General features: G+C 38.6%; 1 protein-coding gene across 1 annotated transcript; it reads left to right on the forward strand.

The window, feature by feature from the left end:
* Positions 1-1,994: 1,994 nt before the first annotated feature.
* PDE1A (phosphodiesterase 1A) lies at positions 1,995-57,970 on the forward strand. Its single transcript, XM_016211791.2, has 12 exons — positions 1,995-2,177; positions 7,327-7,393; positions 10,169-10,285; positions 11,954-12,094; positions 19,804-19,904; positions 26,852-26,977; positions 28,049-28,150; positions 28,256-28,376; positions 36,862-36,943; positions 38,892-39,009; positions 40,089-40,234; positions 57,408-57,970. Exons 1-12 carry the CDS (start codon positions 2,092-2,094, stop codon positions 57,479-57,481), a joined length of 1,281 nt encoding a protein of 426 aa, XP_016067277.2. The 5' UTR covers positions 1,995-2,091; the 3' UTR covers positions 57,482-57,970.
* The last annotated feature ends 13,195 nt before the right edge of the window (positions 57,971-71,165 follow it).

Raw genomic sequence — 71,165 nt, forward strand, 5'->3', positions numbered from 1 at the left:
GGAACTCTCATTTCCATATGCTGATTTTTGTCATGTTTAATCATCTGGCTTGAACAATTTATGAGTTTAGGACACATAGCCATAAAGTCATCACCATCAAAGAAGTAATTGACAGCCTTACTATGTGTCTGTCATTCCACTTACAGTAGTTGATAAGACCAGGCAGGAGTAGAATTCTTGGAGCACAGTGACATCACAGTATTACACCACAGTGGTTCCCATCCGCATGTTCTGCTCTGTGGTTTTATTTTATTACTACACGAGAAATAATAGAAATGGCATAAACCATGAAATTTTCAAACCATGTATTATACTACCTTGCTGCAATTGGCTAAGGAATCTAATTTAAAATGAACAGAAGAAGAAAAATATGTTGCTGTGAATTACAATGTCCTTGTAGTAAGATTAAATCAAAATCGTCCAAATTTGAGACCCAAAAGAGAATTAAAAATTGCCTACAGTAAGTATTAACCAGTATTAACTTCCAACTATGTAAATCTTTCTTATCTTCATATGTATACATGTAGTTTTGTAACTCTAGCACTTAAGTTGTGTCTATTTTTCATGTGTTATTTCATAAACGCTTTCATGATTAATAGCATGAGAAATAACTATTGGCAAATGACGGTCCTAGGAAAGTTTTTAGAAAATGGCAACACACAGAGGAGGCGATATTATCTTTTGATCTTTTTGGTAGTATCTGGTGGTCCTCCTCTTTTGCCCTTTCCTTGGTCCCTGTTCCCTCAAGATGGTATGTGACTTGTTCTGGATAATTCAGCACACGCCGGCTCTCATCTCTGCCTGCCTGCCTTCCATCGCCTCATAATCTTTAGGCCTCACTCTGTGCAAAGAGATTTACCAGAGCAAATGGAACCCAGAGGTCAAACCGAACGTGTGCCAAAAATAACTCTGAGTTATTAAATTGGTGCGCTGACAAGGAAATAACTGAATAAAGCGACAGGCAGAGCTGGCCTGTGTGCTTCCTGGAGGCAAAGCCTGGTGTGTCTGCAAAGCTGTTTTTGTATTTTGTGGGGACCCTTTCACACTCTCTTGCCAGTTTAGACATTTAGGAAATTCTGGATCCCTGGAGCTGACCAGCCTTAGTGACAGCTGATGTAAGTTTAGGATGTATGGCCATAAAGTCATCAGCATTATCAGGCTGGTCAACATTGTCTGCCTGGAGCGTATGTGGGAGAGCGGCAGTGCAACGGTTTCAGTCCTGTTAACTCCCCCTCCCTCAGTGGACTTTCTCAGCCAGCAGTTCCGAAGCCCTCAGATCTCCACCCACAAGACAGCATTTGCTCATAACTGGAGGTGTTTCTCTGCCACTTACACTAGTTCAGTCACCTAAAATGAGTTTTCCAAATAATCTGTCTGTTTTCACCTTTATTTTTTCCACTTTTTAAATCTGTGATGTTGATATCAGAATTAATATCAACATAGAGCACTTATGCTATTATTTTCCTAAAATTTAGAGATACCAAGCAAATGAAGTAGCACATGTGAATGACTTTTATAAATTCCAAGGCCTTATTGAAATAGTATGTACTATCTGTACCATAGGTACACAGATAATTAAATATGACAATTTTGAGGGCTTCTACCCCACCCCCCTTTTTATTGAATTCCAGTTGCTTCCTTTAATAGCAGGCATCTGTTTATGGCCTTTCTCCCCAACCTCATCTCAGTTTTACTTATCATTACAATAGTATATTAATGATATTAGCAACTGATATCTCCAGGCTGGAATCGGTGTACTTAAATGATAGGGAATCTGCAAATGCTCAAGTCCATTAGTCTGACCTTGAGAAAGTGTTCAATGTGAGAAATTCAGAGCTTTCCAAATGTTAATCCAATCATGTTTCTTTTTTTAGGTAGTTCATATTAAGGGATGATCAGAAAATTATTTGTATATTTTAAATCCTATTGCAATGCTTGTTTTATTGTTATTTTCTTAAGTTTTCCATAGTTTTAATCGGTATACATTTTTGTAGAAGATTGCTGGATACCGAAGATGAGCTTGGTGACATCCAGTCAGATTCAGTCCCACTGGAAGTCCGGGACTGGCTGGCTTCGACCTTTACACAGAAAATGGGGATCATGAAAAAGAAATCTGAGGAGAAGCCAAAGTTTCGGAGCATTGTGCATGCTGTTCAAGCTGGGATTTTTGTGGAAAGGTAAGTGAAATTTCTGGTATCTCAAGACAAAGTTTGAAAGGCAGAACTCTGTCGAAGTCATGGGAGCCTATATTTTATTTACTGAGGAAAACTGCAGACATAAGTATACTTAGAATGAACAGATCGAGGACTTTATGATGAACTTACCTACAACAAAAATCTCCTATCCTGGATTATTATTTTTATTTATTTTAAATTGACATAAAGACTAAAGGCAAAGGCTTTTGGCTCTTGAATGAACTTTTGTGAATAACTATTTAAAAAGAATTATAATACATCCATATGTCTCACAACGAATTTTACCGGACTCAGTTGTATCACCTCATAAATAAATTCTATACTACATGCTAGAATCAAGCAGGCCTTTGTCTGCACTAAAGAAAAATACCATTAGTCTCTTCTCATTGTAGGAGGAGAGCTCTCTCAGGTCCACTTCTGGAGTTGCTGTTTTTTAACATTTCTGTCACTGAAGCAAGGGCTCCTTGATGGACCCTAGAAGCACTGAATGAAACCACCAGAGTCTCTCATGTGGAATACATGTTACTCTAGCCCAATTTTGCATTGCTAGCCCTTAACAACACAACTTGGCTTTCTGTCTAGGAAACAAGATGTTCCAAAACTAAAACTGCAAAAAGACTTGAAGGAAACATGTTACATCTGACAATGTCAAAAATTAGTTATTAGAATTTCTTTAAATTAAAAAGCAATTGCATGGTTTTAAATTTTATATAAAAAGATTATTTTGAGACTAATAAAACTGAGGAACAGGGAAATGGGAAATTTTTTGTCAATGTACTTAAAATTAAATTTAAGGAAAATCACATCATTTTTTTATCTTCTGACATTTCTAGTCATTAACACTAATGAACATTATAAACTATAATTTTCTTCTGTTCGGAAGAATGGGAAGCAGGCTTGGGCTTCTGAAAAATGAAAATGAGAATGCATTGCAAGAAGTATTCAGTGTGTCACCTGAAACTAATACAAAATAATTTGAAATGTAAACTGTAATTAAAAAATAATTTTTTATAAAAAAAGTGTTCAGTGTGACTTAAAGATTTATTGTAACCACAGCACATAAAGTTTATCGACTCTTGGCTCATGTCTGTGTTACCCCAAAATAACAACCACTCAATGACTACTCAAATTATTTTGAGTATTTCTTAATCCTATCTAATTGGCTTTGATAAAAGAATCCTCATAACAAGCAATTTGATTAGTTTGGTGAGGTGGCACCCCCCCCCCCCCCCCCCCACACACACACATGCACACATCCTGAGTATATAAACTGGTCCCAACTCTGCCAGATGGACCAGAAGTCTGAAGCAGGGTGTCAGGGCTGGAGAGAAAGAATTTCTCTAACCATATCCCTATTTTAAAAACTCAGGCAAGTATGCCATAGCTATTGATTTTTTTTTTTCATAAAATCAAATTCAAAATATCTAAATAGTAGTTCAGAAAGTCAGCGAGAGAATCACAGATAGAATGTTTGATTTACTGAAGCAATGTATATTTTGGTGTTCTTTCCTCATTTAAGGAAATATTGCAGAACTTGGCAAACTGAAAAGAAATGCAAAGTGTGGAAGTAAATCAATTTCCATTTTCATTCAGTAGAAGATTAAGAATTCTATTAAATATATTGACATGCTAAATTTTTTTATGTTCTACCCAAAATATTTAATTTAATAACCTATAGAAATATCAAAATGTACTTAAGGTAACTAAATCAGTAAGCAGTCTTGAAGAAAGCAATGTGCTATGAACACTTGGAAATGAAATATTTTTTAATACCCTTGAATCCCCATTAGCAAGGGCATAAGAATAGTGGGATATGTTTCTCTTTTTCAAAGATAATCATCCTGCACCTTGGAAGTTAGAAGTCTTTTTGAGCCTTCCCTCAAGCACCTTCCCCAACATTCAGTACCTCAGCAAGTCCTGGCAATTTGCTTACTCAAATGTGCCCTGAATAGACTCCCTTTCTCATCTCCACTCCTGCAAGACCAATGCAAGCTTTCCGCACCTGCCATCAGAAGCATGACCATAGCTTTCAAGTGGGGCTCCCTTCTTCCTCACCTGCCTTCTCCTAACTAGTGATCCTACAATGCTGTTTTAAAATATAAATTAGTTCCTGTCACTCTTAAGCTTAAAATTATCTGATGGTTTTACTTTTCACTTGGTATTTGGAGCAATGCCTGTATCATGGCTTTGCAAGATTAGGCCTCCTTTTTGTTACCTTCTTGACTGAATATCTGTACCAGTCTGATTTCAACTTCACACACATCCCTAAACTCCTTCCTTCCTTGAGGCCCTGAATCCTGCTATTTCCTCTATCAGAAATGATTTCCCACCCTTGCCCTAGCTGGCCCTTCTTACCTTTCCAGAGGCCATTCCAGATCACTGTATACTGTTCATCACTTTCTCTGTCCCGGCCAGTGGTTTACCTCACAGCTTTTACAGCTGTAATCATATATTGTTTCTAATTTATTGTTCCCCTTCACCACTGACTAAGTCCCATGAAAGTCGAAACTATATTTTTCTTATTTGCCACTAAAAAATCTGTAGCCTAGCCCTGGCCAATTTGGCTCAGTGGTTGGAGTGTCACCCCTGCAGGAGGCAACGAATCCATGTGTCTCTCTCACATCAGTGGTTTTCTATCTCTCCCCCCTCCCTCCTCCCCTTCACTGTCTCTAAAAACATCAATGGAAAAAATATCCTCAGGTGAGGATTAAAAAATAAATAAATCTGTTGCCTAGCAGAGTGTTTGGCATAAATAGGTGTTTTTTTTTAAGTTTTGAATTATATCTTGTAACTATACTCAAAACTTTCAAAAATAATCCATCATATTTCCAGCTAGAGGGTTTACCACCTATAAGAGTCCAGGAAATTAATTATTCTTTTTCATCAACTTGTTATATATAAACTATTTACTCAAGTGTGAGGCAACTGTATTAATTTTCTCCCACACTCATTCTGATTCCAGGATGGCTTATCTGAATTTTCTTTTTCTAATTTTTATCTCAACATTTTATTCCCAATTATAGGATTAGAAAATGATAATGGGAAAATTTCTCTATCAATTTGGGGGGGGTGTCCTCTTTTTTGTCTTTTTTTATGTTCCATATAATGAGAATACATACTGATATTTATTTCTTAACCTACTGCAAATTTAAGAAACTTAGTAGCACCAGAGTCCCTACTGAGCACAGAGAGCCCTAAAGAACGTTAAGAATTGGAACCAAAGGTACTAGCTGCAGAGTAATGAGAACAGTAATATTAATAATAATAATGACTTTCTTGTATTGAGTACTTATATTATGCTAGGCATTTATATTATGTACTTGTCACAGAAATCTTACAATTATTCTCATTTTCCAGATGAGTGACACTGGATAGTTTTCCAAAGCCCGCACGCAGTTACTGAGCGGCCGGCCTGTTAGTCAGGGCACGTGTTCTCTGCCACACCACACTGCCTTTTGTGCCGTTACGTCACACTGACTTCATGTTACTTAATTTTTAAATGTCTTATTCCTACTGATTTGTACATTGACCTTTTTATCCTTGCCTGTTACCTTTTCATTTCCCCTGTACTTACACTTTTTTTTTTAGAGAAAATGGATAGAAAAGACTGTTTCCTAAAACAACAACACCCTAATAAGTAGTATTACTGACAATAATTACTTTCTGAGTATTTTATAGTGTGATTATGGTTTCCTTGCCTTGCAAGATTAGAACAACTAGTCCTATTTCAATGGAGCAATTAGCGTAAGTATTTTTATTTATAAACTGCTCTGAAATCTTCAAACATAGTAGATGATAATATAGTTACTGTAACTGATCACTCACATCCAAAAATTATTTAAAGTCATTTAAAATAAACATAACATGAGAATAAAGTAACATCTCTGTCATAAAGTGGGGAGACGCTTTATCAAGAAAATCTAGGCTAGAAATAAACATAAACAATATTTTAATTCTGACATTCCAAGAAGGAGAGATTTAAAAGGAAAACATGATAAATTACTTGACTTTTGTTATCTTGAAAAAATAAAAAGGATAACTTTTACATAGAAATTGAGTAATATGTCTTACAGATTTTAAATATAATGTAAATTAAATCAAAAGGTTAATATTTTCCTCAGTGGTTTTATAGAAGGTGAAGAATATTTTTCAAATGACTATTTATTATACTGAACTCTAATATAAATTAATGATAAAATCATTAAATTATGGTTTTGTCTAGGCACTTTGGGGGAGAAGTTACAGCAATATAGTCCAGGAATGCAGTCTGCTTTTGAACTAATGATATAAAAATTAATGCATAGAATTAATAATCAGTTAAATTCTTTGTTTCCAGGACTTTGTGAAGGAACCATGTGTAGAATACAAGCTTATTACTATTTGTTTACTTTAGGGTATCACATTGATTTTATTCTCATACGAATTGATGGGGGAATTTATTATATTTGGTTCTTGATAGACATCTTGGTTGCCCACCGAAAGATGGAAAAAGTCCAACAAATTACTGATTAATAAAAGTATTTTTGTTATTTATGCTATTATAAAAAGGGGATAGCTTTGTTCTTTCTGTATAATATTTCTGAAAATGATATTAAATGACAGTCTGAACAAATTTTTGTCAATATTGTTTCCCCAATATTCTTAACTTAAAAAAAAAAAAAGGCTGTGCAAATTCTTATAATGCTACATATTCCCTCCTATAATTTCCATTTTGTAGAAAAAAATCTTAAAAGAAATATTTTAGTGACATTCAACTTCCAGACTAAAAATTTTGGTACATAAATGGATGCAAAACAAGCATCTTCTGCTGTCAGTGATATGGTGACATGCTAGAAAGTGTTTTTGCATATACAAAGTCCAGCCCATTTTAATTAGATGAAGCCAAAGACATCTTTACCTAGAAACTCAAATCGCAATAGCTTCATAGGGTGGTTGTGAGTAAATAAAATACTATTAACGTCTGTCACATTATAGATGCTTAATCAGTGGTGGCTGTTATCATTGTTGTCACAAAGGCAGCCTGTAATTAATGATAAAAGTTGGAACTAGTCAAAAGTAATCATTTCCCTTATGTTTATATTGAGTAAATGATACATATGTATATATACATATACTTATTTTTCTTTTTTAGGATGTACAGAAAGTCCTATCACATGGTTGGTTTGGCATATCCAGAAGCTGTCATAGTAACATTAAAGGTGAAATAATTTCAATTATTTTAGTTTTTCAAATAGTCATTTAAAAAAAAATCTTCTTAAAATGGCCAGGAAGAAATGAAAATAGGTCTATGCTACAGCTTACATATTGGTATGTAAAAAATATTTTAACCATTTTACAAAATGTTATGTGTTTCAAATTACGACCCATTGTAGATTTCACTGAGAATTGATTTTCACTAACAGACTATAGCAATGCATATGCATGTGTGTGCACACACCTGTGATTTTTTTTCTTATTTATGCTTGGATCCTGAATTCAACTTTAAGACAGCAGAGAGACTTGTACATATTTTGTTTTGTATATATTATGGAAAAGTTGAATGCATTATAAAAAGATGTCTCAGGCAAATATAGCTAAAGAACAAAACTTATACCAGAGAAAATTATCTAGAATTTTAGGTCAGAAAAAATATAAAAAATAAAATAAAATTAAGAGAGAAAACAAAAAAATAATTCTGTCTTCTTGTCTCTGCCTTTCCTGTGGCTGCCCTAGTCTGAGGCCCAATCGCAGTATTAAAATACTTACTGTGTTAGAAATAACTGGAGTCAAAACTCTTTGAAAAGGAAAGTTTTTGGCTCACTCTTGTTGGTCTGCATTGTGTGTGTGTGTGTGTGTGTACTGTTCCTAGACATTATTTCTACAAAAGCATTTTGAAGGCTCATCCTTCAACACTCCTTATTTCCTTCTATCACTTAATTTAGGTAGAGGAAATTCAACTTTGTCTTCTCTAAGTTTTATGGTGGTTTTCCTGTACTAACCAAGAATTTAAAGGATGTATTAAACTACTTTACTAACTTAAATTTATAATGCTTTCGTCTGTCCTTTAATTTCCTTCTATGTATCCCCTTTGCATTTGTTTTTTCTCTGCTGCATATTAGATTTTAATCTTATCAATTCATAAAAAGTAGTTTGTTTTTCTTAGATGCTTTTTTATCTTTATGTTTCTAAATCTAATATACCAGTTATTATATAACTGAAATGCGACATTATAGGATATTAATTACTCCTCAGCTCTTTTGATTTCCTCAACTATGGGAAAGTATATTATTTATTTTAAGATCCTCTGCTTAGAAACCAACTAACAAAATATTTAGGTATGAGAGAATGCAAATGTTTTTCTAAAACATAGTGCAGAAAAAACATGAACTAAGAGGTTGAGGGAGGCACTACTAAAGATTATTTTACTTAAATAATTATTTCCTGAGATACCTCCTTATCTTCTTTGTTCTCAATCTGACAATGTAAAAGCCAAGCATCTGCCTTAGTTTACAACTGTAATCATCATTGTTGATGAAAATCCCCCCAAAATGGAGAACTAACCTTTTATCCAGTGGGAAACCCCTGGTGGGAACTGTAAATAGCAGCCTTATAACAGTCTGAACTAATTCTCCTTTGTTAGCTTTGGAATTTGATAAAAGATTTGTTGGCCTCCTTTGAGCTTCACTAATGGTAAAATGCCTTCGAACAGAATGCTTAGAGATTCTAAAGTGACAAACAGATAACGCAAGTGTTTAGGCATCAAGTTAGGGCCAAATGCAAGGAATTTAACAAAGGTACACACACAATTCAATAAATATTCCATTGGTGTTTCCAAGTGATTCAAAAGACCACTTGACGTTAGTATTACTATTTTTCAAAAGAAATATTTTTAAAGGAGACTGCTTAAATGCTTTTTACCAGATTCTCAGTTTAGTTTCAGCATGTTCCAGCACAGACAGTTGACCTCCATCAAAATATGTTAAATGAATGACCCTCTAAACATTGCCTGCTCAAATTCAAAATTAATGCATAGGTTTAAGGTTGTCCACTTACAGATACTAAACCTGCAGTGAATGCAATCAGAACTTCTTGGCTAATAGTTTCTGATAAGCATTAGAACTGATTCTACTGTACTTCTTTAGGTTTTTAAATTTCAGTGATTTATTTAGTGTTGGAGCTCAAACTTTACATGAAAACCTCCCTAATGATGTACAGGACTGATATTACTTGCTACAAGTCCATTCTGTGGACTCCTCTGCAAGTTTTTGCCCTGGAATTACCTTAAGCAAAATCATGCGGTAGCAGGGGGCACTTTCCTAGAATACTTCTTTCTCCAAAGGCCTGACCACTTCCCCAGGGAATTGAGTGAAATTCCAAAATTATCATCCTTTATCTTACCATCTTACCCTGAAGGAAAGTACAAATGAATCAGCCAAGATTAGAGTGATTAGTGAGGTAGTATATACTCTCAAGGGTATTTGCACTTTAAAAGAAGATATAAAAATATCAAAGATTTAAACCAAATTACTTACTCCTGTGGAGGAATTTCAAGCAATATAGCAGGTGGGTGGGTGGGAAAGAGAAATTGGAGATGTTTTCCCTTTATCCCTCAATTAACATCACCTACATAACCTGTAATTCTACCTTAAAATGAGGCCCACTATGGGAAAATTATTTTGGGCATGAATTTGGAGAGAGATTTAGGACAAGGGAAGTATTAAAGTGCTACCGGGCTTATTACATTGTTTGATAACCTTGGATTAAGGGGAAGATCTTAGCCCTACATTAAGCCTTATGACCTTACTTTTGTGAACCCATGGATGAATACTAAGTGGCCCTATCATATCAGACTCTGGTAAAAATATAGTCTGATGTGCTGAATTGAAATCTGGCCTGCTGGATGTATAATGCCTGATCTTTCTAATAATCTTTCATAGAAAGAAACAAAACTATATGAATTTGCCCCCTGAAGTATGTACTCTTTTTTTCTACAGGAAGTTGATAAATGGTGTTTTGATGTATTTGCCTTAAATGAAGCAAGTGGAGAACATAGCCTGAAGTTTATGATTTATGAACTGTTTACCAGATACGATCTTATCAACCGTTTCAAGGTCAGAAACACAGAGTAAAAGTGAAACGCTCTTAGAATCAGTTATCCGAATGACAATGAAAGCACAGAACACTGAATCATTATCCATGCCTTGTGCAACGTTTCCAGTTGGCAGGTCACAGAACTGGGGGGATGAGTTCATCACGTGATAAGCCATCTCCCCCAACTCCCTGACGTAACTCCACATCCACTCGGGTATCGTGAATCCATTGTAAGCTCACTCCAGTGAGATGCCTACATCCTGGATTGTTCACAGGGCAGTCGTGTAGAGACTGACAGCTATGTTCTAAAGAAATATGATCTTCTGTGTTCCTGAGACACAGAATGAGCCTTTATTGGCAGCTTTTCTTCAACTAAAATGAAAAGGCTTCTAATTAACTTCAGTTAGAGGTATTTAAATAACAGATTTGATCCAGATTTCTGAGCACTCTGCACCTGTACCTTTAGGCATTACCTATGGAATCATGACGTTTTTAGAGCTGGAAGGTACATGGAAGATCATTTATTTTACTGCCTTTTACTGTTATCAGTGGGGTGCCGTCCGTGTCCCACTCCACTGTGGAAGTGGAGTTCTTGGGGTGCCACGGGGAATGGAATTTCCTGTGGCCACCACAGGGAAATGAGATATCATGGAAAGTTTTATTGATAATGTAAAATTAAGGGGGTTCCCTTCCAGGGTCCCATCTCCCTCTGTCCCACCATGAAAAATGTCCAATCTTGTCTTCAGTGGAGTTGGGATTAAAGCCACTGCCCAGAGTCGCTGCTCAATATTAAAGCACAGTCCAGCCCAGCATCTGGCTAGCTTAGCTTGTGTTCCCAGCTGCAGTCCATTGTGTGTGGGGTCATATGGCCATTGTGGCTGCTTAAGGCCACCTGGTGGGCAAGTGCATGGGTGAGTATGGGTCACAGAGCAAGAGAGCGCAAGGGAGCAGAAGCAAAGCAAGAGAGAGCTAATTCTTTGTCTGGGCATTATAACCAGAAGCTTAACCAATTAATTAAGCCTTCAAGATTTCGCACGCTTGCAGTGGCTCTGCTCCCCTAGTCAATTATCTTTTTCCCAGGTTACACTGACAGGCAAGTATCTCTCCTGTGTCACCCTGACTTCACTGAACATGCCCCTATCTGCCTGCTTCCCCCAAAAATCCAGGAGGGGAGAAGGGAGGGATGTTAATCCCCTTGGAGGGACACTGCTGAATTCCTTGGGGTGTGAAGCTATAGCTTCCTTGTGAAGCTGCCCAGATGACCATGTTTATAATGTCTGGCCTCCCCTTTGCTCTTTTTCTATTATTAATATTAATAAACTAGCTAATTATGATGATAACAGCATTACAGATAAAAAAGCTAGACGTCACCAATTCTAATAAGGAAATTTTACCCGTTTAAGAACTAGGCTTCTGACTTGACTCTCAAGATATAGACATTTAAAGACAACAGTGTGGGGAAGACTTATTTCATCTACCTTCGTTAAACATTTGGGGGTTACAATCCTTCTCAGGATTGAAAGTTAACAGGTTGATGAAGTAATTTTTCAAAACAGTCGCCATTGAACTTCAAGAAACTACTGCCCAGTTCTGACTCACTAATGTGTCCCCTCCCCGAAACTGTTGTGTCTTGTTGATTTAGAGCTACTCTTAAGGTAAAATGTAATCAAAATTATTACTTTCTGCAGATTCCTGTTTCTTGCCTAATTGCCTTTGCAGAAACTTTAGAAGTTGGTTACAGCAAGTACAAAAATCCTTATCACAATCTGATCCACGCAGCGGATGTCACTCAAACTGTGCATTGCATAATGCTTCATACAGGTATCATGGTAAGAACAGCTTTGTACCTGAAGTTTGTTAGTTTGGAACATCAAATTCTGTTCCCCTATGTTCTTATTATCTCTTTAATGTCCATGAAAGTATTGTAAGTAATAATCTTTTGGATTTGTGAGGGTTAATGACTTATCTATAATATACATTTTTTCAAAAAGTATTTTAACTCAGTGGGAAAAAAAAGATACCCAGAGGCAAATGAAAATATACTGTAAGTTTCCCAAAATTTGGACTATAGAACATTTTTGTTTATAAATATCTTTTCCCTTAGTAATCAAAAGAGAAAAAATAAGTGACCTAGAGAAAAAGTCTCTGGAATGAAAGTTAGTTATAGAGCTCTTCCCTCATATCTCCGTGTTCTTCTAAGCCGACATCAGCAGCCTTTTCTCTTTTACAAACATTGCTAATCACATTCAAATCCTAATGAGTATTTGGGAAATTATTCATGTGAATTTTTCCAAATTCTCCTTCCTTTTCTTTGCATCTGAATGAATCAATGGATAAGTAAATGTTTCATCTTTGCAAATCTCAGGACAGCAAGGAGTAGATGATAGGAACGGCCTGGAGTTTCTGTAATGCCTCAGAGTTTAAGCTGACTCCCGGAAGGCGAAAAGAGAAGCAGCTCAGTTCTAAACTGAGGTGGGCTCAAAGGGGTGTAGGCCATGTGAGATCCCCAAATCTTAGTGCCTTCGTGATTCCTTGTGCGACAGCCTAGGCTGAAGCAATGGCATAAAGCACATGTAAGGAGACCGTCCCACCAAGCCCCGTGATAGGCTTTGCCTACCTGTTTAGAATTCAGAAGTCACACCCTTTCTATTGGCAAGGGTCACTGGCACTCAGATCTACATAACGAGTACTCTTTGGGGGCCCAGAAAACCTCAATACTCATCTTTCTACGCCAGAGACTTTGTTCCTAACCTGCTAACAAGCAAAGCCCCTAGAACTACACACAGTAGGTTGTTCTGAAGATCATGAAAACTTATAACAGGTACATAATTCTCCAAGTTTTTTGTATACAGAAAATTTTCTTCATTATTTCATTTCCCCCCAAGAAACTGTAGGGTGTTGTTTACTACACATATTTATTCATTTGCTATGATTCATCCAATAGTGTCTTCCGTGCTGACGAAAGAAATTGTCTCTCCTTCTCCATCTTTCTTTGCCTCCAAAATGTTGCAGATCCATCAGTGCCTTAGGCTCAGGTCCCACTTCTGCCCATGTTCCAATTATCTGTTGCTCGATAACAAACTGTGTCGTGGCTTAAAACAATAATTTGTTAATATCTTCAAGGGTCTGTGGTTAGAAGGGCCCCAGTTAGAAGGTTCTCAGTGGGAGTCTCTCCTGTGATTTCAGTCTGCTAGCAACTATGGCTGAAGATATCTGAGGCCATCACTGGGCAAGACGTCCGTGACGGTTCACTCACACGACTGGCAGTTTATAATGGCTAATGTCTGGGACCTCAGCTGGGTTTTTAATACAGAACTTTATTGGGATCTTACCACAATTCAATAGACATATGCACTTTATGGCAAGATTACAAAGTAATATAACTTGATTTGGAATGAAGTCCTGTTTGGAGGGAGGTAGAAATCTCAAAAGCCTTCCTTGAGGCCATAGCATGAGCCTCCTGTGACCTTCTAGAAGGCGGAACTATATGTGTTGCTAACCTCACGCCTTGTGTTTTCCTGTTTTAAGTTATATATTTGAGCATCACTGAACTAAGGTGCAAATGTGCCATTGGGCTAGATCAAATGTAGGCATGGCAGGACTTGGTCCTTGATTGAGTTTATTTACCATTCATTCCAGGAGTCTGATTTGGCATTTTAAGGGAGGAAACAGAGGTTACTAATGATAAGTAGAAACTCTAACATTCAAAGATAGAACTTTAAAACGGTGTAAGTTTTTTCAAAGTAGTATATGTAACCTTCTTTATACCTGTTTCTCTTTCAAGCATGTGCACACAAACACACTCACACACACAGAAATTCTTCTAAAGCTCTTTTGGTTTCAAAGGATTCATCATCACAGCTGTTTCCTGAATTCCTTGCTTTCTCCTGGTGTGATATGCATGGCGATCATAACGGCAAAAATAATGTGATGGACCCAGTGCCCTCTGACAGCTGCTGATGCTGTTACACTCGCAAAAGTTGCTTCCACATCTTCCTGGTTACAGCTGCTTCCTTTTTCCTTTCTAAGGCCTTGGTCTTGAATCTGATAGTGAGATTGTATACATTTCAAGTATTTGGCATTTCCTTTTTTTCTAAATTCTGTGGCTTTGAAAGAGTTAACTGAACAATGAAATATTTAAGATTTATTCTTTAATAGAAAGCGAACTGATTACATTTCCGCAGAACGCTTGGAACAGAAAAGTAATGCTTACTTCAGTATAATAAAATATCTGCTTAAATTTTGAAGTACAACGCAAAGAAATATGCCATTTCAGCTCAGGGAGAGAGGTAACCAGAATTTAAAAAATATGTTTCTGCATAAGTACATTTTTTTTTTTTTGGTCAGAAGTATAAAGAGAGCTAAATAGAAGTGTCTGATTTCAGCTTCAGACCCTCCATTCTGAAGGTAACATTGAAGAGCTGAGGAGTGTTACATTAGTGAGTAAATAGAGAAATTCAAATCCACTATGTGATTTGACCCTCAGACTTGCAAGGAAGATTCATTCCAGTTACAATGAGCCAGTCCAACTCTGCGAGACTGAGGGGATCTGCCCCAGCCTGGCGCAGCTCTCCTGCAAGCCAGAATTTATTAGCAAAGATAACACAGTCACTTTTTGAGAAGACAGTAAGTTACTAATTGTAAATATAACTTCACTCTACTTTAGCAAGTTTGCTTTGAAAATTTGTTTATGATTTTACTCATCCACTAGCAAAAAAGTGTCAGCGGGCTCTTTGCTTATCTCTTAGCTGGGCCATTACAAAAAAATAATCTGCTGAGAGACTGTCAGTGTTGTCCTGGGTCTGGAAAATACATTTAAACTGAAGGGAGTAATGAGAAGTGTTATGATGGGTGATGAGAGGCAAGGCAAAATAAATTCACAAATTTATTGACTATTTTGTCAAAACTAGGTTAGACTGTCAGTTTGTTTTTGGAAAGTTATTTTAAAAAGCTTTTCTTTAGGTGAAAAAAGTGGTGGTATTTATTTCTATACAAATAAATGTGTTGGTTCTTTAAAACAAAAAAAGCATTTTAAAATATATCACTTACTTCAGTGTTTTAGCTGGTGTCCTATAGTTTCAGAATGGTCTTATCAAGTGTGGCATTTATGGGGCACTCCAGCAGCAGCCCAACACTGTCCCATGACTAATACAGCCTGTCACTGGTGAAATGTTCAGAGGACCATTGCCTCCAAGGGACTGTGACTGTCCTTCAGTTGGTTAATGTCCTGTGGACGCCCGGAGGCCTGCGAGTAGGCCGTGCCAAGGAAAGCTGATGCTAGTGCACCCCTGTCTCATGCTCTCTTTTGTCCCTTAATTAATTTGTAGCCCTGGGCCACAGTGACAGTGTGACAGGTTGCTCAATCCATTTGCCAAAGAGCAGATGCTTCACTGAGTGCTGCTAAGCCACCTGCAAATGCGTATTTGAATATGAAATCATCGGGACGGCTCCTCACATTGTGATCTCGGTAACACTAAGAATAGAAAGAAAAGAGATGACTTGAAATCTATTTCCTTTGGAGATTGTAGTCCACTTACTACACCCAGAAATAGCCTCCCACACACTGAAATGACTCAGTTTTTCTCCAAGCAATCTGCAGGAGACTTGCCATGGTGTCTCCAATTCTACAAACTCTGTGGAAATTCTGTTCTTATAAATGGCTTCCCAGGCAACACCGTTTGGAAGAGTGGAAAGAGTGTAGGCTTTTGAGGCAATCAGAAGCTTCGAAACCCTGTTTCATGACTTCCTAGCTTGTTTGCTCTCTGCTTTGGTTCCCTTGTCACTAAAATGCAGTTTATAATACTGAGCACCTTTAGCACGACAGTGAGGAGTCAGTGATATCATATGTGTAAAGCACCTAACCTAGTTCCTGAAATATAACAGCTATTAGCACATACACTAATATTAGTAAAAATTATTAATATATTATTATGTATATTAAATTAGATGTATTATTATTATGTATATATACTCACTTTCTATATACTAAGTAAGTTAGAGCAAACTACCTCAGCCTATTCAAAGGCATAGAGAAAAAAAAGTGTTCAGCCCTATAATTTAAGATAAAATGGTCAGGAATTAATAGGTCAGTATGATATTCTGACCTGAAATTCTCCCAGCCCTAGACATACATACTGTCTCTATCACACACACACACACACACACACACACACACACACACACACTAATTCAGCTATGAAAATTAACATCATACATCTTAAAGCTCTATGAACTTTTGCTCATCAATATATCAGGTTAAATTGTCTAGAAGCTCTGCTTTTAAAACTTTAGAAGAATGTATTCCTCATATTGCCTCCCTTGAGTAATGAATGCTATTGTCATTCATAGAAGAAATATTGTGATCTGTGGAAGGAACAGAAACTTTGGAACTAGACAGAATTTGCTTTGAATCCCTGCTCTGCCACTTGAGAACTGGGTGACCTATGGCAGGTTGACTCGCTTCTTTAGGATTCAGCTTTGTTATCTGCCAAATAGGGATAAATATGTTTACCTACTAAATAGTCTATAGGATGGTTATAAAAATTAAATGACACCATGTAATTAAAAATTTCAGTTAATATTAGTTCCTTTTCCTTTCCCTCCATCACCAGTGCACACACTATTAATGGCAGTCATACCTCTCTATAACATACTTTAAGGGCTTCACATTTTAGAGTAAGGCTACCCGAACATTTCTCTAGGCAAAATACAAGCTGCAGTGTAGATGAAGCACAGTCTTGTATTGTTTATTAGTCATCACTTCAACCCTTTATTTGTGCTTATCAGGAATCAGAAGAACCTAGGTTATGTACTGACCACAGTGCAGTTGGGAAGAGTGGTATGATTCAGTCTCATTCTCTCTGGCTTGTCCTCATGAATCCTTTACAAAATCCATGAGTTTAATTATGCATTTTCTGAGTTAGAATTCTCATTTGACACCAGCATGAAGTGAATCGGCAACTAAGAAGCTCAAAATAAGCTCAAAATTCTATTTTCACTAATACAAAACAGATGTATTTTTAATTAAGTATTAAAGCTCAATGTTTCTCTCTTCCCAAATTATTTTATAATGCAAATTTTATTATTAAGACTATAGTGTGGCAATACATAAGAGGATTCATTGAGGAAATATTACTTATGAGCAGAGAGTAATGAGACTAAAAACAGGAAACACATGTATAATCAATTTTGAGAGCTAGGAAGATATGCTTTTACATACTTATGAGATAACCTATAATTAACATCCATTATTTTTTATTTAATTTTTTACAGTTTTAGTTTCATAGTCTATATTATTGTAATAAATACTGGATGTTGGTTTTTTAAAAAAATCACAGTTAAATCTGTAAATCTTAAATATAACCAATAAGAAATACTTAATAAATTGTGTGGTTATTTTTCTAGGAACAATTTCCTTTAATAAAACAATGGGTTTCTAGGAGTACAAAAACTGGTGTAATTTCAAGTGCTATTCATTTCATGGTGCTTAATTCCACAGTCTCACTGGGGACACTAAAGGCTCAGTCCCAGTTCAGCCTATAATATAGGCCTCTAATAAGGTCATTTTCTTTCTTTTAATGACTCACAATTAAATGCACCTATAAGCACTGAATAGCTAGTTAAATCAACTCCCTCTGGTTCTGAAAATCATTTCTGCTTTAGCCATCCACCTGTGAGGCATTTATTCTTGAATTGTAGTCACTAAAGATGTGTTAGCTCACTATTGGTTTCCAGATTGAATGACTTAAACAGCGTGTTAAAGATAACAAGTTTAGTAAAATGCCATTTATTCTGTATTTTACTATATGTAGGCACAGTGCATACATTGACTACAAACTTCTTTTAAAAGCCACAGGGGAATAACCACTAATTCTATTTTCCTGGGAACTGTGGCTGAAAGGGAAAATAACTTATTTGTCTAAGGATTAACAAAGATTTAAAACTAGGATTGTTTGAATGCATATCTTTACCAACTACTCCTTACTACTTCCTCAAAATGCAAGACTGGTTAAATTCAATTCAACAGACAAATATTAAGTTCCTACTATATGCCAAATGCCATGGTCACTTATGTGAAAAGAAAAAAGATTAATAAGAGCCTGGCTTTGGCAACTATGAGAAACAATAGCTGTCACCTCCTTCATTTTTGTCCTCATGGACCCACAACGGCTCCCTCTTGCCTTTTATACAAAATTCAAACTCATCAGCTCCAATCAGGGCAGCCTGTCAACTCATTCCCATGCTCCGCACTATTTTCAATCTCACTTCACTGGACTCTCCAACACAACTGTACTACAGGCAATTCCATTTTCGCATAGACTTCTACAGTGTCATTCTACATTCTCTTTGTATGTAAGATCTCTCTGTTCCCAACCTGGCATTTAGCTTTCAGTCTTCACCCATCCTAATTCCAAGATCCACTGCCACAGAATAGACATTCTATCTGCCCTTCTATTGCACCTTCATTCGGTCACCGTGTATCAAGCATGCATGTAGTTTATGTTCTATTTTTCTGTTGCCTTGTGCAAGGTCTTTAATTATTTCAAGTATATGGAATAAAACCACTAAGACCAAGCTTCACGTCGTTTTGGATCTTCCATTCCTACCGCTGAATTGCAGTGGTGTCCAATAGGACCTCCTGTGATGGAGAAAATGCTTTGTATCTGCGCTGTCCTGTATGGCAACCACTTGCCACATGTGACTGTTTGAACAGCCGAAATGTGGCTACTGTGACAATGAAAGGGGACTTAATTTTACTTAATTATATTTCTTTTAAATCTAAATAGTCACATGTGGTTATATTGGACAGAGCAGTAAAAGTGTTATGCAAAATGTGATAAACTATTGAATTATCTAAGTGGACTTACACTAGTAGTGAAATGTTGTGAAATCATCCAATTGATAACAAAGAGCAAGTATGAAGCAGGTGGTCTGATCTTATGTGAAGCATTTATTTTTTTCATTGTTATTAACTGTAATTGCACAGTTATAGAATGTATATGTTATGAAGAGTAAATTTGGTAAATCCTTGGAAACTCCTCTAAATCTTTAAATATAAAAACTAAGTTCAGTTTCTCTAATGAGCAAAGTAAACAGTTTTCAACTCTTAGGTGAAAAATCTTTTCATACCAAGGTCTTCTACAAAAGTTGAGCTAAAAGACATTTTACTGATGTATGAGCTGTATCCTAAAATTCACTTAACTGTGATTGATTTCACGAGAACCCAAATTGGTAAGGCTATGAATTCAAAGTCCAGACAGGGTTCACCTTTTAGATCATAGAAAATTCTTTTTCAATTAGCAAGAAAAACGATAATGTCTGGATTTTCAACTTACAAGACATGAAACAATCATTGACCTCGTGAAGCATCACTATTGTGCACAATTAATGGAGGTGGAATAGAAAGGAAAATTTATTTAAAATCAATAAAACAATTTTATATGGTTAATTATACCGGGGGCACTGAAAATCGTTTTTGTGGAAAGACAGCATAGCCTCTGCTTTCTAAACATGTTGGAACCTTTATTTAACTTACTAGCACTGGCTCACGGAACTGGAAATTTTAGCAATGGTCTTTGCCGCTGCCATTCACGACTATGAGCACACGGGAACCACAAACAACTTCCATATTCAGACAAGGTAAGCTAGATAAAGTACTAACTTTTCTAAGATAAAACTTGAAATTTACTTTTCTGCATATTGCTTATTTTAACAAGATTTAAAAATAATAATGTAGATGCCAAGTAAGAATAGGTTTAATAAATTTTAGCAACATTTATTAAAGCTGTAAACATTTCAATCAACCAGCAAAAATTGTAAACCTATTTTGTGACACATTCAGCAATTTAAAGAGCATAAAGATGTGTAATATAATTTTTATTTGCTCAGAATTTACACTTTGAACTGTCACACGATTCAGACATCTATTGAGACAAATCTTGCAACTTATTGTCTAAGGCATCAGTTTGGTGTTATTATGTATTTGAAAGTAGTAACATTGCACTTCTGGGGGGAAAAATCTAAAAATCAAAGAAATCTAACTTCCAGGGGAGCATGAAGTGTTAAATTTAAAATAATTAGAAAATGTGATGTTTTAAATAATGGTGATAATGGCAGTTATTAGATTCAAAATACCAGAGTGGACGTGTATTGTTCTGTCAGGGCTGCCATCCCAAAATACCACAAATTGCCTGGTTTAAGTAACGGAAGTTTTCTCTCAGCTCTGGAGACTAGCTGTCCAAGATCAAGGAATCAGCAGGTTTTGCCTCTTCTGAGGCCTCTCTCCTTGGCTTGCAGGTGGCACCTTCTTTCTGTGTCCTCTCATGGCCATTTCTTTTGGTGTGAGCATCCTAGTTTCTCTTCCTTTTATAAGTACACCAGTGATATTGGATTAGGGCCCACCCTTATGACCTCATTTCATCTTTATCTCTTTAAATGCCTTATCTCCAAATACAGTCAAATTCTAAGATACTGGGGGTTACAACTTCAACATATAAATTTCCAGGGAATGCAAGTCAGTCCATAACAGGAAGGTCCTCTAAATTTTTTTGGTTGCACAGAGATCTCCCTTCCTGGGAGGCAGAAATTGGTTGAGGACCCCATCAGGATCCAACTCACTTTATATGCACAGGATCCTGAAATTTCTGTCTTTTACTAGTCAGATAAACTTAAGATGGAGATGTAAGTTGAGAGAATGATGTCTCTCTGGAACCAATGTAAACTCTCTATTCTTGTTGAGGGAAAATTAAACCTAGTTATTTTTTATTTGTTCATTTTTTTAAATTAGTAGAATTTATTTCATAGAGCAGATTTAGGTTTACAGAAAAATTGAACAGAAAGCACAGAGTTCCCATATGCTCCCTCCCAAACTCACAGTATCCCCTATTGCTAACAGCTTGCACTGGTGTGGTACATTTGTCTCAACTGATGAACCATTGTTGGTACATCATTAATAACTAAAGTCCATAGTTTACATTAGGATTTACTTTTTGTGTTATACATTGTATGGGTTTTACAAATATGTAATGCCATGCATCCGCCATTATAGTAACACATACAATAGTTTCACTTTCCTAAAAGTCCCCTTACTTCATGTTTTAATCCCTCCCTCCTTTTTTTATCCATGGCAAATACTAATCTTGTTAATGTCTCTATAGTTTTGCCTTTTCCAAAATGTCATATAGTTTAAATCACACTTTTCAGGCTGGCTTCTTTCACGTAGCAATATGAACTTAAGGCTCCTATATGTCTTTTTATAGTTTGACAGATCATTTGTTTTCATTGCTGAATAATATTCCACTGTCTGGATGTCCCAGAGTTTATTTACTTATTTACCTATTGAACGATATCTTGGTTGCTTCCAAATCTTGGCACTTATGAATAAAGCTGCTATAAATATTCATGTGCAAGTTTTATATGGTCTGTTCATTTGTTTTTTAATAGCAATTTCTAACAACTCATTTTCCAATTATAAGAAGTTATTGTTTTTATGTAAAGAGCATAGAAACATTTTATAATATATTAGACATTTTAGAGCTTCAAGGGACCCTAAAGCGGCTGAGACCCACATTATAGATCGCCTGGTGATCCACAGAAGAAAATGCAAATATCTCAGAGGTGAAATGATTTATTTATATGCACACAGTCAGCTGATGGCGGTGGCACGATTGAGAAGCTAAGACGGACACTCACTCTCAATCCAGTCTACTTACACAGCTCCGCTCCCAGGGCCAGAGTCAGACAGATGATGGTCCCAGCCCGTTAGAGCCTGAAGTGGATGGGCTTAGAGACCATGGACCCTTGATGGAGACAGAAGAGTTAAAATTCAGACAATGAAATATTAGGGAAGGCGTTCTGTCTATCCCCGGAGTCCCCCAGGCTGACAGAGCATGAAGGGGAAGGGGAGACCCTGAAGCTGGTGCGGCAAGGAATGTTTGCAGAGCAGGGGAGTTGTTTGGGTTTTATTTGTGTTAAACAGCAAAGGAAAGGCAGCCTGCTCAGGTATCATTTGTGCTCTTCTACATCCACCCGATCCACAGTGAGTGGGATTTTAATTAAAGACGGCCCCTCACTGAGCTGGGTCCTGTATGGGACAATAGTTTTGGGAGTTGGAGAAGGGAGCAAGTATTTGGTACGATGAATACTTCTTGTTTTTTCTACTTTGGAAAGGGAAGGCAATGGACCGGCCCCCTCCGGCCGCAGTTAAGATGCCTCTAGCTTTCTCCTTTGACCATTCGTTTATAACTGAGTGAAGCGTCCCAATTAGCTTGTACTTTGGGCGGCAGGGAAGGACACGGAAATGGAAAAAAAGAAGGGAGAGGAAGGGAAGGAGAAGGAGGAATACATTTTTTCCCCTATTTTTATATTAAGAAATTCTATCAAATGGGGGGATTTCTAGCATTTTACTTTTTTCTTATAACTTATCTGGTAGGATCAATTATTTAGTGGGTTAATTTTATAAGAACTTGAAAATTCTATGAACAAAAATGTTGTTAGTGACCACAAATGCAACGAAATAACATGGTTTTAAAAGCTCTCGCTGCCACCTTCACATTTTGTCTAAGGAGAAATAGGTCTTATGTTACTGGATAACGCAAAATGATTGAAAAATAATTTCAAACACAGTGCAAGGCTAGTTTTAAGTTTAATAGAGACATTACAATTCATGAAATCCTTACAAGTGTAAATAAATGAAAGTGATTTTTACCTTGTGAAAAGAAAATGCCGAGCTCCATGTTACCATGGATACTGGATGGTGCTTTGAGTCTTGTTCCTTCCTTAGTAGTCAAAGCCCATCTCAGCATCCTGTTGGATTTGTGAGAGAAAATGATACATACTTTGCTACAATTAAATCTAGTTCAAAAACATATTTTCTTGTTGGTGAAAGGTAAAGACAGTGATATTTGGAGCCACATCTTCTAATAATCCTGGCAAAATTGCCATGCCTAGATTTGAGGCCATACAAATGATATTTGATTTGCACATTATAGTTTTTCCCATTGCTGACAGCGGGAAGAGCAGCACCAGGTGTTAGACTGGTGGGGTCAGACCGGCCCTGGGTTCAGCAACCTCGGTACTTGAGTCCTGGCGAGGAGAGAATTAGAGCCAAGACTCCAACTATAAGAGAATATTTATTTATAAAATCGCAGAGGTAGGAGAAGTAATTTAAAAAAGAAATGGGCTCAGGAAACAAGTTATAGAGGCAAAGAAGGGCCCTTGGAGCTTGGGAGTGAGGAAAGAAAAGGTAATGTGCCTGAGGGGAGGGGACGGGGAAATGCATAGGTGTATTCCTGGGAGGGACAGCAGCTGGGTCCTCTGTGCTAAGTGCTTTAAGGGTAGAGATTTTAAGGAAGGCCCCAATAAAATATTCAGGGAAGGTGCCAATAAAATATTCAGTAGCTTTCCAGGCTGTCCTTTCAGGGTCATGGTCTCCCCTGACTGATTGCTCAGTGCCAGGCCAGGGGGTCATTTTTCAATGCATCTGGTCCTGAGGTCAGTCATGGTGTCACTTGTCTGACTTTGCTGCTTTTCTGGGCCTGGAGCTGAAATACAACTGAGGCCTAAATGTTCTCTCTAGGGAAGAAAGGTCAGAGGGTCTAAACCACATGACCAGCAAAATGTTAGACAAGGAAAGGTCACCCTGGGAATGAGGTCCCACCCTACAATTGTCCTTGGCTAGGCACCCGGGGCTTTCCACCCTGGTGACCTCCTGTACCTGGCCCATTGTCCTTGCTGTGCTCCTCTGCTCCTGTCTATCTAACGGCCCACCACACCATGATCTCAGCAAACTGCTGGAGATACTTGAGCAAGATCTGTTTAATTCTTTTTTAAACAAGAATTGTATGTATGCTTTGCTAGTTCAGTTTTCTTTGTAATGAGCTATGATTATTGGCTAAGTAACTTTTAGGCCATAGGCAACATTATTAAAAGAAAATGTATTTTGGAGGTATGTACTATTAGCTAACTACATATTATTCTACTTTTATGAAGTTCTGGAAACAAAAGGGGAAGTAGTAATTCTGCTGCCTGATAGCTCATTTCCCCTATGTTGGAGGAATAATAAAGCTTGGTTTATCTCAAATATGCTGCTTGCAACAGGAGCCAGGATTCTTTAGTTCTTTGTTGGATTTGTCCTTGCCTACTCTTTGGTAAACATTCAGTGATAGGGTCAGTACTAGATGATAACTGAGGCTCTACCGATTGAAAAGCCTAAAACAGTAAGTCTTAATGAGGCAATTTTAGTGCTGACAGAGTCTGTATCTATATGTACCTACCAGGAGGGAGGAAAAGTGGGAGGAGCCCAATGTTGGGGAAAGTGGTAGCAACACTGCTGTAGGTCTTACCCTGACTTTCCTTTTGCTATTTTTGCTGCTTGCCTCCAACTTGCCAGCTTATACAAATGAGTTCACCAGTTTAGTACATTGAACCTAGTGGCCCTGCTTCCATCCCACACTTTCAAATGGACTTGGCAACCTAGGACCATAAGGAAGGAGAAGTGAAACTACAAAACACCGATGAAAGAACTCAGAGACCTAAACCGACGGAGAGCTATTCTATGCTCACAGATAAGAGACTCAGTATGGCCAACATGTCAGCTCTCAAACTGACACACAGCTTCAACGTAATCCTGATCGAACTCCTAGCAAGTTAGTTTGTAGCTATCAATAAGCAGATTTTTTTAAAAAAAAATATATCTTTATTGATTTTAGAGGGAGGAAAGGAGAGGGAGAGAGAGAGATAGAAACATTAATGATGAGAGAGTCATTGATCAGCTGCCTCCTGCAGGTGCCCGACTGGAGATCGAGCCAGCAACCCAGGCATGTGATCTGACCGGGATTCGAACCCCTGTCACCTGGATCCCAGGTCGATGCTCAGCCGCTGAGCCACGGCCAGCTGGGTGCAATAAGCAGATTTCAAGTTTACATGGCGAGGCACAAGACCCCGAACCGGGAACAGCCTTGAAGGAAAAGGGCAGCTGGAAGGCTGACCTCATGCGGTGGTAAGACTTCCAGTACAGCCGCAGTAACCACAGCAGCGCGGCGTCAACCAAAGAACCCGCCAAGGGTCAGTGGAACGGAACAGAGAGCCCAGAAGCACACCCACGTTCAGCTGAGCTTTGACAAGGAGCCAAGGCAATAGGACAGAGCAGAGAGGGTCCCTTTAGCAAGCGGGGCTGGAACAACAGGACCTCCACACGCACAGCATGAGCCTAGGCACAGACCTCACACCTCTTCATAAAGGTAAACTCGAAATGGATCATCATCCTAAATGTAACACACAAAACTGTAAAACTCCTAGAAGACAACAAGGACTTTTTAGATACAGCACCAAAGTCACAATTCATGAAAAAAATAAAAAAAGATAAGCTGGATTTTCTTAAAATTAAAAACTTATGCTCTGTGAAGGACAATAATAAAAAAAAAAAAATAGAAGACAAGCCACAGGCTGGGAGAAAATACTTACAAAGGATGCTTTTGATAAAGGACTGCAATTCAAAACATACAACGAACGCTTAAAACATCAAGTGGAATAAGAAAATACTCTGATAAAAAATGGGCCTTAACAGACACCTCACCAAAGAAGATACACAGATGGCAAATAAACATATGAAAAGAGGCTCCACACCGTGTTGTGTTTTTTTTTTTTGTCATCAGGGGAATGTAAATTAAAATAACGATGAGACACTATTACGAACCTATTAGACTGGCCAAAATCCAGAACACTGATGACAGCAAATGCTGGCAAGGATACAGAGCCACGGGAACTCGTTCATTGCTGGTGGGAATGCAAATGGTACAGCCACTTTGGAAGACAGTTTGATGGCTGCTTATAAAACTAAACATGCTCTTACCATATGATCCAAAATCACGCGACTTTGTATTTACCCCAAGGATTTGAATACTTAAGTCCGCAAAAAACATGCACACAGATATTTATACAGCTTTATTCATCATTGCCAAAATGTGGAAGCAGCTAAGGTGTCCTTCAGTAGGTGGATGGGTAAATAAACTATGATACACCCAGACAATGAAACATTATTCAGTACTAAAAAGAATCGTGGAAAGGCAGAACTATGGAGACAGTAAAAAGATCAGTGGTTCCCAGGGTTAAGCACAAAGGATTTCTAGGGCGGTGAAAATATTCTCTATGATACTATAAAGGTGGATACATGTCTTAACACATTTGTCCAAACCCATAGGATGTACAAGAGTGAACCCTAATGTAAGCTATGGAGTCTGGGTGACAATGATGTGTCATTGTAGATTCATCAGTTATAACAGATGTACCACTCTGTGGGGAATATTGATAATGGGTGAGGCTATGCATATGTGGGGCCAGGGGGTAAATGGCAGATCTCTGTACCTTCTGCTCTATTTTGCTGTGGACCTAAAATTGCTCTAAAAATAAAGCTCATTTAAAAAAATTGTCATACACTAAAAAAGAAAGAAAACTAAGTACTTCCATAAATGTAGGTGTTTGATTATAGGGTTTTTACTAATGAGATGTCTTGTGACTTGAGTATTTTTATTAGACACTCATGAAGTCTAAAGAAATCTTTTACTATGCATTTTCTTTTTAATTCTTAGGTCAGATGTTGCCATTTTGTATAACGATCGATCCGTCCTTGAAAATCACCATGTGAGTGCAGCTTATCGACTTATGCAAGAAGAAGAAATGAATGTCTTGATAAATTTATCCAAAGATGACTGGAGGTGAGTTTAAGAAGACACCTAGAGGAAATTTAATTTCAGGAAAAAGTTAAATTATGTGATTTACGGTGAAGAAAACAGGTGAAAGCTAATCCTTTACTTATACTACAAGCTCAATTCCCTTTGACTGGATGACACTGAGATTAGTACCTAGGAGACCTTGTTCAGGCGCCAAGCTCTGTCAGATGCAGCTGAACTATTTCCAGGCTAATTCAATGTCTGTACGCATTGTAACCAATCCATAAGACGGCAGCCATAAAACAAAGACTTCACTTGAAGATGCATAGTTACACACTCTCTGGAATGTAGCTCTGCTCGATTCTACCAATATGTGTGGTCCTACATAAATTCAAAGTTTTAAAGTACTAATTCTTTCATATATTACTTTTCTACATGTAGAGTTTAGCTTTTTAATTTTTTTTCTAAGAATTCACTATTTGGGGGGAAACATTACAAATATACTATACTAAAATCGCCCAGGTACAGAAGTAAACCTTACATGTTTCTCCAAAGCATCTGTCTGCTTAAAAAAAATTGCATGTGATGGTGATACTGGGTGTTGCCATGTAGGGGAAGACAACCAGGTGCATCCCTGCACAGGGTCACTACAAAGATTAAATGTCTTAATATACATACATACATATATGTATCAACCAGAACACTGCTGGACTGAATAAATACTATACAAATAGTGGTGATTTTTATGAATAGCGCATAGTGCATTTAGAATAGTTTTTCTTTAAAATTGGTTAGGATCCTTCAGATAGAAAAACATTTAGAGTTTATGAGTGGGGGAGGATTGCAGGTGTGGGAGGGGAAAGCCTCCAGTTCTCGAAGGGAAGATGTTAAACAGCATCATTCACAGATCATTCTCCTGGCAACTCCCTAAATCCTTCAGCATTAAAAGGTAAAATAATGTAAACTTTTATAAGCACTTGTACATTTAAAACCTAGCTTCTTTTGTGTTTATACCCATTAAGAAAAATGAAATGTAATCAGTGATGTTTAAGGAAATGTTCCTCTTAGGAACAATAAAAGGCCAAATGAACCTTTTTCCTTCTGATGACTCCACAGGGATCTTCGGAACCTAGTGATTGAAATGGTTTTGTCTACAGACATGTCGGGTCACTTCCAGCAAATCAAAAATATAAGAAACAGTTTGCAGCAGCCCGAAGGGTAGGTGATTTCCTTTTGTGATGTTAAAGTGCCATGGGCTTGGCTCAGGAAAACCGTGATTGGTTACTTCGTTGTGGTCATTTGAACATGCGCTTGGCTTGACAGGATCGACAGAGCCAAGACCATGTCCCTGATTCTCCATGCAGCAGACATCAGCCACCCGGCCAAATGCTGGCAGCTGCACCACCGGTGGACCATGGCCCTGATGGAGGAGTTTTTCCGACAGGTGCTTCTTTCACACTCTGTTCCAATGTTTTTGGAAATAGTGACTGTGAACATTGACATACACATTTTTTTAGACACAAAAGGTGACTTATTATCAACTGGCCATAATACATTCTTGGGACTTTATGAGAAATTTATTAATCTTTCAGATTAATGTATTAAAAATCCTACGTGGTAAAATACATGTGTTAAGAAGAGTCAAGTCTTGAATCTCAGATGTCACTCTAAAGAAGAAAGAAAAAAAAGGAAGGGAGGGAGGGAGGGAATAAATTAGAGTTGTTTTGTGCTATTAAGAGGTAAAAGCTAGAGTAGAGATAGAAAACAACTTTCATCATTAAAAGGGGAAAGGAGGGATATATAATACTTCTGCATACACCTTGGTTAGAAATTAGCTATGTGTGTGTAGCTGCAAGGGAGGCTGAGAAATACAGTTTTTAGCTGTGTGAACGCATGCCTACATTTTAAAAAGAACTTATTGTTATACAAAAAAGCAAGCCTGGATATAGATACAGGGAAAGGCCTGTGGTCTCTGAGACAAGTATGCATTTTTTTCTATAGTGTTTCTGTTTTGTTTCCACTCCTGCCTGGGATGCTGTAGTACTTGTGATAGCCCAATACTAGAAACAGTCCAAACATGCATCAAAGACAGAAATGGATAAATAAATTAAGGTATAGAATGGAATACTATACAACAATTAAAAAAATGGAGTAGATACAAACAACAATAAATCTCAAAAATGCATACTGTATGGTTCCATTTACGTCATGTTCAAAAACTGGCAAAATTAATCTGTGCTGGGTGAAATCTGAACCATGGGTGCCTACACGGAGTGGGATTCACTGGCAGACATTGACGGAACTTTCTGAGGGTGATGAAAATGTTTTATATCTCAACTGGGTATTGTTTACACAAGTGTTTTCAAAATTTATAGTTAAGATTTGAACATAAATTTTTCCTTGATTTAGAAAACAATATATCAGAATAAAGGTGCTTCATGAATGACTTAAAGATGCTAAAAAACATCACTGTGTTAAGAAAAAAATAGCTCTGCTAAATTACAGAAACTCTTGAAAATTACTGAGAGATCTCCAAATAATACCATATCCTTCCCTTTTATGGATTTCAAATCAGACAAAGAATAACTGACAGAATCATGAGGGTAATGAATTCAGTGGAATTGAGTGCAGATGTTTTTGAAGTTCATCTCATTCTTGAATTTTCTAGAAAGATGACTGATACTGATAATGAAGCTTCCAGCATGCATTGATTTTTGACATTTGAATTTCAGGGTACAGGAAAATGGTTTCATAAGGCTACTTAGCTACTTTGTCATTCTCAGTGCTTAGTAAAGAGTGACTCATATATCTGAATATTAATGTTTAAAATACACCCAACACAAAAGGTCAAATCTTAGAATAGGCATAATATCACACTTGGTTTTGTGATCTACATTTTTCAGATTGTGTTACTCAGAGGAAGGAGGTATCAAGTTTTGGTTTGGTTTCGTTTGGTTTGGTTTGGTTTTGGCAGGAATCTCAGTGGACAATGATAGACATTTGTGTAACCCCAAAATGTTCAGAAATGAGTCTTTGCTTCGATGGCTTTAATGAATTAGGCACCATACCTATAGCCCGAAGGAGAGTAAAGTGTACAGTAAATGCTAATATGGGCTATTAGAAAATCAAACCATCCCTGCTAGCATTGCCTCTTTTCTTCAACTAGGAAAATCCTCTCAGATCATAATAAATTGACTTAGGACCTTAGTTTTGAATCCTGGACTCTTATAGCTCTCTGTCTCTGGATTTTTAAAATAAATGACTTTCAAATCCCCTTCGGAAACATATATATAGCAAGACAGGAGAATGTGGGGTTAAAGGTCAAAGTGACTGAGTTTCTCCTGCCGACAAACATGTTTTCCAAGCAAAGCAAGTTTATGTGTCTCATGCTAACACGTGACCTTGACCCCAACAGGTAAAATGCTTTCGCGCATTCAGTTCCCTGAGCCTCCAGCCCCCTGCATAGCCTCAGCCGTGCCACGTCTTAGCCCTTTCGAGGTAGTTACAGCAGTGAATCCAGAACTCCTTGGTGCACGCTTTGCTCTGCGTGTATGTGACATGAGCTCTTTAACTGGATCTGTGTGTCTGTGCAGAGGCCCGGACGCTGGCAGGCCCGTGTTGTTCTTCATTCTTGTTCCTCCTCATGTTACCACCTGTGAAACTCTGACCTCGGAGAGCCCACGGTGCTGAGAGATCCCTTGCAGCCAAGTGGCTGGGGTTTGTCATCTCAGGCAGTCAGAATAGCACTTTTATAAAGCAATTTGACAATATATTCCTTCGTTCTTTTGGAATATACCAAAAGTCTATTGTGTCATGTGGTCCGCTGTGTGTGCTAGAGAATTTAAGGCAGATCAGGCAAGGTCTGCCCAGAACTCATCACGGCCCTCAGCTGCAGCATAAATGCAAACATGGTGTGTTTTTGTTAAAGAAAGTGTTTTATGTATATCAGGCAAGCATAAGAAGCCTGACAATGCAAAGAAGAGATAACTTGGGCTTTAGAAAACCCAAGTCTAAGCCTTAGTTTTCCATCTTCCCAGGAAGGAGACCATGAATCTTCACTTTCTTACCTATAAGATGGTATTAATTCTATTTGCTGCCTCTTAGAATAGTTGTGAGGAACAAAATGGTAGAATAAATATGAGAGGTCTTATAGACGTAAGACAAATATGAGGAATTGGTATTATTTGTTTTTCTCCTGATCTATTTTAAGCTTTATATTTTTCCAAGGCAAAGTATTAGAGAGCCATTGATATTTTGTTATTTGATAGTTACTTAAAGACAAATGTTGGAGGATCTGGCTGTAATTTAAAAAACACATTCCCAACACAACCATGGTTTAAAAAGTAGCTGATTAATTGAAACTTTTTTTTTTTTTTTTTAATATATCTTTATTGATTTCAGAGAGAGGAAAGGAGAGGGAGAGAGAGAAATAGAAACATCAATGATGAGAGAGTCATTGATCAAGCCCACAACCCGGGCATGTGCCCTGACAGGGAATCGAACCCCGATCGCCTGGATCCCAGGTCCACGCTCAACCGCTGAGCCACGCCCAGCCGGGCTGAAACATTTTTTTTTGCTCTGCAGAATATAGCACTAGACTTGAAATTTATTCAATAGGCTTTAGACAAAATTAGACTGGATGTCAATTTAAAAAAATACTCAAGAGAAAGAACTGTTTTTTAGAATCAAAAGCAACAAGAAAATGTATGTGTGCATGTGTGTATGCACACATTCTTTTCTTTTTTTTTAAATTCTTGCCTGAGGATATGCTTATTGACTTTTAGAGACAGTAAAAGGTGGAGGGGAGAGAGAGAGAAAAAAACCACATTGATGTGAGAGAGAACATGAGCTGGTTGCCTTCTGTACGCACCCCAGCTGGGGATTGAACCCACAACCTAGGTATGCACACACACAATATTATATGTATATATGAATGTGCATACATATACATATGTATTAATTAATGTTCCAGAAAAATCCAGAGGAATTTTGGGTCATGTTGACTTCTAAATCATTTTTTCATTAGTTGGTCTACCAAGTTTATGTTATCTAACAAAAGGGCTTAGACGTTCACAATTTTTAACACATTTCTGGAAGACAAACCAGTGTAGACCAAGCTATCTGTATCACTCTTAAAATTCCGTCAATGTTGCCCCAATCCTTGGTGTCACTCCTTTAGGGATACCTTCTAAAGCCAACGCAAGTTGTGGCTAGACGAGATCAGAATTGTATCCAGAATTTTCGGTCTTGAGACACTCTTATTTCTGACAGGTCCTTCCTCTGAGGCATTTTTCACCGCCTAGCCTGTGAGAGTTAATGCCCTCTCTCAGTGTCCATGCAGGTCCACACAGCTCCCCTGCCCTCTGACTGTAATCGGTGCATCTGGGAAATGCTCATTCCCTTCAGCCATGACCGAGATTACTGAGAGATCAGAGATGAAGGCACCAGCCAAGAAAGTAAAGGAAGACGGGTTTTTATTTTGTATTTTCTCGAACAGACATATCAGGTTGGCAAGATAACAAGAAGTTAATACAATTAACTAAGTTAAAAAAAACAATCCACTGCCATTAAAAATCGTTCATACTAAATTGAACCCAATGACTAAGTGAAGTTTTCCCTTTTTCAAATAGTTGCTTTGTGACACATGAAAATAGATACATGTGTAAAACCTACCAGTAGGCATTACCTTGTCAGCCAAGGAGAAGCAAAGAACTGGAAATGCAAGTTATTTAGAAAGAAAGGTCAAAATGATTGTTTTATCCTAAACTGTATACAGTCAGGCCCCTTTATTTCCTTCAGTCTTGCTAGAAGTAGTAATGAAGTGTGTTATTTAAAAATAATTGTATTTCCCATAGTAATAGAAACGTATTTAGTCAGTGAATTCTCAGCTAAGGATCTGGTGTCTCAGATTTAGAGACACAACCAAAACATTTTCATAAGTGTAAAGAACTGTAGCTATGAGCCAGGATAATAACTTAAAATTTAAAAATCAAAGCTTATCATTTTAAGAGGCATAAAGGTACAAACATCAATTACACAAGGCATATGAATGTTCTATAAACTACAACACCCACAAAAATACAATTATATCATATAAATTTTGCTGAAACTGAATGTTCGTTATAATAGTCGTTAGACATTTAAACAGTTTTGGTGACTTTTGTAGAATTTGGAAGGGCCATTTTTAGGAGGAACGCAGGAAGGTAATTAGGTGGCCTGAGTTCCTTAAATAAGTTGTGCAAAGAAGGCTAAACTACTGCATCTGTCCCCCCCTTAAATCTCAATTAAATTCCCCCATGTAAAGGGAAGTCCCTCAAATACTACTTTGGGCCTCACAGGGGCCCCCGAGCCTGTGGCCAGAGGCTTGCTACATGCTTGTTGTTGGTGTTGCGTCTGTGACTAAAACTTAGGTTTCACTGCAAAAAGTTTTCTCGGGACTTCATCCTTTACGTTTTCCTACCTTCTGCATTTCTTTAGAACTATAGAAACTGTTTGACTTCAGGAAAAAAAAAAATGCAGAAAAAGAAAAAGATGGGCCCTTAAGTCACTGGAGTTGACACCTTGTTGACAGCTATCGGAGCCTTTCATGCTGTTAGGAAAGCATAAAAACAGTTATTAGGTGTTTGTCACAGTTTTCAAAGAAGAAATCTCAACAGGCTCCCAGGGAATTGCTAGGACAGGCTTGGCTGTCAGGCCCCAGCACAGAGGCGGCCTTGTGCTTGGGGCGGGAGGGGCCACTTTCCCCAGCCCATCCCCAGGAGCAGGGGAGACACGCAGGGCTGTAACCGAGTGGCGTTGGCAAGTGCTCTTTGGGGCCCTGTCCTTTGCTCCAGTCACCCCTGTGAGTCCATACCCTGGAACGTGTGTGTACTCAGGGAGCTATTGGCTCTGAAAGCATCTATTTGGGCTCCTGCAGCAGCAGAGTCCAAGGGAAGCACAACCTCCACGGAGAACGAGTTGACATACACGGTGCCTGTGGCTTTGACCCGATTTCACCTGGATGGAAAGTGTATGTGCCCTATTCAGGGGCAGAATAAGGAAAATTATAAAGTTTGCCAAATTTATACGCCTGGGTCCTAACTTTCTCTTCACATATCTTCCCTCCTCCCTTAGTGGTACCCGACTCGCCCTGTTGGGTTTCTGGAGCTCTCATGGCCTGGCTGCAGAGCCCCTACCCATTTTCCACTCATAGCCTTTATTCACTCAAAAGGATAAATAACACTTTTAATTATAAATAACTTAAATAACCAATGAGCTTTCGTATTCACTGTGCCTTAGCATGGAAATTTAATATTACAAATCAATCATGGAGTATAAGAAGTGAACAGAATATAAAACCTCTCACTCCATCTATAGGAAAGTCAACCCTGCAATGTATCTGTCAAATGCCCAAGTCCTGATAGTGCCATCCAGCATCCTATGAAATTTAGCTCATGGAAGGTAAATCATCACAATGCCCTTTTCAAGCCCAATCATTTTTAGGTGAAACAAATAACTTCTATAGTATAAAAATACATCTATTAAAATATCAGATAGCCACCCCTTGACCAACAAAAATATCACATTTTCTATGAAGTTGAAGGAGTTGCTTTATTTCTATTTTAACAATAGTTATATTATTATTTATATGTTAACACAAATTGTTAATGACATTGTTCTTATACCTTATCATCAACACGTTAAAAATCAAATGGATAGTAACCTTCAAATCGAGCCCCCAGACAGGTGGTCTTATCTCTGTTCATGGCACCAAAGACTCCTTTTCATTCAGGTTTGAAGCCCAACAGTCAATCTCAACTCATTTCAAGCCGTCCTCCACACTGCTGACAAATTAATCTTTCAAAAGTCTAATTCCTGTCAAAGCCAGTGCCTCTCCATCACAGTAAACCAACTACCAATCCTCTCCCTGGGGTTTAACGCCATCCAAGATATGCATTAGGTGTCATGAGGTCCTTTCATCTGCACAGCTCTGTAATTTTGTTATTGCGAATCATGGTTCTTATTAGCTAATACTTAATGACTGTTTACTAAATATTAGGCCCTGCCCTTAGGCTTCACAGAAATTATCTTAGATAACCTCAGAGTAATTCTATTTGGTAGATACAATTATATCTTTATTCCTAAAATGAGTAAACCAAAATTAGCAAGTTAGGCAACAGATGAGAACTGATTTTAGCCGTGGCTGTGACAGGTCTGAAGTAAGAGAGATAGCGGGCTGAACAGCAGTGATTCAGCGCTGTTTCTGTGACTCCAAGGCTAATGGTCCTAATAAGTCCCTTCCATCTGGCCCTTCAGCTGCATATAAATATTAATTCCAAATGGAATGGAAGTTGTTATTCTCTAGGGGAACGAGGACAGTTGCTGGGAGAGGTCACAGACATTCTATTCCCTATTTGCTTTAAGTCCTGGTGTGGTGAAACATTCCTGTGTATAGATACTGCTTTGGTGACCATATATAGATTTTTTCAGACAATTTTGATTTCACATTTTCCACCCCTCATAATCAGAGGCATGGTTTAGGGGGATGCACCAGAAAACATTGTCAATAAAACATTAAAGCCAGTAAAACACATTGACATGATGTTGTAAAGATCATGATAAAAAGATGTTAGAGAAGCAGGCTGAGCGGGATCTCTGAGGTCCTCAGACTGACACTGCATCGTTGCATGGACTTCGTAACCAAGCACAGTGAAGACCCCTCCCCTCTGTCTCCTGATTTCCGATCCTGACCCTGTGGCTTTATGCAAGGCCAGTGCGCCCCTTGAAGTTAAACAACCAATAGCTTAGCAGAAAATAGATCCCAAAGCACTCTTTCAAATGACCAGACAACTGAAGTGAACAGGCACAAATGAAGTGTTCTCTGTTTCTTTTGTAAGAACATCCCCTTAAATGCAAAGGAAATAAACAATGTTTGATGAACCTTCTGATAATAAAGTTTTACCCAGAGCAGCCACCTTTATTTTAGGAGATGATAACCTAATTAGCTCTTCTGATGTTAAACCCAAACATTTAAATAGAATTCTTTAACATATGCCCGGTTAATCTACTATAGATAAGATAAAGTAATTTTAAAAAATCATTGACATTTAAATTTTCTCTGAGAAAATACTGAAATAAAATTATGCCTACAGAACTTAAGAATGTGAAAGATATTCTTTGTTGCTTGCTGTGGGGGGTTCAAATAAAATTGGTTCATAAGTAGAAAGATATTTAAAAATGCTCATATATTTTTAATTTCAAACAACCATGTAAGAATTTTTTTTTTTAATCCTCACGTGAGGATATTTTTTCCATTGCTTTTCAGAGAGAGTGGAAGGGAGATAGAGAGAGAGAGAAGCATTGATGTGAGAGACACACATTGACTGGTTGCCTCCCGCACGCCCCCGACCGGGCCTGGGGATCGAGCCTGCAGCCGAGACAGGTGTCCTTGGCCGGAACGGAACCCAGGACCCTTCAGTCTGCGGGCTGATGCTCTAACCACTGAGCAAAACCAACTAGGGCAAATTAGGAATTCTTGATGCTGAAGACCTGCTGATGTATTTGGCACAGGACAAAAAAAAAAAAAAAGCACAAAAATGTTTGGACTGGATTGTTAATTAAATGCCAAATAACACACTGAGATGACTATTTTATGGTCACTTCAGAAAATTCCAAAGAGCAAGGTGTGTCTATAATCAAGGGGTTGTAATTCCAGAGTCACCACATGCTGAAAACGCTCATTTCTCTTTTCCTTTGCAATATATTCGCAAAGCTGACCATCCGAGTAGAATTATACGAACTTAGACTACACTTTTGGCTTTGTCAAAATAAATAAATACACAGTGGCAATTAAAAAAATGAAAGATGCGGCTTTTGGCTTTGCATCTAGGCTGCTTGTTATCGGAGCTTCTCCAAACCAAGTCTGTACTAACGAGCTTTCCTTTCTGCAGGGAGATAAAGAAGCTGAATTAGGGCTTCCATTTTCCCCGCTCTGCGATCGGAACTCAACGATGGTGGCCCAGTCACAGATAGGTAATACTGAGGACCGGCGGTCGGGGGACTGGGCGCGTCCGTGTCAGTTTTCAGATGGATGCACCATGTTCCAAGGGGTGACATCATGAAGACCTCATTCCATAATCACGATAAATGTGTTCTTTAGACCCAGCTAGATGGTGCTAAGTCATAGGAATTATTAAAACCTCACAAAATGAATTCAGTGAAGCAGTACTAATCAATGTAATTGTTACTCTGTTGGTAATCCTTTTACCAAAAAAAAGAGAGCACTTTAATCTTCTGGAAGAAGCAGCCTTTTTTGATGTTGTCTGGCTGATTATTGTTTTTCTGTAATTTAATCTTTTGAGTGTAGAACAATTCAATGAAAATATTAATATATCTGTTCTGTTATCACTGCATAATATGCTTAATATACTAGCTTATATTCTTTTGGAGAAAAACGTATTATGATATGAATAGATAAGCCAACACTGAGAAATTTGTAAAATGATACTGCTCCCAACCATATTTATTCTTTTCATTTGTATTTGTGCTGGAGTCTTGGAGGCCTGCCAGTTATTAAAACATGGCTGTGCTGCATAGTTCAGATATTTGTAAGAATTACTCCCTGAGCCAGCATGGTTGTTATCTCATCACTCTTAGATGGCTGCCTTACCTCTCTAGCTGCTCCAGCACCACCTCCCGCAAGGCCGAGGTCAGCTGCGAGAAAGCTGCTTGCCCTGCCCTTCCCCCCCCAGGCTGCAGGCGTGAGCGTGGCAGGCTAAGGACCCCGCAGGCCCCTGGGAAGAATGGCATTTCCTGAGGCTTGCCGCTGTAATATAAATTGCCGCTGGCTTAGTACAGGTGACCTCTTATTTAACAGTCTCCGCATCCCGGGCATTTAAGGCCGTAGCCAGAACTGGAAATAGCACCCTGGGTGGCCAATTAACATTGCTTTGACTTGAAGGCACCAATTAAAACACAAAACTATTGCAGGTTTTTTTTTAAATTAAAAATGTACCTTAATGTATTCTATGACTAATCTAGTAATTTGAAATGTGAATTACTTTTATCCAAGGATGGGCTACTATGACCTAAAAAGCCTCCCTCTGGTTAGTCTCCTGTGTTCCGGTGGTAGTCCATTGCTCCCGGGTGTGTTTCAGGCAACAGCCCTAGATTTCCAGCACCACACCTCTCCTGGCACCCGGGGGTGTTGCATGGACACAATGCTAAGAACAGGCTGTGTCTCTTCCACCTAGACACTGGGTGGTAAGTGCCCCATTCTCTCTGTGGGCCATTTTCTGTCTTGATGAGTACTTTAAATGTAAAAGTCTTTATTCATTCTGACACCTCCATGTGATGAGATTAATGCTGTTTCCTAGAGATGGTCCTGTTTGCTGATTTGACAGAACACGCCCACGCACTGTCAACTAACACTTTACATCCAGAGAATAATAAACAGCCATCTGAAATATTAATATACTGGCCAAAAGCTCTGACTCATGAAAGGGGGACGGGGGGAGAGTGGTTGCCTTCGTGTTGCCTGAGAAAATACTTTAATTTCATTTCTCTGAAGCTTAGGTATTATTTCTTGTTGGTAAGTAATAAAATGCAACAATCAGCTGAAGACCTTTCAGAAAGGGTAATGATCGCACTTATTGAGAAAGGAGAATATGTTAATTTTGGCTAGATCTGAATTTATTGTTAACAATAGCATGAGACTGAATGTTAAGTAAGAAAGCCAGTATTCTTGAGTTAGCAAGTTTAAATTGTATCCCTTCCAGCGCTGGCGAGAGTGTTTTATACAGCTGCTAGGCCATCCCTATAGAATAGATTGTTGCTATTGGATTAAAAATCATTGCAAGGGGTAAATAAACCATATTATAGTTGATACTTTCTATCAGGAGCATATAAAACTCTTCATTATTACCAGTTTTAGAATTCAGTAAATTGTAACCTTTGAATTTATCTTTTTTTGCTCTTGTAGGTTTTATTGATTTCATCGTAGAGCCAACATTTTCTCTTCTGACAGACTCAATAGAGATCATTATTATTCCTCTTATAGAGGAAGACTCAAAAACGGAAAATTCTTACGGAGCAAGCAGGTTTGATACTTTCTTCCTTGCATCATTTTTCATCTTTGCAATGTTTCATAACCTTTTAATTATGATTATCTTTATTATTTCTTACCTCTAGGCAGGAACATTCTTACAAGAATTATTAGACATTGTTGCCACCTAGTGGCTATGCATTATATTGCACATGCCTTTGAAATAACTTGATGTCCATTTCAAAAAAAATCAAAGTACTAAGGAGTATATCAGAATAGTATTCAATACCAAGGAGAATGAAATTATTTGAATTTTTATTGAAGATGTAGGTATTGTGTCCTAGACATGTAACATTTCTGGTTGTGTTAATTTGCTTACAAACAAATCAACCACAACCCACTTGCATATCTCAAAAGACGCCTTTATCAAAGTTCGTCTTTTAAATGACATGAATACAATGAATCTATATAACATTGTTCCAACAAAGTCCATTGTATATACCACTTACATTATTTCAAACTAGATTTTTTTGACCAATACATTTGTTAAGGGATATTATTTAAAACTTCCAGTTGCAGAAAAATCATGCTAAATTCTTACCCATCTAAACACACAACCTTTCCTAACAGCACGCCAACAGGCTTCCTAAATCCTGCTTTAATGAGGAAACTTAGGGAATGTTCTACCTGAGAAAGATCCAGGTTAGCCCGGAGATTAAATGGTGGAGGAAGGGGCAGGTGCCGTTGCCTGCGTTGGGCTCTAGAACGGTGATGCCCCTTTGTGATGTTCATCAGGAGATTCACTACTAAGTCAGCTCACCCCAAGTTCCTGCTGCCGTGCTCAGGCCTCTCCACCCTGTAATAGATGAGCACCCCGACGTGCTGCTCTGGAAGTCCCTGACAGACCCAGGGAGCGCCTGGCCCTCCCCATGAAGTAAAGAAAGGAGGGGGGCGAGAAGCACGAACGTGCTCAAAACTGGGCCTGAGCACCTGCCGTCCTGCTTCTCCAGTTGGCTTTATAGTGTTTCAGGCTTTGCTTCCTTATGCCACATCCCAACCCTGCTATTTTCTGGTTTCTTTGATTGTTAGTTAGCTCAAGTACTTTATGTGCTTACACACTGCTGATTCTTGCAGACGATCGAATATGAAAGGCACGGTGAACGATGGAACCTACTTCCCAGACTACTCTCTTGCAAGTGTGGACCTGAACAGCTTCAAAAACAACCTGGTGGACATCATCCAGCAGAACAAGGAGAGATGGAAAGAGTTAGCTGCTCAAGGTACGGTTCATTTATATTGTTTTTGAAACCTTCCTGCCATCTCTTTCTGTATCACCACCTCTGAGATTCTGGAATTTTCCCTCCTAGATTTATTCTTTTATAAAATATAGAAGCCCCTGGCGGTATTTGGAATTTAGCTACCCTTTGATTATTCATGAGAAAGTTGGTTAATCTATTAAAGAAGAGGAGATTCTGCTCTGTTTGTGCCACATGGACTGCAGAAGTGGGTGTCGGTGAGGTGGCTCGAAGGATGGGGCGATGAAAAGGTCACAAAACTTTACATGGCCCAGTAGCCTCCTGTCCGCTTCTAGAGGTACTTTCGAGCCCGTGTTTTAGGCTTTGCAAGGGCCTCCTGTGTTGCCGGAGGAATGTAACACCTAGTGTCAGAGATCTGGTTCTTTTTTCTTTCAATTTTACTAAGTTACTTTTTTGGCTGACAGTTTCGCTCATGAGTTGCAAAAGTCATCAGTAATTTACCACCAGGGAAAACAAATGTGGGACTAGCTCTAGTTATTTCTGACGTCTTTTCTGATTCAAATAGTCTGTTTCATTTACAGAGCATGTGAGTTAGTACCCGTGAACTTTAAAGCAGGAAATTCGCTTTCAAACTCCAGCTCTGGCCCCTGCCTCCTCTCACGCACCCCCCCCCCAGCCCTGTCCCACTCACGCGTATGCTCCCTGCGCAGTGGGCTCCGGGCAGCTCCTCAGAACACCAGAGTCTTTGCAATGATTGTATCTTCAGCCAGGAATTCTCTTGGATGTCTCTGCAGAGCTGACTCCTTCTTGGCTGGCAGGCCTGTTTTAATTTTTAATTTGAAAAACACAGCACTTAATAACTGATTTAACTTAATTTTCAAGTAGATCTTATGAGTATATACTATTACAATTCCCATTTTACAGATAAGGAGACCAAAGCAGAGGACAGTTTTGTGACTTGCCCCAAATTTCACAATTAGTAAGTGAAGGAGCTAGAATTCATTCTTTCCAAACACAGTGCCCTAAAACCCTATGCTACGCAGAGCCCCCAAAGAAACCCTCCTTGACCACAGGAAGTGACGTATGTCCCCTGTCCTATTTTTCCATTACAGCTCAGTTTAGTCACTTCACAGTGAATCACTAATCCATAATCAATATTTGCTTCTGCCTTTCCTTATTTATCATGCCTCCCACATGGGAACGTATGGTCCACACAAGTGGGACGTGGTCTACTGTGTTTTCCAGTGTAGCACAGTGCCAGGCATGTGATAGGTGCTCAACAAATATTTGCTTAATTAAATAGTTAATTAATCTGGGATGTTGTCATATTATTTCTCCACCTGTGCTATTAACAAATAAAAGAAATACTGATGTAATATCTTTATCTGAATCTGTAACTCTCACTTTCCCAGCCACATAAGTCTGATTAGTTAGAAAATTTTAAATGCATAATCAATATTAAAGTTAATCGGTAACTTGACCTTTCCACCAAATAACACAAAAACCATAGAAAACTTTGTCTTTAATATTTAAAAAGTTAAAAACACAGACTCTGTATTTAACAAAAATTTAAAATATGCCCTGGAAACTCAAGAAAAAGGATGACTGCCTTTTAACACCGTTTTGCAAAACCAGGCTAGTGCAGGCAGACTCTTTGGAAGCATCTTCCATGCGCGTGCAGTTTCTCAGCCAGCCAGGGCTGTGTGGGGGGCTCTCAGCCCCTCTGTGCCTCCCAGCGCTAGGACCTGCTGGTCTACCACTTACCCAAACATGGGCCACAGCCTCAGGCTTGAGAAGCTGTGGGTTTCCCCCCCTTTTTTCCCTAAACTAAATCCCTCACTTCCTGCAGGAGAAACCGGGGATTATTGCCCCCTCGTCCCATTCCAATGAGGTCTACCCCATCAGGCAGCAAAGCGGGCTCCTGCAGCCATTTCCAGGCCAGGGCCGGCAGAAGGGAGCTTGGGAGAAGCTAGCTCCAGGCCAGGTCATAGCTTCCTGAAGTTCTTACCTGAATCTCCAGCAATGTTTCATCAATAAGTGCTTCTCAAATTGTAGTGTTGCCTTGATTGATTTTCAGTTGATGGAATGGTTAATAGTTTCCAATTTTAACTTTTCTTTGGAGAGGAAACGCTCGAACTCTACATCACTGGAACAGGAAGTCATTGGTTTTGGAGAGAATTAAATGAGTTGATTTATGTAACCTGCTTAGAAGTACCTAGAATAGTAGCATTACATGAGTTGCTGTTATTACTATAATTATTATTTACTGACCTTCTGTTATGTGTTTTAGGAGTTAGGGATATGGTGGGGGGGGAAAGAGACAATAATTCCTATGCTCATGAAAGAGGGAATGGAAGTTAAGAGCAGGGCTGCAATATTACATAAGGAGGCCAGGAAAGGCCTTACGGAGAAAGTGATAATTTAAGTAAATACATGAAGGAAGTTAGAAGAAGCTGTGGGGAGGTCAGGCTTGCCTGACATGCAGAAATAACAGGAGGCTAACGAAGCTGAGGGAAACAGCCAGTGGGAATAACAGGCAGTGTGATAAACGGGTAACGTGCCACATCATTGGTTTTGGCCAAAGAGAGATAGGTAGCCAAATTTGTAGAATTTTGAAGAAGAAAGATAAAGTGCTCTAAACTGAAGTTTTAAAAGGGTCACTCTGGCTATAGAATGGGAAATATTCTTCTCTTTGGAGGCACAAATGGAACAAGAAGGCCAGAAAGGAGGTTATTGCTCATAACCCAGGAGAAAGATGGATGTTAAACCAGGTGGTGGTGGCAGGGAAGGTGGTGGGGAGCAAAGTATTTCAACTCTGGCTACATAGAGATGGTGGCGTAAGGTGGTATGCATGAGTAGGAAGAGAGAGCAAAAAGAGACCAGCTTCTGGATATATTTTGAAAGCAGGACTGATAGGATTTGTTAGCAGATTAGGTGTAGAGTGTAAAATCAAGACAAGAGTTAAGAAGGATGCCCGGACTTCTGGTTTTCTTACACATTAATTGTGTATATCTAAATTTATATAATTATTTTGCAGAACAAGTTGGCATCCCCAGCAAAGCTGAAGATGTACATGCCATATTTCCCAATAATTTCATGGCTATATTCCCCCCTAGAGAAACTTTTGCTCATGTGCATCAGAAGACATTAGCAAAATGTTCATAGCAGCATTGTTTATGGGTGCAAAATACTTGGGAAAAAAGTAAAATGAATTCATAAACTGTGATGTGTTCATATTATGGAACAGCATACTGCTGTTAGGATAAATGAAATTCAGCATGACACAAACAATGTTGAGCAAAATATGCAAGCTGCTGAAATATAGCAAGATGCCGCTTATAGAACATTTTAAAAACTTAGAAGCTAAACAATCGATTTTAGAATACACATATGACAAAACTAAAGAATGATGGAGGAAATATTCAGAATCTAGGAGGAAGACTGAGGGATTTATTTAGGAGTAATATTTTATTTCTTAGGTTGGATGCTAGACACACAAATGTTCATTTTATGATATGGTTTTATCTAACGTATATGCTTTATATATGTACATATAATCCATTTGTGTGCATAGAATATTTTATAATAATGAAAAATGTGATTGGCTACATACAAATACATACATGTATTAGTCTTAAATATACTGAGGATGAAAGTTAATGATAATTGCATTGAGATGAAAATAAGCAGATTATATGATGCTTAGAGCTTTGGAATAGTAATTAAATTCTGAAGCTCTGAACAGAATCCCAAATGTTTGGTCATTTTCATATTAGCCCTGAAGCTATATTTCAAGATACCTCAAAAATATCCCACTAATCTTAGAGCAGTAGAAGGTGTGACTGCTTAGGCTCCAAAGGATAAATCTCCTAGGTCATCAGTTATAACAAAAAAAACCCCACTTTTTAAAAGAGTAATTTCATTCACCAACTCTTCTATAAAGTATCTGGGAACATCCATCTAAGACTGTTGTATGTAAACATTCCTTTTTGACATGGGACCTTTTCAAAACTAAAAAATGTTTTTTCTCTATCCCAAATAGTTTGCTTTTTAAATTAAATCTTATCCATTTAGAGGAAAATGGTCCCATAATCTAGTCAGTATTCCTCAGGCATTCTTCTAAATCCTGGCCCAATCTCCTTAATAGGCACCTAAGCAAGTAAGAAAAAAACAAACACCCCATTTGCTTATACTGGTGGTAAATAGGTGATAGATGCCTAATTAACAACCAAGGAAATTATATACAGGAAAGAAATGTATACATTATAAAGTGCCATGTAAATATAGCTCATTTTCATTAGTGGCCTCCCATCCTATGTCATGAGCAACATTTGGGTCTGGAGCTGTGATGGGGGAGTTGAGTAGTTTCATGCTAATGAACTGTACAAGAAACATGTGTGTTTTAGAGCAGCCCCTGGATGGCAAACACAAATAGCTGTTTATTTCTCAAAGCAAACAAGTTGCTTTTTTAGGCCACCTGAGGGTTTGGTTCACCTTTAGATGCAGGAATTCCAACTTGAATCAGACCCACCAAATCCACCTCAATAGGAACAAAAACTGTAGATCAACCCCAGACCTGCTTCCTTTCCCATCTTCTCAAAGAGACTGTGTACTTGAGAAACACTAATTATGTCCCAGAATGGGACCTGGGGGTTCAGCCTGGATGGGAATGCAATATGGTTCTCACTGTGCTGGGTAATTTCTTGATTTATTTCGTATTGATTCAAATCCCCAAATACTAGGCTCAAGGAAGAGTAAGAGCCAGAAAAGGAGGCCACATGGGAACTGAGATGCTACCAGCTTTGCATTGCGCACGAATCACAGCTGTTTAGAATCAGAAGGAAACCTAGATCTAGCTGAAGGCAAGCTTGACATTCTAGAATATGTATTAAAATTTTCAAACACGTGTTTTCTTCTAGTTTTTTTTTTTTGTAAGTTATTTCCTACATAATTGCTTTAGAGTCATAGAATATGTTCAGTATGATATCATCCATTTGAACTTTTTGATACCTGGTTTTGGCTTAAGTTGCTTATATGTGCCACCAAAAGGAAAAAAAATTAAATTAGTATTTTGGTTGGAATTACTTTGATATCAATTTTGGGAGAATTGTCATCTTTATGAGATTGTCTTCCTATTCATATATATTTTATCATTTATAGGTCTTTTTTCATGTTTCTCCAAAAGTTTATTTTTCCTTAATAATAATAAAAATAATAATGATAGAAAATTATTATTAGATGTTAAGCATTATAGTACGCATATACAGCATGGGACAAAAGTAGGTTTATAGTTGTGAGTACATGAAACAGTTTATTTTTGTATTCATTACTTATTAATTATTGTATTATTTTTTTATATGAACTGCAAACCTACTTTTGCCCCACTCTGTGCTATATTATGTAATCACTTAATATTTAAATTTTGAATATACTTTATTGGATTTCCCATCAGTAGTTTATATTTTTTTGTTGCTTTTGTGAATGGCTATTTCTTGCAGGTGTATAGAAATGCATTTGCTTTTGAATACCAGTCTTCTGCAAATAATGACAGTTTGTTTTTCTTTCCCAAATATAAACCTTTTATGATTATTTTCTTTGAGTCCACCTCACTAACGAGTTTATCCAGAACATTCTGAAATGGGAGTGGTTTTGGCATTCAGCTTGTCTCTGAATTTAAAGGGAAGGTGTTTAATGTTCCACCATTAAGTGGGATATTTCTTAATTTCTTTGATCTCCTCTTTATGAGGTTAATTATATTCCCATCAAATAATTTATTAAGAAAATGTATTGTCTTTTCTGAGGCATTAAATATAATTCATATGATTTTTCTTTTCAATTGGTTCATATACTGAATTATATCAATAGATTTTCCAATGTTCAACCACCTTATATTCCTCGGATAAACCCAACTTAATCATGATATATTAACTTTTAAAAATTACTTTTGCTAACTTTTTAAAAAATCTACATTTATAAGTGAAATTAACCTGTCATTTAAAAAAAATATATCTTTATTGATTTCAGAGAGAGGGAGAAGCAGAAAGAAAGAGATACATCAATGATGAGAGTCATTGATCGGCTGCCTCCTGCACGCCCCCCACTGGGGATCAAGCCTGCATCCCAGGCATGTGCCCTGATGAGGAATTGAACCAGGATCTCCTGGATCATAGGCCAATGCTCAACCACTGAACCACACTGGCCAGGCTTAACTTATCGTTTTTCTTTCTCATACTGACCTTGTCTTGTCTAACCTCATAAAAATAGTTGGAATTTTAAAATTCTGCCACCTCTCAGAATTCCAGATAAGGAAAGATGACAAAGGTCTCTTCTACTTCTGGATCCCTGAGTTATTTTCAAAATCTTTCACACTTTTCACACTCAAAATGTGACAGGACTGGCAAAACCTGGGTCCTGCGTCAGAGGCTGTAAGTACCTGGCTGTCTTGTATCTTCCAACTCTTTTCTCTCCTCCATCTTCCTTTGGGTTCCATAGGTTGTAAAAAAAAAAAAAAGCCACTGAAACAATAAGAAGTTAAACCTGTTTCACCACCAACCTGAATTCTCCCCTACCCTTATTGCTTCTCTGGAGAAAACCTCATTCCATGTTCAGTGAATAAAAAACCTGGGTATCTTCTGGAGGTGTGGGTGGGAAGATAGAGTTTGATTAAGTATTTTCCAAGAAACTTTGTTCCATACACAGACATGGCTTTTGAATCTGTTAAGAATGTATGCTTTTGTTTCTTCCGTAACAACACATGTCAACTTGTTCAAATGGGTGTGGGCCATGGTAACAAACAGTGGGGATAAAACCAGACTAGTTAATAGTTCACTGTGTCAGCTCATCAATGAAGCAAACAGTTTTCAAAGTTCTTCCAGACTAAAAATTTAAAATAATATGATTGTTTAGTTAACTTTATTTAACACAATATTACTAGATTAACATTTATTTTTTTACCACTTTGAAGGAAATAAAGATTAGAGCTTAATTTTTCTTTTAATTTGAATAATTTAAAAGAATATATGCACCCCTGTGTTCATTGCAGAGTATATACAATAGGCAAGATTTGGAAGCAGCCCAAGTCCCCATCAGCAGATGAGTGGATAAAAGAGCTGTGGGACATTTACACCATGGAATACTACTCAACTGTAAAAAAGGAGGAAATCTTACCTTTTGCCACAGCATGGATGGACCTGGAGAGTATTACGCTAAGTGAAATAAGCCAGTCAGAGAAAGACAAGTACCATATGGTTTCACTTATATGTGGAATCTAATGAACAAAATAAACTAACAAACAAAATAGAAGCAGACTCATAGATACAGAGAACAGACTGATAGCTGTCAGAGGGGAGGGGCCTGGGGCTGGGTGAGAAGGGTGAAGGGATTAAGCAAAGAAGAAAGACACTCATGGACACAGACAACAGTGTGGCAATTGCCTGAGGGAAGAGGGGTGGGGGGAGGTAGAAGAATGTAAAAGAGGGAATAAATGGATGCCGGTCTGAGTGGCTCAGATGGTTGGAGCCTCGCCCTGTGCACCAAAAGGTTGCTGGATTTGATTCTTGCTCAGGGCACATGCCTGGGCTCTGGGTTCATTCCTGGTCTGGCTGCATATAGAGGGCAGTCCATCAATGTTTCTCTCTCTCCCCCCCCCCCAGCCTCTCTCTAAACATGTCCTTGGTGAGGATCAAAGAAATTAGAAGAGCTTGAATCATGCGTGTGCACTTCTGTGTTATTCACTTATTTACTCCTTCGTTTATTGCAAAGACAAACTCAATATTTTTTCAATCGTGGCAGCATATTGACATCATCCTCACTATTTTATTTTTTAAAGTTCAACATAGTTTATCTGCAGTTCACAAGATAGGTCAAAATAGAATACTTTTGTGCATTTAAATGAATGCAGCAAGACTGGAAGGGAGAGCAGGAAATTTCATCAGCTGATGGTAAAGCTCAGGTTAGAGTCTGAGCTAGTGCCACCCAGGTGAGCTGTACCCAGGAAAAAACAGTTTGTACCTTGGTATTGATATTCCTTAGATATCTCTTTTGGGTCACACATCTCTACCCGGAAATGTTTGTCGTCTACTCCTGGGAAAGTCAGTGGACTTTCTACCTTTATCCTGTTCTTTCTTCCTCATGGAATACAATTCTTGGGGTCCCCCTCCTCCACTCATTAAAATCCTACTTATTTCCCAAAACTCCATTAAAATACCTTATCTAAGAAGCCTATCACTTCTTTATACAGGCATAGATAGCTTATTCATATTACAGTGGGAGTACTTATATTCTGCCTTGCATCCTCAAAATAACAACAAAAGGCTTTTAATAGGGACCTACCAAAAATCGAAATAGAAGTGGAAGTGGAGAGGAGATTCAGGATATGTTTCCAATTCCACATGCCTGATAGAGATTCTGAAATTCCCCTTTGGAGATCTGTACCGTCTCTCCACCCAGTCACTGAGTATTATGAAATATTTGGTTGGAGTGTGTTGCACTGGTTAAAACTATGGAGAACTACTAATGGGATTATTCCAAAACTATTTACAGAGGCCTACTATGTGCAAAGCCAATACCTGTAGATATTTTTTGAGACCAGAATCCATGGATGTTTAGCTTTAGATCTTTGGTGGCTCCTGTTCAGGGCCACGTAAGAGCTCAGCCAGTGTTAAGTAGAGGAGAATTGACTCTATACTATGGAAATCAGATTGCAACAGTGAGTCTATATTAATAAAATGGTATTATCCACTATATTGTACAATATTTTTCTTAATACCCGAAATATCTAAAACAAACAAACACACAAACAACAATAAAAACACACCTACTGATAAATGGCCAAGGGGAAAACTAAATGTAACGGATATTCCCCCCAAAGTGCTCCTCTTGCTCCATGTCTGTACTTGCTATGTTGTCTGACACTCCAAATCTAGTCCCTTGTTCTAATATTACTTTACAATATGAGTAATACCTGCAAGAGTTTACAGGAGATTTGTAGCCTCTGAAAACTATGGGGTAAAAGCATGACAATGGAATTTGGGGGAGTAGAGAAGGTGGTGACAGGGAAGAAAGTGGTGGATGGGATGCTGCACTTTTGCTCAGGGGTGATGGGGGCAGGTTAAGACTAAAGACTGGGCATCAGGTAGGGAATAGCACTCTGAAAAGGTTCTCTCTTTCAGGTGCTACTCACCTCTAGCAAGTGTAACTGGAATTCATATTAAGAATTTGACCAGGTCCTTCACCCTGCTCACACTAGGTTCAAGACTTTGTCATACTCCCCCGGTAATTAGCTCAGTAGAAGCTTTGCTGTCTTAACATTACAGTGGGGAACAAAATGTCAACCTCTTCATTTGTAAACACTCCCCTTTGTTCTACCTCCAAAACTTCCAGTCTTAACATTTCTCTTAATTCAAGATCTCTCTTCTTTTTCCTCACTCTGCCTCTAGATTCCCCTCAGTTGCTCAGAACAATTTAGTTCTGGCCTCAGATTTAATCCACTTAACAAAACAAAAGGAGCACTTGGCCTAAAATGCCTGGGAGTGTCTGAGATAATCAGCTGAAACTGTCCTCCTATATTCTACTGTAATTACCAAATAGTTATGTTATAGAAATTACTTACTATAGTTATATTAAATTACAAAAAGGAGGATTATATTGGGCATGATTATAACTTGTGAGATGTACACACACAAGGAAAGCATAATGATTTTCTTTCTCAGGAGATTAAGCCCCTTAATAGATTCTGAGAGTGTCTACTCTAGACAAAATCAGCTAGAATTAAGTTCTTTAGAAATCCAGATTATTATCTTGAATGGCAACAATTCAAGTGAAGAAAAAAATAAGTTGAATTAGAAAAAAAATTACCTCAAGATCATCATTGTTGAACACATTAATCACAAAAGGTTTCAGGAACAAAAGTAGGATATATTAAACATTAAAAAGAAATACATTAATTATATTTATTTTCATAATTTTACCACAATTCCTACAGACATGGTTAATTTTAAATACTAAGTAACATTTATTTTTTTCACAAATTCTTCACAGCATTTTCTCTAGATTGTTAAAATCAGTAACTTTTTTTTCCAGAAGCAAAAACCTATACCAGAAGTGTAAGTTTTCCTGATTAGTAAACATCTTTAAGTAAAATCTCATGCACAGTGGCAGTTCTAATTTGACCCAAAGACTTGGAGATTTCAGTCTACCTGCTGGAAGTGTAGATGGCTGGTGAGAGAAAGGGAACTCATTTTTATAGATTGCTCAGTTGGAGCCATGAACTACATTAGTAACACCTACAGATTCCTTGGCTGCCTGGCTCACCTACTATGAGAAATGATTCAGCTGATATCTACATCAGCATCTTTATGCTTTCAAAGGTCTGTTAGAATGGCATTTGTAGCAAATCTCTTTACTAAGACAATGTGAAAGTCAATAAATGTGTTTTTTTTTAACAGATAATCACTAATTTTGTCATTTCTGCAACAAAGTTTATCCATCTGTTTTCACTTTGGTTGTCCCTTTTCTAAAATGTTGAAAAGGTAGTGTGACTTTTATAAACTTATCTTTTATATTAATTCTACCATTTGCCCTTCTAATTAAATTTTATAATAGTTCTCTGCCATTTAAAAAAATGATTCATAAAATGGAACTGGACACATGGACACATGGAATAGACTGGCCGGTGCTGGAGGGGAGTGTGGTGGGGGTGACTGGATAAAGAAGGTGAAGGGATTAGCTAAAGAGCATATATGCACACTCCATGGACACAGACAATAATTTGGAGAAGGCCAAGGGAGGGAGAGGCTGAGGTGGGTGGAGGTGGGTACAGGAGTGGTTCGGAAAGGGTGACACCATTAAAATTTTTTAATTAAAAAAATGATTCATAAAAAATAACGATTCATAAAATTTTAAGGGACAGATATCTTTGAAATAAAATGTTTACTATAGCAGGAGTAAATAGCAGGGCAAAGGAAAAATGATCCAAAAGACCTCTTCAGGTGGGAGTTAGTATATAAATTTTATGATGAAAACCTTCACAAATCAGATACTCAAACTTAATTTCCGTAACAACTTCAAAACACAATCTAAGCCCATTCTTTAGCAAGACAACTGGTAGTGAGTAATCTTAGAAGCCTTGCACTAACTTTAATTTGTATCAGGAAACTTTTGTGGAGGTAAAAGAGAAATTCAGTACAAGGACCTACTAAATAATCTTATCACTCTGGGAACATTCCAAATGGGATTCATTCTGAAGGGTCTTTTGTTCCCACATTACCTTTTCATCTTGGGTTAGGCTTCTATAAAATATGCTGATCATGTTCCTTAATTAAGGAAAACACAGAGACACTAGTAAGTAACAGAAATCTAATCAAATAAAGTCAGTTCAACAAGAATAAGATAATAGTTTCGATGTTAGTTTGATGTAGAGATAATAAAGCACCTACAGTTTATTTTAGGTAAGTTCATCCCCATCATCAGAGTCATCCTGCTATAAATCTTTATAGATTAGAGATTGCACCACTCCCCACAATCCTGGCTGGATATTGTAGATCAATAATGTGCTTTGTGATTAATTGCTTAAAGTGCTTTTATTATAAAGCATGAATTTACAATTTATAAGTTTTTTTCAGAAGGAGCAACTTGCATTTATGTCCAAGAGAATCAATTTATTCCATTACTACTTTCAAGCACTGTAAGTAGATGAGACTAATTCTCTCCATGCAACCCCTCAAATAGCTCCTCCTCATAACCAGCCTAGATTAGATATGAAAATGCACATAAGAGAGAAAAAATAGAACAGGAGGCATTTTGTGAGAATACTAATCTCTCATCCCAGGGAAAAGGATAGCTGGATATGTGAGATTGATTTCTCTTTTGGCTAATCCTTGGCCGTTAATCAATGTAGTTACCAACTCAGCCCTGTAAAATTTGTTGACTTACAGCTAAATATAATGGAAAAACAATTATTTGTTTGGGCATTTAGTAACCTTGAGTCAACTCATTTTAAATACCTGTCAAAAGATACTGACAGAATATCATAAAGAACATCTAAAGTACCAGAATTTGGATTACTTGCTGAATATTTCTTCTGTAGTAGGTATTGACTTGTTGAAAATTATGATGATGAAACTTGATAAAGATTCTAAATGGTTTTAGTCTCCATGAGAATATGAACAAAATAAAATAGGACATACTTTTCTGACTTTTCTGTCATCTTCCCTAAATGAAAATACACAATAAAGGGCTCTCTCCACTGAAGAATTTTATCATAAACACCAAAAGTTAAGACAATTGTGATGTTTGCAGTCTGTAGGGTAGAAGTAATTTATTGTTCTTGCTGTGTCTGAATGTGCAAGGAAAACAGTGCAATTTGAGATGCCTAAGGTCTGTGGTTGGCTATAGACCATGGCCACGGTCAGTGGTTGGCTTTGATGCTGCAGGATGGAGAGTCAGCAATCAGGGCAAAAATTATGGTAGGGTTTTTCACTCATTTACACCTTTTGATTTTTTAAGTGTGGATATTTACTGCGGCCAAATATTACGCTGGATTTCCCCCCTATAATTGACATACAACATTGCGTAAGTTTTAGGTGTATAATGTGTTGACTTGGTACACTTATATACTGTGAGATGATTCCCACAGTAGGGCTAGGTAACACCTCAATCGCCTCACATAATTACCTTTTTTTTGTGGTGAGGGCATTTAAGATCTATGCTTTTAGCAACCTTCAAGTACCTAGTACAATATTGTTAACTATAATCACCGTGCTGTACATTAGATATCCAGAACTTATTCATCTTATAATTGGAAGTTTATACCTTTTTGACCAACATCTCTCCATTTCCCCCATCCTCTACCCCTTTGGCTACCACCATTCTACTGTTTCTATGAGGTCAGCTTTTTTAGGTTCTACATATAGATGAGGTCATACAGTATTCGTTGTTGTCTGTCTGACTCAGCATAAATTCCCTCAAGGTCCAGCCATGTTGTCACCAATGCCAGGATTTCCTTCTTTATTTCTTCACTACTCCAGACCTTTCTTCATTGCCACCCTGCCAAATTCCCTGCCTTCAAAGATAATCAGTGCCCTTACATTCCCATCAGGTCCCTTGCCACCAGAGCTTGCTTCCTTTTCAAAAGATCCGTGATTCAACTACATAAACCCCTTTTAGGAACATTAGCGTTTTGATAAGCATTAGAGACTTCCTCTAAAAAGAAGGACACTGAAGGAGAAATGTTTGCTCAGCCAGTGGGTTAGGGACTCTGAGTCAAGTTTCCTCAACTGGGCTTCACATCTTCCTTGGCACATCTCTTTCTTTCTGATCACCTGCCTTTGCTCCACCTCGTTGCTCCCCGTATTAGCAACACATTGCTACCTGCATGCCACCAAAACACCCTCTAGACCCAATTTTATACTGAATCCTTTCAAGCAACTGGCTCCACTACCTCCTACATTGTTTAAACTCTTTAGTTTCAGTGGAACTTAAAGACTAAGATTTTCTGGCTGACATGGTATTAGCTTCCCATGTTGAGTATAATTTTATGAATGGCAGCTGACTATACCTAGACACCTTTCGTTTTCCATAGATCACCTGTAGAACTTGCTACATCTTTAGGTGCATTGGGCATGTGGATTCATTCTGGACTTTGTTAATGCAAAACACTGTGTTTTGTCTTGCTTTGGTGGACTGAGAAATCATTTAGCTATTTCTTGATTTGTATCTTATATAACACTTTGTGAAATAAGGTATTACTTTATCTTTACAAGTTGGGAAGTGGTGGAGGTTTTCTTCTCATAGCCCTTGGTGCTTAGTGTTCAGTCCTCCCTTCACTTACTGTTATCTTAATGCACACAACAAAATTCACCCTCAGGCAGAAAACATGCTCACAACTATTTCCTTTCTTGATGTATTTAAATCAAGAGTATTTTCCCCATGGTGTCAAAGATTTCTAAAACTAAAGCAACCTAGATGGGTCTACCTGCATGAGAAAATACTGCTATACATAACAATGGTGATATTTTTTCCATGAAGAAATGAGAATGTAGTATAACTCAGAAATAGTATTTCTATTGAAAAGAATGCAGGAAGCAATTTAGAGCTAAGTATTTTTCAAACACTACATGCTGTTGCTACTAAATAGGGAAAATTAACTAGAATATATTTCCGAGGGATAATTTTTGGTTCTGTCTCTCAAACTCACCCAGGCTATGGTGCCTTGGCTAATTTGTCGTTCCCCCTGACCATGTGTTCCTCATTTCAAAGATGAAAATCATGGTGATGGTTGTCCTACTCACATGCAAGGATTGCTGGGTCAGAAAAGTGAGAAATATAGATAAGTGCAAATATAAACCATTAAATTAATTAAAAAATATATATTTACAGAAGAGATGGTCTTTTTGTTCATTGTGAATTCTGTGTATTGGAAAAATACAATGGCCATATCAAATTTGTTATTTCTTTGGAAATTTATATTTAGCACAAAACTAATTTTTAAAGAGAGGGTAGATTTAAAGTCTATTTAAGGACAGTTATTAGGTAACTAAGGATAGATGTCACATAAATTGGCATAAGTGGTAAGAGTGATATGCACATGGATGTAGTTTAGGAAATAGTAGAACCAGAGGTGAAGATTCTGGTTGCCTTTGTTAGAGGGATCTAGCCACTTGATAGTCTTGAAACCTTGGGCAGATGACTCAAGGGTTATTTCCAAGTAGCATTATCCAAGTTCATTGTAAAAGATTCAACAGCTAAAGAGTTATTAAGTAAAAGTAATGTGATTTGAATTTGCTGAGGACTCCAGTATTTTCCTAAGCAATCTGGCTGCCATGCAGCTGCTTGACAGTGTTGTGTATGTGCTCCTGAAAACATCTGGAATTTTACAGTTTTTCAAGGAAAACACTTTGTTTTCAGTGCTGCAAAATTCTTGTCTCAAGTTAGTCCTGGTTTTTACTAGATGCTGGTTTTTACTAGATGCTGTTTTTCTAATTACATGTATAGGATTACTCCTCTATGTAATCTGTGTATCAATTTGCATTTTTTTTAAATTACGGCAGTGTTATCATTTAATGATTGTTTTCCTTGTCCACTCTTTTGTTACTGCTAAATTCTTTACCCACTAGATGTAATAGCATTTGGTGGTAGGTGGACCTCAGTATCCTTTGCCCAGTGTAAAAAGTTCTCTGAACATTTTTGAGAACCAAGGAATTAATGACTTATATTCCTCTCTTTTAATTCAGTGTATTCTTTCCACTCTGTTCTGTTCTGTCTAGTCTGTCTTGTTTTTTTCTAATCTGGTCATAAGGAACAGAATGTTAAGGCAGAAGTTTAACCAAGACTCAAAGATAATAAATGTCAGAAACAAACTGACTTGAGAAGCCAAAATTTCAAAGTAGTTTCAGAAACCAATTATAGGATTCTTATAGCTCCCATCCAAGTCAAACAGTGACAGGGTCAGGTCAACGTTGAAAAAGGGTTTGTGAGTCAGATTTCTTTAATGAGCTCTCTGCTATTAGGAAAGGTGTGGAAATGCTTCTCTCTTCATTTCAAATCAAGGGAAGAAAGCTTCACCAGAACTGTTGGGGAGCTTGAAGTTAAGGGGATTTGGGGAATGGAGTCCAGTTCTTACATGAGAAATATAAAGGGTTAGATGATGACAGACGAGCCAAAGTAGACTTCAGCCTTTCCTCAAGTAACTAATGGGAACATTTGCCTCACAAGTGTTTCATGTGAACCAAATACATTCCTCCCATATTTGGAAGGGAGATAGTATCTTAGCAGACAAAATCTGGAAAGGTACCAACAAAATTTTAGAGTCTATGGACATTGTAAAGGAACCAGAGTTTCATATGCCCGTTCCAAAGTCTCTAGCCATTGTCCTTGGCAAGAAGTCCCTGAAGAGCCCCTGAGTGTGTGCACAGAAGAATCATCTCTAAACGTCTGATAGTGGTACTTGTCAAGGATAAACTTTGCTGCTCCTCTCAGCCGCCTTCTCTCCTTTCTACAGCTCAGGAGGCCAAGGTAGCCATTTGCTGAAGGGTGAACAAAAAAATGAAAGAAACATCAGCCATGCTCACACGATTTCTGGGCTCTTTAACAAGCCCAGTGTTGGAAAGAAATATTGTCTTTGTTTTAAGATTGACGTGTGTTTATGTAATCAGACCTTCTAACATCTTGAGTTGAGATTTTGGCAACTTAATGTGACCACACAATTTTTTATTATCTAAGAGTGATCAGAAAAGTCATGACACTAATTGAAATTTTATCCTGGTACAAAAGATAAGCATTCCCCATTGAATATGTTTTAAAAATTAAGTGGGAGGCAAAATTAATTTGCTTTGTCATAACACCTCATAAGTTCTATATGTTCACTAATTTTATAGCCTCAATAGAAAATCTGTTGCAACTGAAATAATGCAGTCTTACAATAGATGTTGAAGGAATTATCTCAAAGTTAAATTGGTGCAAGGTTTAACTGTTAATATATTTTCAGTCAAGGTTCAGACAGAAAGAGCAGTTCATCGTGTGTAAAACTATTTCCTGAAATATCCAGGTAGTTTGAGTAATTGACTCAAAAGTTAATTTCTGTGTCTTTTGTTTGCTTTCTTTCTCATATAAGACTCTTTTAACTGTACATCTTGCTTTATATTTCTGTTTTTGATAGATTCTCTGCAACCTTTCCAGAAATGTTGGAACATTTTCCATGCAAAGTTTTCTCTTCTTTTTCAAGGTTTATATGGAATCTGAGTGATTCTAAGATCATAAAATCCATTAGTTTGTTTTGGCAGATTACATCTTATCTTAAACATTACTATTCTCTTATATCCATTTGTTTTAAATTCATAGCAACTAGCAATGTGTGCTAAAGACACTGATCATTAGAAGGTTTGAAAAATTTTGTTTCAATTAAAAATATTCAAGAAAAATGCATAATTTTAGTTGATTTAAGAGATGTTTAAACATGTCTCATCTGTTTCATTTCTCTCTTTCCAGATTAAATGCAACATCACAAAGTTGTGTAATGGCCAGAATATGGCTTGTAATATCTATAAATTCTACTGGCTGAAAAGAAAATGTTTGCTATCTTTGGAGATATGTGCCACAAAATCCATTGTATAAGAGCCTTCAAATTTTACTAATTGCTTCAGTTTCTGATCTTATTTGTTTTTTTCACAAGCCATTTTGATTCTATTTGCTTGTTTTCTAGGTGAACCTGATCTTCGTAAGAATTCAGAAGGTCAAGGAAATGCTGGAGAAAAATGTGCTGATACACATTCATAGGTTTGAAACACCATAAAGGCTTCTGTCATTTTTAACATGAGAGGCAAGTATTATTTTTTAAATAAGAAACCTAATTTCTGAAATGAATGGTTTGTAGAATATCACTAAAGGCAAAGTTAATGCCCTCTTGGATTCTTTTAAGAAAAATCTGTTTTCTATCTCCTGAGGCAAAATCTTAAATATTTACCTTTTTAAAAAGTTCTTAACTTGCTTTTCAATAAAAATTATACTTACCAAAACATTTCAGTCCTTCAAAAATAATAAGCTATAGTCAATGCAGAAGTTTAACTCTGATTTCTTTTTCTACTTCATGTAGGAAATATAAATGTTACAATGGGTGATAATAACAAAACAAGTACGTATTATGAAGGAAACATCAATATTTGCTAAAATCCATGGACATGTGCCTTAATAGTTCTCTTAAAAATTCAGCTTCTAGGGCTCGACTTCGATCTACTAAATTATTAACTTTGGGAGTGATGCCTTGGGAATCTGAATTTTTAATAAACTCATCTGTTGATATTTCTGTAAACTAAAGTGGAGAACCACTGTATTGGGCCTTCAGAGGAGGGCAGGTACTTAGAAGGGAGGGATGTCTATTTGTAGTGGAGATGTCTTAGTGTCTCCTTTAAAAAGTAAGAACCAAAGCCCAGGTGTTATAATTCATCCTGCTGTTGGAGTGATGGTGGGGGCAAGAGAAGATGCTGAGGGCACCATACCAAGAATCTGAAATGTTATCATAGCTCCTCAAATGATGCTTTAGATATAAAAGAGTAAAAAATGTGATTAGTTTTTATGATTCCTTTCTCAGTATTCTCCACTTGGTTATAAGACTTATTGATAGTAACAGTCTCATTAATAGCAACTTTCAAGTGTAAGTGTAATCTTACACAGATTATCTCACTCAACAATGCCAGAGTTAGTGACTGTGGTTCCTATTTTACATATGAAGGTTGGGTAGAAATCAAGCCACAAAGTGGCTGTTCAGCAACTAAAACCCATCTCTATATTTAACCATTTTAATATATTTTCTTATATTAGCTACAGCAACTTCTCTCCTTTCCCTTCATCCAAACTATACATTTATTACCTTTAGAGCTCATAGCTGTTTTTAGAAGAGTTCCTGAGTCCTGACGATATATAATGGATCACTCAAAGTATATTTTAAGGAAAACTAATTCAGTGGAGTATTCATAGATGTTTAAGTTCAAAAGGTTTTGTTGTCAAGTAAATGCCATTAGAAAACTGAGCTTAAAAAAATTAAGCAAGACTCTTTCCTACCAAACACCTCCAAGCCAGCACACTAACTATATGGCTTCAAAAGAAAAAGTTTAAGATCAGCATTTCCTATGCATTTGTGATGTCAAGTTGGATATTTATAAACGTTTTCCAAAAATTATGTGTAAGAAACACAGGTTTTCAGTATGTTTGTAAAAATTACAAGTATGAAAATGTCTAAAGCAAAAAAAGAAAATTATCTGGAAGATTCTGGCATCTCATCAGTAAAAGATTTTGATGGGATTCATTTGGCAGTTAATGAACTCTCTCTCTCTTCCTAACTAAAAAAACCCCAATGCTGGAAAAGTTTAAGACCTACTCAAGTTAAACAGCAAGATTCAGACCCTAGCAGCCAACAAAGGATAGACAATTGTTTTTATTTTTTCATCAGGCCCTCCTAAGTTCATTAGCTTTCTTCTCAGCTTGAGAAAGCCCTGCCTTCAGTGCACAATCTCCCAGGAATCAAGGAGGTGAAATTCACGTGCCTGCAAGGAATAGGCAGGTCTCTTAAATGATGGCAGCGGGGGAGGTCGGGAAACAATAGGAGTGGTAACAATTGGCGACTGACTCAGGTGTGGTGTCTGGAAGAAAACAGGATTGGTCAGTCTCAGAAACAGAGGGCACAGCACACCCAACCCAGGGGCTACAACCAGCCACCCTTTAGTTCTGGCAGATTTTCACCATGTAAGAGTGAGGGCCCAGTGTTTCCAGGTGTACCTATTGGTTAAGAGATTTTGAGGGGTAAAAAAGTCTTCCAATTTTTAATGTTGGCTCAGAGTTTTTCTTAAAACACTGTATGGACCAAACAAAACATGTCTGAGGGTCAGATTTGGCCCATGGGCTCTTTAGCATTGAGTGTATTTTGCAACAAGGTTAAAAACTGATGGTTTGTGGGCTGGATTTAGCCTGTGCATTTGCAGTGTTTGACTTTCACACTGATTTAAAATATCTTTTTGAATATCTTTAGGCAGGGCTTATGCTCTTTAGTTCGCTACAGTCCTTGTGACTCTAGTTTTTTTACACTTACACAGGCCCACTTAACTCGTTTATATTACCTGCCAGGCCTGTATAGCTATTTAATTGTGTGACTTCTGATCCAAAGGATCAACGTTTTTACTGGGATCAAAACACACACACACACACACACACACACACACACACACGAGAAGAAATAGAAAGAGGAATTCCAACTGATATGAAATCATTATCTATTATATACTGACAAATCGCTTATTTTCGACAAGGTATATAAAGTCCATTGGGAAACTGCAACACAGTAATTAATGTCTGTATATGACTAAGACACAATATTCATATTCATTTGAATTTTATTTCAGGATAATGAGAACAGTACTAAAACATCCTAATTCCTCAACTTTCTGCAGAACTGTATTCTCCTCTTTCACCACACACTTGGATCGGGCCATTTTTGTGGACTCCTGTGTAAGGAATGAGTAAGAAGTCCATAAATTCTGTACTAGTGGCTCAGGCCAACTAAATGTGCTCAAATTTGCTATCAGAGTTTTTAGCCAGTACTTCTGCCATCATTTTTCCTCCACAATTTGGCCTTCTTCAATCAATCCAGAGAAATTTTTTAAGACAAAAGTTGGATGGTTTTAAATTGGCATCATTTTGAACCTAGTTATAGCATAGGTTATGGTGCAATACATGCGCAGAAGATGAGGCATTTTAAAAATTTACCTTCTTCCATTGTTTTACACAGAGTGCTATAACTACAATTTTTTTAAGGTCTTAAATAAAAGGAAAGCAAAAACAAAATTATGGAAAAATATTTTTTACAGCTCTGAGGAACAGGTCATTTAGATCGTCCTTGTTATTTTAAATACATGGGAACAGAATGAGAGGCAGGACTATTGAGAAGCTGTGAAGTCCTAAAACGACCATGGAACATCAGAGCCTTGGCCCTGTGACCTGCTAAACACGTCATCATAACGCTCATCGTTCACTGGAAACCCACAGTGAAAACTGTCCTGGAAAGCAGGGGACCAGCCTGCACCCATGCCTGGGGCTTCAACGCACTGACGCCTCACCACATGGGCTCCATCAGCACCGAGGTCACACATCACCCGCAATCCAGGACGACAAGAACCTTCCCCTGCGGGAGGCAGACAAAAGAACTGAGAATGGAACTTTGCCTTTGGGGGTGCTGATATCATTAGGATATAACAGAATATACAACAGGCCAAGCGATAAGTGACAAGAAGTGTGTGTGTGTGTGTGTGTGAGAGAGAGAGAGAGAGAGAGACCTGGTGTGTGTGTGTGTGTGTGTGTGTGTGTGTGTGTGAGAGAGAGAGAGAGAGAGAGAGAGAGAGAGAGAGATGTGTATTCAAAAATACCCATGAGAATGGAAGCCCACACTTTTCTGTACAGATAACATTATTTGATGTGACTTGACATTTTCCTACACAGAAACAAGCCACCACCCTTGGAGACTCTGCTTCCTTGTCATGTTTTGCCTGAGCATGTGCAGAGCCTTTCCTTTGCTCCAAACTGAAGAACTGCCTTTATTTGTTATTAGCCGACAAGAAAAGTCAAGCACAGTTAGGTGTAACTTTTCACTGTAAACACTTCAATGATTGTGAGACTAAGTGACTTTGTTCTTGTGAAAGGCAGAAACTGGATGGAAAAAATCAAGAGTAGCCATCAATTAAAGGGAAGGAGGGCATGTCCATCCATCCTAAAGAGTTTTCTGTTGTGCCTGCTGCTTTTCTGGGTTCCACGATGCTAAGCAATATTTTAGAAATGGATACAACCAGAAGCTTTTAAGTCTAAAGAGTGAGATTTTATAGCTCACAACTTAGATCTCTTTTAATGTGTAAGCCATATTCTATATGCATATTAGGTATCCTCATTCTGACTAAAGATATATTTGTGCAGAAACTGTGTATAAAGCGCTTTTAAATGTTCTGTGAATAAAGTTCTTAGCTTCTGTTTCACCTGAATCTTGTGTAGAAGACAGCTACATAATTGAATTGTACCATAGGTATTATAATGCAATTGATATTTTAAATGTAAGCAGTAAAGATTGATCTATAATGATGTGTTGGGGGAAATTTATCGATATGTACATCATGGTGACTTTTTGTCCTTTAAAAAAGGTCTTTTATTTATGGGGACACTATAACTCCTGCTTTCAATGTCTTTTCTTTAAGTAGCTATTTACCAGCTAGAAAACATTCTGCATTTAAAATAGAATCTGCCTCTGGAAAGTCTGCTTCCTTTTGTTCCTATTTGAGCCAGTTGTCTTTCAGGAAAGCTACAGAGCCTCTCGAGGGAGCAGTAAATTGAAACACTCCTCCGTGCTCATGGGAAAATGTCCACTTTGTTCCTATTAATACCTGAAGAGCTATAGACTTTGTTACTAAAAAAAAAAATCGAGGCATATAATGAATTTATCAACTTTGTCCGTGGGCTTTAACCTAATTTTCCAGGTTACGTGACCGCTAGAGGACTGTGGCTGAACTCCCAGGAGTGGAGAAGCACGCTCCATCTCTCAGAAGACTTGTCACCCTGTCCACGCACTTTTCCTGTCCTGCCCTCCCTCCCTCTCCCCCTTCCCCTCCTTTCAGCTACTCAGCTCCTTTCTGCTTCCTCCCTTCTTCCTTCTCCCTCTCTCTCTGACAGCTTCTGACTAGTGTTGACTGGGGGAGTCGGAGCCAGGTCACCAGGGCCACCCTCTGCAAGCATCGGCACTGAGTCACCCTCAGAAAGAGACTGGTGGGTTAGGCCGCTGTGTCCTCAGTGTCCTGCTTTGCACTTTTATCCTCAGCTACCCAACGTATATCTAACATTTTCACAGGCCTTTTCACTTAGCCAGTGCCTCTTTTATTCCACTTTAATATGACAGGCTACATTTCTTGCGTTTTTATTCTGCTGTAATTCTCTGTATTTCTTCTTATATATGACTGTTAAATAAATCGTACTTGAGGGAAAAGATTGTCAAACATTCGGTGTCTGGTGTAATTCAATTTGGTGGGGCAGGGAAAAGTTGGAAAAACCAGAAGTACACCAACTAAAAATTGACGTGAGTCCTGTCAGAAAGTGATTTTTGCTCTATTAAAGAAATATTCGTTGAATATTCGATATTGCACCTATTATTTGCAAGCTCCTGGCTAGCTGCATGGTGTACATGGGAATCGGGAAACCTACATTTTTCTTCTAGAGATGTCACACTTATAGAAGACATAATCTATACATCAAGTAATTAAAATGCCACATATAAAAGTAACCAGGTGCAAGTAAAATGCACCTCTGGATATTAAAGGAGGTAAAAACTGATTCCATCTTCAGGGCTTCCAAGAATGCTTCTTAGAATAGGTGGCACATGAGTTGACACTTCAGTAATAAATAATAACAAGTCATATTCATTGCATATTTTCTATGAACAGCCTCAATGCAGACTCTTAACAAACACTATCTCTAATCTTCAATTATCCACTACAGTGGGTATTGACATGAGTGAGGAAACCAGGTCTCAGAGAAAGAGCCTTATCTAAGGCCATGCAGGCCTCAGGTGGTGAAGGCCGTACCAGATTCCGTCCCAGGTGTCTCTAGCACCAAAGATCTGTTTTTCTTTCTACTATATCTATGTAGGGTGGGGCAGAAGCACAGTAGAAAGGAAAGCTTTGTGAAGGACCCATGTGAGTAACGTAATATCTGAGAATAATAAAGAAGAGCTTCAAGCCCAGGTAAAGATCTAGAGAGCTGCAATTAATTGAAATAAATGTAATTGGCACAATTTATATCACCTCTCAGGCGATATCTCCAAGATGTTAAAGAATCCCTGATGAAAATGTAAAAATGTATCTTATTATCAGATATATGAGACAACTGATATTTTACTTTAAATGTGATTCCATGATAAATTTCTACATGATACTAAAAAGCTTTCAAAGGCCTTATTTTTATTTAGAAATATAACTTAGATATAAAACGTATTTCCTTTAGAAGCTATATTAAACCTTCTGTTCTCTAATTGCTTTTCTAAATATTGCAATGCTTAGCCACAATTTAGTGCAAGCCTTAAACAATAAAGACTATATAGATTTTAGTCAAAAAGCAAACTCCTAATAATGTCCCACATTACATACATGTCATTTCTTTGGATGGAATCCCAAATATTTAAGATACAAATCTTATATATGGACCAACATGTATACTTAAATATCTATTTGGGGCTATTTATGCTTTAGTAACATTAATAAATTTCTAGGTTGTTTTCTTAATACTTGTGATGGTTGGAGAGCTTCCTTTGCATCTCAAGCTGATACGTTTTTATTTCTTATAGTCAAAGATTACAATTATTTAGTGTTTATTATAGTTTATTATAATATCATTAATGCATTACATTATTTTCTGACATTCTCTTTTTTTACTCCTTGTAACTACTCTTTGAGGAATTGTTATCCCCATCTATGGAGGAAGAACTGTGGCGAAAAAAGAAAAAAGTAAAGAAATTTGTGTAAGATCATGCAGTTAGTAAGTGGAGGGGCCCCGATTTGAAGTCTAAGGGAGTGTGGCTCCCCAAACCATTAGGCTAGACTGCCTCTGGGCACTGTAGGAGGATCTGCCCTTTCTTCTCCACCCACCATGTCTATTACCTCCTGTCCTGCCACTTATTCCATTCTTCTCTTTGTTCTTTATCCAGGCGCTTGTCCCTAAAATCTACCCCTCTGATAGGGCAGAGTTTCCAGCGACCAATGGCAGGGGCAGGTGTGCTTTGGTGACCAGTTACATCATGTCTTACAGCAGATGTCTGTGGATGGAGGAATTCTTTCCCATGCTTAATATGTGACCTTAAATGTTTGCTTTTCAAAAAACCACGACTATTTGGTCTAGACCTTTGCTGGGAACCTCTTAGAAATGAAGTCTCTCAGGCCCATCCAGACCTACTAAACTGGAGTTGGCATTTTCAGAAGAAAACTGGGATATTTCTGTTTATATAACTTCTACACAATAATGAAATATTATGGAGGCAATTCTAAACCCCCACTATGCATTAGGCCATGTCCCCCCCCCCCCCACTAAATAAGAGGCTTTTAGGCTCTCAAGACTGCTGCTCTCTGAAAACTAAAGCAAACCAGCTCCCAAGAGATTGCTGACCTGGGTATGGTCTGTGATTTCTTCAGTGGTTGAGAACCTACTATGGAATAGCGTTTGAGTCCATTTAAAGTTAAACCATATTATTTCTATGAACATTATCGGCCTATTTCTTCTTTCTATTTGAGGAACGTTGCATTGTGAGATCTTGACCCTCTCACCTGTGCTCGGTGCCTGGCTGCTGTGCTTCCAGCTCGTTCCTCTTCTTTTCCCGCACCCTGCTCTAGTGACTGTCCTTCATTTCTTGGACCCTTGATCTTAGAAACAGCTTCTCCTGGCCCCCCCCAGAGGTCAGCACGCCTTCTCCGCCAAGGGGCGGGCGGAATACTCTTGGCTTCGCAGGCCCATCCGCCGTCCCGCCCTCCCACCGCCCCTCCTCGCCTCTCTCCCCTCCCCCTCCCTCGCCTCTCTCCCCTCCCCCCTCCTCGCCTCTCTTCCCTCCCCCTCCCCCCTCGCCTCTCTCCTCGCCTCTCTCCCCTCCCCCTCCCCGCCTCTCTCCCCTCCCCCTCCCCGCCTCTCTCCCCTCCCCCTCCCCGCCTCTCTCCCCTCCCCTCCCCCTCGCCTCTCTCCCCTCCCCTCCCCCTCGCCTCTCTCCCCTCCCCCTCGCCTCTCTCCCCTCCCCCTCCCCGCCTCTCTCCCCTCCCCCTCCCCGCCTCTCTCCCCTCCCCTCCCCCTCGCCTCTCTCCCCTCCCCTCCCCCGCGCCTCTCTCCCCTCCCCTCCCCCTCGCCTCTCTCCCCTCCCCCTCCCCCCTCGCCTCTCTCCCCTCCCCCTCCCTCGCCTCTCTCCCCTCCCCCTTCTCGCCTCTCTCCCCTCCCCCTCCCTCGCCTCTCTCCCCTCCCCCTCCCCCTCGCCTCTCTCCCCTCCCCCTCCCCCTCCCCCTCCCCGCCTCTCCCTCCCCCTCCCCGCCTCTCCCTCCCCCTCCCCCTCCCTCGCCTCTCTCCCCTCCCCCCTCCCCCGCCTCTCTCCCCTCCCCCTCCCCCGCCTCTCTCCCCTCCTCCTCCCCCGCCTCTCTCCCCTCCCCCTCCCCCGCCTCTCCCTCCCCCTCCCCCTCCCCCGCCTCTCTCCCCCTCCCCCTCCCCCGCCTCTCTCCCCTCCTCCTCCCCCGCCTCTCCCTCCCCCTCCCCCTCCCCCGCCTCTCTCCCCTCCCCCTCCCCCGCCTCTCTCCCCTCCCCCTCCCCCGCCTCTCCCCTCCCCCCTCCCTCCCCTCTCTCCCCTCCCCCCTCCCTCCCCTCTCTCCCCTCTCTCCCCTCTCCCCCTCCCCGCTCGCTCCCCTCCCCACAATCCCTCACACCTGGGACGGCCGCCCTCAGCTCGGGGTGGCGGGGCGCCCGGGCAGGCTCGGCGCAGCCCCAGGGTCCGAGCTCGGCGCCCGCAGCGCCCCGTCGCCCGCCCGCTGCGCGCGGCTGCTCCGCGGATCCGCAAACGACCGACCGCCGGGCCGCCCCGAGACTCCGACCCGGGACGCCTGGGGTCGCACCGAGGAGTCGCCGCCGCTCTTGCGTGGACGTCTCGCTCTGGGAGCCACGAGCGTCCAGGCGAAGCTTAAACAGGTGGGCTTCAGAGCCCGCACCTGTACCCCAGCCTTTCGGCCACAGCCTTCACTGCACCCGGCTGTTCCTGGGCGTCCGCTGCCCTTTAGCCCTGCGGGTCGTGCTGCCCCTTTGCCGTCTTTATCCGTCACCGTGCCCCTTCCTCCAAGAATCTGTCCGCATGCGGGCTCTCCGCAAAGCCCCTTCTCGGCCGGGCCGCGCCTGCAGACCTTTGCTCCTCTGCGCTGGAGAGTCGCAGCTCTCCCGGCCGTACGCTGGCGGCCAGATGCCCATTTACAGGAGCACTGCTCCTGCCCGGCCAGCGCGGCCCAGCGCTTCCGCACCGACCTACCTGGACCCAGGGGATCCGGTTGGATTCCCATCAGGGCACATGCCCGGGTTGCGGCTGGATCCCCAGCAGGGGGCGTGCGGGAGGCAGCCGATCAATGGCTCTCATCATTTATGCTTCTATCTCTCCCCCTCCTCCTTCCTCTCTCTGAAATCAATAAAAATTTTTTTTTAAAAAAAGAAACACTGATCCTTACACATGGTAGGTGCTCAGTAAATATTTGTTGAATAAGATAATATGGATAAATGACTAAAGGCAGGAAGAAAAAGTTTATTATTGTTTGTCCTAAGTGTTTGACAGATGACTGAGCTAATCCTTTTCAGATAACACCCCTAGTAAATAAAAATGAGACTCACTTTTCAAGCACTTTAGATCTACCCAATCTCAAGAAGCCATTTGAGTGCTTTCTCAGAGGAGGCAAATGGAGAGTGCATTAATTCTTAATTAATTCTTAATAGCACACTAAAAGCAAACCTGAATCATAAAGAGGAACATTCAGATCTCCCCGACCGTCTCTTATCTACCCTTGGGGAGAAGGATCTGCTGGTGCAGTGATATATTTATTAATTGTAGCTAATCTTACCAACTTTGCTAAGGAGAAAGGCTCACCTTTCTAGGTGATTTCCTGTAGCCTTGGTGATGAATAGTGGGAACCATACAAGCTTTGGAGCAAGAATGAACCCCATTTATAGTGTGTCTATGGCGTTTGATGAATGCAGACCTCAACATTTCCTCACCCCTCACCTTGAAGACTTGGACAGAATGGCACAATGATAATGAAGGATATTTAAAAGGATCTAGACAGTACTTGACACATTGTTGATTCTCAATGAACATAAATTAATATTTTGTGTTATAATATTTATAATTATAAATATAATTTTATATTTATCCAGGTGTTATTAATTTCTTGTTGAATTTCTGTGGAAGACCAAAGGCAAGAAATGTCTCATCCAAGGACTGAGTTTGGCTCTCAGTCCAATTTTAACCTTTGTTACATATGGTCCCTGTAATCTTACACAAGCCTCGATTTTCTCATCTATGAAATGGAGAAAGTAAGAGTACCTATTTTGTAGGATTGTTGGAAGGACTAAATAAAATGGCTCTTGTAAGGTGCTGAGGCTACTTAATGACACATACGAAAAATTGAAATAGTACAAGCTATAAAAATAGGAATCTACCAGGAGCTCCATTCTCTTTCTTTAAAATTACTTCAGGTTTCAGGACATAGCATCATTTTCACTTCAGTAGCAATATCCTGAAGGTCTACATGATAGGGAGGTTATTCCATGTGAAAACGAGGCCAGTCATTCTATAGTAAAGATCATATTATCATTGACTTCAGCCTTTATGACCTTGCTTGAAGAGGAAAAGGGCAAAATTACATAGATAGATATGGATACATAGGGAAATAGATTGATATATCTATGTATATATACACACAGATAGCTATATTGATATATATGTTGATATATATCATGTAGACATTGGATTTTAGGGGACAATTTTCATGCAAATATTAAAGAGAAAGATACCAGCATAAAAATAAAATAAACTTTAGACTTCCTAGAAGGCTTTGTTAAATAAAACACATTATTAGACATCCAGGTGCACCGTGAAGCAACAACAGCAGTTTTCTCAAAAAAGAAAACTATGGGCACACACTCCAGCAGTTTCACAGAATCTTCAACAGCAAAATAAGAAAGGCTTTCTTTGAAGAAAACAATTAAAGGAGAGGATCTTTCACAATATGAAAGTTGCCCTTGTGAGGAGAACGGACTCATCCAGTAAATGTGGTAAGTCAAATACAATCTAGAAGCCAGGTGGCTCAACACTGAAACCACAATCTTCAAACCCACCAGAGAAAAAAGGGCTGCTAGCAATAGTCATGGTGCAAAAGACACGTTCAGGTGGAGCTGACTTGGCAGTGTGGGCAGGAACTTATTAAGAGCAAGTTGTGTGGCCCGGGACAAGCAGGAGCTGGCCTTGCCTCTCCCTGCGGCTCTCTCCCTCTGGCTGCCTTTCTCTCCCCACCTCGCCGGTGCCACAGCTCTTCACTTTTTTGGAGGACAGTCTCACCTTCTTTCCTTTGTCTAGTTTATTAGGGGCATCTCCCTCCATTCTCACCTAGTTTTTCCTTAATAGAAGATAATTTGGAAGTGATAACATAGGGAAATATTTACTTAACCAAGTTTTCAAAAGCAAATAAAAGACCCATATAATGTTTGACAAATATAACAAATAAGTAAAAATGTCAAAATGGGAAATCTGTGTTGTCTTAAGGCAAAAGAAGAAAGATGAAAGCAACATCTAGTAATATAATTAGGGAACACATCCATAGAACTCATGCTGCAGGAATGAGGTAATGGGAAACCTGCCCATCTACTGCAATGCCTGTGACAAGTGTTAGTCTCTTATAAAATAAAGAAAAAAGAGAGGATGTGCTCCTGGCATATTAAAGAGAAGTTGAGCCAACCATCTGCAATCTATTTGTTTTTCTTTTAAGTTCATACTTTCATTTCTTTGATTTATAGAAAGCCATGTTCTACCTTTGCTACTGTAGGGGAGGAAAGTTTTCCTCTACCCTCTAAGGTTTCCTGGCTGGGTCTGAAAATTAAACTACGAGGACAGATTAATAGGAAGAAAGCATACAGATGTATTTAATATAAGTTTACATGACACGGGAGCCTTCAAAGAAACTGAAGATCTGAAGAGAGAGTTAGACCAGAGTATTTTTATGCTAGGAGTGATAAAGAATGGACAGTCGTGGAGGAATATAAAGGTTTAAGGAGTACCAGGTAAGTATAGTCAACTGGGGGCCCTCAACAAGCCCTGTTTGCTCAGATTCTTCTCGGAGTCTCTTTGTCTTCAGAGACAAAGATGCTGCTTTCTTCCACATGTAGGGAAGACACCTCTTTCATGAGGGTTTTGTGGTCTGTTTCAGGGCAGAAGGGGGGAGGTCAGGGTGACCTTGCTGCTTCTACCATTTCTCAGATTCCTTCAGCTTAAAATATTCAATGTGCAAGGTGCCGTATTTAGAGGTAGTATGTCCTGAACCCCTTCACTACTTTTGGGAAAAATGGTGTTTTGAAATCCAATGAAAATCATTCCTCAGTTTGAGGGGAACAGCAGTTAGAACGTTTTCTTTGGTTTGTTAAGCAGCATATTGTTTTTTTAATGCCATAATGCCTATAGTATATTCCACAATTATGTATTTAGGTCTGGGGTGATTATGCTTGTTTATATTATTTTAAATTTTTAATCAATACAAAGTCTGAGTGAAAATGATTATTCCTCAAATCCTGGAGCCAGGAGGGCATGGAAAAGGGGCAAGATAATAAAAAATAGCAATTGAGAAATTATTTTCATTTTTAATTTTACAAATTATTAGAAATTAAGAAAATGAAACTACTTAAAAAGACTGATGCCTTGTTCTTTAAATAAAGATTGTACTTAAGATTGCCATAAACTCAGTAATTTTCTCATTTTTTTACAGAATCAAAGGTTATTTTTTTGAAGTATAGATGGAAACATAGAAACTATTTTTAAATGAGCCAAATACTTTAAAAAGAGTTTCGCTTTGCTTCTTTTATTGGTCATAGGTCACTTGAGTTTGAAGTCCATGCCAAAGAATTAAAATAGAACTCAGGTTCTTCTCCCCACTCCAGCCTCTAGCAAAATTATCCCTTATGCTTAATCATGAAATGTAGAAAGTTTAGTTCCAGGTCAATTGGTAAGACACAATAAGAAGGAAAAAAAAAAGCCTATGGTTCCCAGGAAGAATGGGCTTTTCCATTCTAAAAACTATCACAACTTCTCCAACAGACCATAAGTCAGTAAAAGGGTTTGTTAGATTATTGGTTCATGTAGGGCCACGGATGATCTGTGGACTCTAGTTTTCTGATCTATAGGATAAATCCTACCTTTCATACATATTTAATGTCATAACTGAGAAATACAGGTGAGGCTACTTTATTAATGACAAAGAACTGAACAAATATTTACTAGCAGGAGGGCAACGATAATAATAGCTTTTCATTTTTACAACTCAGATACTTAAATTACTAGTTGGCCTTTAATGGACTATCAATATATATCTATGGAATTAAACTGATTCAAGACCAATTAAAATTGGAAAAAAGCACACAAATAAATAAATACAATAAATTTCTTTTAAAAGTAAAGGAGATATATTTGAAAGACTCTGTTGTAAGAAAAGGCTTGAATTTCAAAATTAGAATACTAAAAATGAATTATTCAAAATTTACCCCAATTCTAGATCTTCCTTTTAGCCGTATAGCAAAATAAATCCAAAATGAGGGACTTAGCAAATAGTGTAGAGTGAACGATTAAAAATATATACAAAACGAAGGAGCAATTTCTGAAAAAGATGTCAATATCTATGTA

This window comes from Miniopterus natalensis, chromosome 8, assembly GCF_054644295.1.
Source record: "Miniopterus natalensis isolate mMinNat1 chromosome 8, mMinNat1.hap1, whole genome shotgun sequence".
In the NCBI taxonomy this organism is placed as follows: domain Eukaryota; kingdom Metazoa; phylum Chordata; class Mammalia; order Chiroptera; family Miniopteridae; genus Miniopterus; species Miniopterus natalensis.

Excerpts from the sequence above, each read along its gene's own strand:
- PDE1A (XM_016211791.2), top strand. The coding sequence starts at position 2,092 with ATGGGGATCATGAAAAAGAAATCTGAGGAGAAGCCAAAGTTTCGGAGC. Across the intron at positions 2,178-7,326 it reads GCTGGGATTTTTGTGGAAAG|GATGTACAGAAAGTCCTATC; the intron begins GTAAGTGAAATT and ends TTTCTTTTTTAG. Across the intron at positions 28,151-28,255 it reads AGTTTGCAGCAGCCCGAAGG|GATCGACAGAGCCAAGACCA; the intron begins GTAGGTGATTTC and ends TTGGCTTGACAG.